The 72,089-nt window shown below is 36.1% G+C and overlaps 4 protein-coding genes across 7 annotated transcripts; 3 read left to right on the top strand and 1 right to left on the bottom strand.

Annotated features, from left to right (window-relative positions):
- Positions 1-5,561: 5,561 nt before the first annotated feature.
- LOC113057915 (protein FAM149A-like) lies at positions 5,562-18,585 on the top strand. Its single transcript, XM_026225511.1, is given in 16 exon segments — positions 5,562-6,022; positions 9,246-9,282; positions 9,284-9,327; positions 9,475-9,607; positions 10,050-10,192; positions 10,396-10,524; positions 11,794-11,961; positions 12,926-13,110; positions 13,952-14,094; positions 14,192-14,286; positions 14,455-14,634; positions 15,696-15,819; positions 17,135-17,263; positions 17,625-17,703; positions 17,865-18,014; positions 18,409-18,585. Coding segments are annotated over 16 exon segments (2,133 nt in total). The 5' UTR covers positions 5,562-5,705; the 3' UTR covers positions 18,486-18,585.
- On the top strand, positions 18,549-25,660 carry LOC113057916 (cytochrome P450 4V2-like). 2 transcript variants are annotated; one of them, XM_026225513.1, is made up of 12 exons: positions 18,549-18,734; positions 19,541-19,666; positions 19,753-19,865; positions 19,960-20,045; positions 21,189-21,379; positions 21,560-21,629; positions 21,722-21,848; positions 22,353-22,523; positions 22,594-22,696; positions 22,871-23,005; positions 23,416-23,595; positions 25,403-25,660. In XM_026225513.1, the coding sequence occupies exons 1-12, from the start codon at positions 18,713-18,715 to the stop codon at positions 25,564-25,566; spliced, it is 1,488 nt and encodes a 495-aa protein (XP_026081298.1). In that variant the 5' UTR covers positions 18,549-18,712; the 3' UTR covers positions 25,567-25,660. The 2 variants fall into 2 exon arrangements, with proteins under 2 accessions (XP_026081298.1, XP_026081297.1); XM_026225512.1 differs by lacking the exon at positions 18,549-18,734 and having other exon boundaries at positions 19,383-19,666.
- A 6,017-nt stretch (positions 25,661-31,677) lies between these two features.
- On the top strand, positions 31,678-34,727 carry LOC113057918 (uncharacterized). Its single transcript, XM_026225518.1, has 7 exons — positions 31,678-32,147; positions 32,555-33,225; positions 33,327-33,372; positions 33,458-33,549; positions 33,783-33,893; positions 33,969-34,245; positions 34,332-34,727. The coding sequence occupies exons 1-7, from the start codon at positions 32,106-32,108 to the stop codon at positions 34,533-34,535; spliced, it is 1,443 nt and encodes a 480-aa protein (XP_026081303.1). The 5' UTR covers positions 31,678-32,105; the 3' UTR covers positions 34,536-34,727.
- A 76-nt stretch (positions 34,728-34,803) lies between these two features.
- On the bottom strand, positions 34,804-40,458 carry LOC113057917 (uncharacterized). 3 transcript variants are annotated; one of them, XM_026225516.1, is made up of 15 exons: positions 40,051-40,458; positions 38,739-38,911; positions 38,289-38,520; positions 38,093-38,168; positions 37,729-38,006; positions 37,462-37,527; positions 37,285-37,372; positions 37,068-37,161; positions 36,776-36,981; positions 36,584-36,677; positions 36,334-36,496; positions 36,108-36,205; positions 35,763-35,907; positions 35,553-35,679; positions 34,804-35,422 (listed from the first exon to the last, which is right to left on the bottom strand). In XM_026225516.1, the coding sequence occupies exons 1-15, from the start codon at positions 40,090-40,092 to the stop codon at positions 35,115-35,117; spliced, it is 2,190 nt and encodes a 729-aa protein (XP_026081301.1). In that variant the 5' UTR covers positions 40,093-40,458; the 3' UTR covers positions 34,804-35,114. The 3 variants fall into 3 exon arrangements, with proteins under 3 accessions (XP_026081301.1, XP_026081300.1, XP_026081302.1); XM_026225515.1 differs by having other exon boundaries at positions 38,739-38,914; XM_026225517.1 differs by lacking the exon at positions 38,739-38,911 and having other exon boundaries at positions 34,805-35,422; positions 40,051-40,457.
- Positions 40,459-72,089: the final 31,631 nt, after the last annotated feature.

Below are 72,089 nucleotides of genomic sequence, written 5' to 3' on the forward strand. Positions count from 1 at the left end.
ATTAAAGATTTAAACCTTGTTTTATGTCAGGTCCATACAAAAATAGTATTGTCCATGAATTTGTTTGTATGAGTTTGAATTTTCCATTCTGATTTTTTTTTCCCAGTCTGCCCCTCCTGTGAATTAATGGCAAAGACATGCAGTTTCATTTACTACACATAGGCCTACTGAAGCTCGCAGTGTTTTCAACCTCTGCCGTCTCAATATATGAGTACACGAGCACATACACATAATTTCTTGAACTGCTCTGTCACTTCATGTGCATTTAACTTATTTTGAGAAAACTATCATCATATCATATATAAAGAGACAGCAGTTTAAAAAAAAAGAAAAAAACACCAATGTTTCAGGAGTTTATTAAACAGCATATGACACATGCTTATTAGATAACCGTATTTGAGTTGATATATATGCTTTTATTTATTGTAATGTTCACAAATTTAGAAAAGTAATCAAAAAGTACTCAAAAGTAATTAGTTACATTACTTTAATAAAGTAATTGAAAAAGTTACACTACTATTACATTTTAAACAGGGTAACTTGTAATCTGTAACCTATTACATTTCCAAAGTAACCTTCCCAACACTGATTATCATGCAGGCTTATTTCTGGTGTAGTTTATTTTTGTTTCAAAAGCTAGGTTAGAGAATATAGTAGATATGGAGTGAGAAAGGTATGTTCTTGAAGTAAGGCAGGAAGCAAAGAAATGAGGAAGGAAAGGGAAAAACTACAGCTGAATATATTGTTCTCAACAGGATTCCATAGTTGCAGCAACACACTATCTAATCAGAATTAAAGACAAATTATGTTAGTTATGCTAGAAGACCATGAAAAAAGTGGTGTGCGCCGTTTTTTTTTTTTTTGTTATTGTACATTTAAGTTATCAATATTAATATATATTTACAATATTATTAGCTTATGCATTTTAAAGAGCCCATAAAAGTAATATTATGACATATTATTACAATTTTAAATAACTGTTTTCTATTTTATTATAATTTAGAATATTATTTATTCTTGTGGTGCAAAGCTGAATTTTCATCATTGCTCCAGTCTTCAGTGTCACATTATATTAAAAAAATTATTCTTATATGCTGATTTGATGCTTAAGAAACATGTCTTATTATTATCAATGATGAAATGTCATGCTTCTCAATGTTTTTGTGGAAACCATAATACATATTTCTCAGGATTTTGAAATATAATACAATGTAAAAGTCTACTTTCTACTGGATCTATTTAAAGCATCCTTGTTGAATTAAATGAGAACTTACTGATCTCAAACTTTGCACTGTTGTCTATATACTTCAGAAAGATGTTTAAAACATATTAGAATATTTCTACATAAAATTAATTAAATCTACAAAGCATGCTAAAACTTGCTCAGTAACTCAGTAACAAAACATTTAAGAATGGAAAGTGAATCTGTCAGGTCTGAGTGGACTCAGACATTCCTCCTCTGGCTACTGAAAAGTCTCAACAAAGACGTAAAGCTAGGCCTGGTGGCACTTTAAGGGAAAGGTCGGTGTGAATGGAGGGTGACCGGTGGGCTTGAATTATGTGTGAATCACTTTCAACATGACCTTTCAGTACCTCTCATCACCAGCCCTCCCAAGACGACGCAAGCCATTCATCTCCCCCCTTCAGGATTCACTGCCCCCGACCTGATGACCCTGACCACACAGTATCCTCTTGCACTATTTATATGCACTTTTCATAAATAAACTAACCACTGAAGCACCATAAGCACATGGGCTCAGTGTTTGCCCTCAAAGTAATTGAATCTGTGGATGAGTGAATTCAAAGTGTTGTGATTGCTGTTTCTCAACAGTCACAATCGTATAACCCTAACAGCAGATTTTGTGTTCCTATTTATTGATCATAAGCTTTCGATCACTGATGTAGAAATTACGGACTATCAACCCTTTACAAGACACTGGCAGATATTTTTATACAGCACAGCATAGTAAAGTACAAATCTCAATAAATAGGTTTTCATCTGTTACATGTCTCCATTTCTCAAAAACAATTTACACAGAAGCCAAACTGATGAAATAAATGCAAATAGGTTCTAAAACACATTACCTAAATACCCACCTCTTTATAACGGGACATACAGTATGTCTAATTCTTTAACTTCACTGAATAAGGAGCCTCTTGTGCTACTGAAGTTGTTAATTTGTTTCATATATTGTAAATGTGTTCAAATTAAAAAAGCTTTTTATGATGTGAGTTGTGCTAAGAGTAAACCTAGAGTAAATGTAACACTGACATTTGCTGTTCTATGGCTCCCTCTAATGTTCCACATACAAAGTGCAACTAGATCAGTAAGATTATAACTTTTTATTACTTTTTTAAGAAGATTATGCTCATCAAGGCTGCATTTATTGTATCAAAAATAGAGAACAAAATGGTAATAATTAAAATACGTTTTTTATGTGAATACATTGTAAATTATAATTTATTCCTGTGACACAAAGCTGAATTTTTATCATTATTATTCCAGTATTTAGTGTAATATGACTGTTTGTTTGTTTGTTTGTTTTAACCACTTTTTCAGGATACTTTGATTAATAAAATGTTAAAAAGAACAGCATTTATTCAAAATATAAACCTTTTGTAAAGTTCCAAAAAAAAAAAATAAAATAAAAAAACATTTAAAAAAAAAAACTAAATATTGATTAATATTTATATTAAGCAGCAAAATAAAATAAAATAAATAAAAACATTCTAACATTCAGCAGAAGGATTTCTGAAGGATCATGTGACACTGAAGACTGGCGTAAAGATGCTGAAAATTCAGCTTTGATCACAGAAATAAATTGTATTTTAAAGTATATTAAAATAGAACACTGTTATTAGGGGCCAAGCACCGAAGGTGCGTAGGACCCTCTTGTTTTTGTTGGCGTTCTTATTATTATTATTATTATTATTATTCTTCCGACTGGGGGTCTATGGCAGCCCGTAGAACCGAATGCGGGAAAGTTGTAATGGTTTGACATTCTTATAGAGGACAGTGCCAACATTAAGTACACCAATTTTGGTGTGTCTAAGACATTCCCTCTAGCGCCACCAACTGTCCAAAATTTCACTTTAATTTTGTTAATAACTTTTTGACCGTAAGGCCAATCATCAAAATTATTTTTTCATCTGATTTCTGAGCTCATGCCGATTCGATTGCACCATAGCAAATCATTTTCCGTCATAGAAATGTGGCCGCCATTTTGAATTTTTTTAAAAACCTACTTTTTCGAACTCGTCCTAGACGGTTTGTCCGATTCACACGAAAATTGAACCAGATCATCTTCAGTCAGTGCTGACCAAAAGTTATGCAAATCAAATTGATTCGTCAAACCGTTTTCGATAAACGCTCAAACAAATTTTACGTAACGCTTGCAAAAACAGTCGTAAGGCTGTATCTATGCAACGATTTATTCTATTCTGACCAAACTTGGTACATGTCATAACAAGCATGACCTGAGGCTACATGCTGTGTTTCGGCGCAGCGCCACCTACTGGTCCAGAGATATGAAAAATTGCTATTTTTGCTTATAACTTTTGAACAGTTTGTCCAAAAATCATAACATTTGTCTTGTTAGATTCAGGGCTACATGCCAAGTCGACTGATATCCAATTTTACCATTTTGGCCATTTTGACTGTCGGCCATTTTGAATTTTGTGCTAAAATGCTGTATTTTAAGAACACATCAACGGATTGTTACGAAACTTGGTATGGGTCATCAGCACAATGTCCTGAAGGAGCGTGAGAAGTTTCGAAACAGCGCCACCTAGTGGTGATCTTCTTTTTTTAAATGCTTATAACTTTGGGTGTGGTCGACTTATTTTCACCAGACTCATTAAATTGGACTCCTGAAACCTTACCGAGTCCTACGATACCAAACATGCTAGGTTTCGCCTTACGGTTTGTGTAGCGTTGTGATTTAGCGCTTAAAAAACATTTGGCTATATCTTCGAAACCGCTGGTCTGATCGAGACGAAACCACCATCAGAAGTTCGGAAACATAGGTCGATAGCTATACGCCAATGCCCAAATGCCAAAATATTGATAGTAAGGGGTAGTAATATTCAATCAAAGTCAAGAGTCAGTCATTTTTTACATGCTTTTTCATGTAAATGTCTATAACTCTGAAGTGAATTGAGATATTTTCACCAAAATTGACACACATATGTATGGGCTCACTCTGAGGACACATAAAACAAATGGTTGGACTGAGCCTCTTGGTGGCGCTATAATAGAACAAAACATGAAATTCCCATTGACTTCAATACAGTTTTGTGAAATAAAATGCTATACTAAACAAATGCATTTGTGTAATATTACGAAACTCAGAATGTGCCAACAACAACATCCCCTGAAGGTACTCAAAATATTTTGAAACACCTAGTGGTCAAGTTATAACTCAATTTACATAAAGGCTAATAACTTTTGAAAAGATCTGGCTATTGACATGACGCTGATCTTAATAGATTCCTTGGGTCAGGCCGAGAACATAGATACCAAGTTTTCCTTATTTGGCTGAACTTCCTGTCCGCCATTTTGATTAATGTTGAAAACCTACTTTTTCGAACTCCTCCTAGACCGTTAGTCCGATTTTCACCAAATTTGACATGGATCATCTTCAGACCATTCTGGCAAAATGTTATGGATTTCGTGTCAATATACGAAACGGTTCTCATTTAGCGCATCACCGAATCAGCTGGAAGGGTTCCAAAATGCATTTGAGGCTGTATCTCTGCAAAGCTTTGACATATTTGCAAAAAACTTTGTATGTGTCATCGTCACCTCACACTGACCATTTCAAACTAATTTGGTAACAGCGCCACCTATTGGTTACACGTGATAAGCCAATAAATCCTATTACTAGTTGTTGTGTTTATTGTTTTCAAGCCATTTTGCCTAAAATAATCTTAAAACTGTCTTAATTACTCATTCCTGCCGTTCGTCTGAAGCTTGCTTCTGTAGTGCTTGGCCCCGTTATTGCTGCTTGCAGCTATATTTTTAAATTGTAATGATATTTCACAATATTACTGTTTTTCTGTATTTTATTATTTTTTTTGTATATATCTGTATCAGATAAATCCAGCATAGATGAGGATAAGATACTAATGAAAATCTTAATGATCCCATGATTTTGAACGGTATTTTTTTACAGTTAGCCTAATGCATAAATACATACATAAAAATTTCTTTTTAAAATAAATGTAAAAAAAAAAAAAACTGAGATATTAATGACATTTATAGTGTGTGTGTGTGTGTGTGTGGGGGGGGGGGGGGTAAATATTTACACTGTTGATGTTTTGTTCATGTACCATATCGTTTTGAACAAATTCTAAGCGAAAGCGCTAGAATGGAAAACTGTTGCATGGTTACCCTCTCGACTTTTGTGCGAGCGTATTTAGTTTTACTTTTTTTTTTATTTTTATTATTATTATTATTATTTTTTTTTTTTTTTTTTTTTTGGCATTCCGACTAACTTTTAGCCTAATTTTCTGTGGTTACTTAAACTTTGTTTTTAAGATGCTTTTGAAACGTACAAACCTACATCCGCGCGCTCACTCACGTGTGCAAAAACAATAGATACTACTGAGAACCCCTTACTTATTCTAGTGTGTTGACTTCCGTTGAGGGACGTGACTCTTAATTAGCTTCCCCAGAATCTGCACTGTGTGGTTGTCGTTAAGATATGTTAACAGCAGACAGTGTACGGTTCGTGAGTGACAGCTCGTCAGTCACCTCCTCTGTCCTCTGTCCGTGCGCGGAGTGCAGCTCGTGCTGTCAGCGCGGTGAAGCTGTCAGTCACGTACGTTCATTAATGCAGGTGACCGTGGAGCGCGTGGAGCCGAGCGGCGGACCGAAGTTCCAGCATGGCTTTCCTGACAGACATTTTCGCTTTGGTTTGAACAAGTCTCTGCTAGATTCGGAGCGAACACTTCAATGGAAGAGGACGAGAAGAGCTCAGGACAATATGAGTCCGGTCCGAGAGAGCGATGACCGCTTGAAGTAAGCGCCTTCTCTTTCGCATTCATACCAGACACTGGAGTTTTACAACAATAACCTGTTGATTCTTTGGGGGTTTAGAATGTCCTTTTTATTTACATTTAAATGTCTTGGGATTTTAATGTCTATTTAAGTAAAATCTATGTCTACTACACATGCATTTCAGAGATAAGGGGCACGATTATTTAGTGCTGTGTACAATAAATAAAACCTAGGCAACAATACAGTCAAAACTGTGTTCTTTTGTGGCACGAGCTTCAATATTTAATTGAATTGTGCTCAGTACTTGATAACTAATTAATACAAGACTAATGTCATAGAATCAGGGTATAGTCTTTCCTTTGGCACGAGCATATCTAATTGCTCAATCTACACCAGCATTTAGTTACGACTGAAGTCCTTCACTGGAGCTGATCTTTGAAAGTTGTGGAAGGCAAAAGTGTAGCTTTCCTTTGATGCAGGTTTTAAAAGAAGACTACTGTGTCTTTCAAGGCCTTAGAAATAAATATTAGTATTGTAATTCAGTAAAATGCGAACACCAGTTGTCACTTGTTGCGTATGTAGGATATAAGGATATTGGCATACAAAAAAAAAAAAAAGTATTTGCTGAGGAGAAAATGCATATCTTAAACAGTTTAGAAATTTCAATTGCTTAGTGATCTTAGAGAACAGCAAATGTATTCTTTAAACTCTTCTTAGCAAAACATCTCACACAAACACACCATAAAATTACAGATAACGCTTGCTATCTTTTTACATTCAAACATGCATTCATTTCCAAATTAGATAGACAGACAGAGATATAGATAGATGGACAGACGGATGTATGGACAGACAAGCGGATAGATAGATAGAAAATACAACATCAAGAATGCATTTCACAAACAAAAATACAAAGTTAGCTTTACCAAGGTTAAATATTTATAGATTACTTGTTATTATGTTATATTATATAATTGTTTTAACAAGTGAGGTTTAATGTTATTCGAACTCTGGAATGGTGTAAAATTTGACAGGCTTGTACTGAGTGAAATCACTGTCCCATTGTGCTTGCTGTTAAAAGGCAGACAAGAGAAAGAATCCATGTCAGTCAGCTGAGGCTTTCTGCTGCCATGCTGCTCATGCATGTTTTATTAGGACCTGGCGGGCAACCTGCTGAAATTATTTGCTGTTTGCTCTGTGAGGGGAAACCTGAGCCGCTAGTGATGCTGGGCTTCCTTGTTGACCCCTGCCAACCGTTGAAGCCCTCACCCGCTGCTAATTAGTTTTCCCCTTTCTCTGTGTTACGTCTTCTGTAGCTGTGGTGTCAGTTTGTGCTCCAGTGTGCACAGAAAGGTCTTGTTGTCTTCTTTATATATTAATGTTCAAGATAAATTGCTAGTAGTACTTGACGTGAAATATTCTTTGGGACTGGACTTGTACTGCAGTGACATGCTATGCACCATCTAAAACTATTTTGCCAATTTTTGTATAAATACTAGATTATTGCAAAATAGGTATGCAACTTTCTTGACCTCACGTGTGACCCTAGACCACAAAACCAGTCATAAGGGGCAATTTTTGAGATCTATCATCTGAAAGCTGAATAAATAAGCTTTCCATTTGATGTGTTTGTTAGGAAAGGATGACATTTGGTCGAGATACAACTGTTTGAAAATGTGGAAGTTAAGGGTGCAAAATATCCAAATATTGAGAAAACCACCTGTAAAGTTGTCTAAATGATGTTCTTAGCAATGCATATTACTAATCAAAAATTAAGTTTTGATATATTTACGGTAGGAAATTCACAAAATGTCTTCATGGAACATGATCTTTACTTAATGTGTTTAATGAAGAAACAAACTCATCTTCATTTTGGATGGCCTGATGGTGAGTCAATTTATTTTATATTCCAAGATGGAAAATAATTGGTTGGATGCTAAATGAAACATTGAGGGGAGGGTGGGGACTTTCGGGCACCTGTGCTGTGCCACTGTAGCGTGTCCAAACACTCCTTTGATGGAGCTGAAGGAACCGATCTGAGACACCTCTACTCAGGACTAGGGGACGAGGGACAGCACATTCATGTTGACCTGCAGAGGAAACAAGACGTTACCAATTTTGATGGCAGCTCTGTAAGTGTGAATGCTGCTGTCTGTTTTTAAAGTCATTGGGCTTGCTACCATACTTACCATAGAGGAATATTTTACCCATGCACTGTGCATTGGGCTTTGGGTGGGCCTCGTTTTTGGACACCCTACCTCCTGTGCTCTTGCACTACCCAGACAGCTACAGGGCAGCGTGTTGTGACAAACATACTGGACTCATTGTAATTGGGTAAGTTATTTGTGAAGTTATGGCATTTTAGAAGGAACAATCACAACTCGTCATAACTTTAAAATTATGCATTGCTGGAAGTTTGATCATGTATTTTGTTACATCAGCAAGATCACTTATACTAATTATGCAAGTTATAACCTCAGTAAGCCCATTTTAATTGTCTCTGATTTGACATATTGCTGTTTTTTTTAGTTTTAAAGTATGTTTATTAAAACTATTTTAATGTTTTTCATTATTATTTTTAGGTTACAGTTATAACCAGCACCCATTTATTCACAGAGGTCTTGATAAATGCTGATAATATGCTGATGAATCTTAAAAGACCCAATAAATCTTCAAATTCTAGAACAATCAAAATAATTTTGAATAACTAATTTCTCAGCTGTCTATTTTACTCTGTAAATGTTACAAATAAAGCTTCTTGTTGTCATAGTGATACATTTGGATCCCCAACATGCCTGTATAATGTACTTTGATCTTGTACTGTCTAAATTATTCATCACATAATTGTCAGATAAATTAGAGGCAGTTTGAGACAAAGAGTGAAAGCTTGAAGGCGACAGCATAATGTACCTGATACCTGAAGGTGGATATGTTTTTCATAACAAAATTATTACAGTAGCTCTTTGCCTTGATTAGTACAATTTAAATGGTCCTGCTGTGGGACAAATACATTTTTATACACACATTACATGTAGTCTCTAAAATAATAGAAGATTATAAAAGCTGCATGCATAATAATTCTAAAGGGATTATAAAATACAGCGTTAGATGGAGATTAGTAGGATTCTTATCGTGCTTTTTGTTTCATCAATGTCTCTGAATGTATTGCTGCAGCATGTGTTCTGTGCATGACATAAATTGAACTTCTTTTTTCCATTTGTATTCCCATTGTATCATGCATTAGGAAAAAGCTGCTCAACGAACATGAAAAGCCCGTGCCTGACCTTCACCAAAAGTGTCAGCAGGGTCACAAAAAGTGGTCTCAGGTAACACAATCATTATTTCCTTTGTAGAATACTCCGACCTTATTGTAAGGTTTCAGCTGTATAACATACTTGAGTAAGTATAAGTGACCTTTGAAAGTAGAAAACAGTCTTCAGAGTAATCTGAATGTCTCATTTCTTCATTGGTAGCATCTCATCATGTGGTCAGTCTTCTGCTGATGGGACTACCCCCGTGAGTCACCTCCCGTCTCGCTCCAGCAGCCCAGGCACTGGCCCCGGTCTCTCCACAGAGCACAGCTCCATCTGCTCCTGGAGATATGACGTAATGTCTCTGTTCTTCTAACAGATGTTTTGTAGCCTTTTCCTTTCAATTGATCTGAATTTTAGGATCAGCTTCCATTTATAAATTCAGTTATAAATTCAGTATACGTGTGAATATACGTATATACACACATACATACATTATTGTTTTTGTAAATATGTTTATGGTTAATATGTTATATAGCTATTTCAAACAAAAAAAGTAAAATAAATTTTTTCATTTCTGAATAGCATATAACACTGATAATATGCACCTGGTAACTAACACTAGATCAATAAGAAACATCAGGGCATTATTCTGTGTATCATTTTAAAGACTCTCCCAGTTTCCTGGTGTTAGTGCATGTGTTTTACTGTTTCAAATGCTTCACTAGATGCATCTCCTCAGCTGTGGGATTCTTTGCTTTTTGCACTGTGTGTTATTTGGTTTGGCTTGTGTCCAGGAGTTCGAGCGGGCGAATACACAGCGTGTGCGTCAGCTCTTTAACTCTGTGGATGAGCTGCTGTATGAGGGGAGAGTCAGCAGCCGCTCGGAGTCCCTGCAGGAGGAGTGTGAGGAGTGGAACGCACACACCCCCCATCTCAGGTACAGCTCCTTTGTGAGAGAAATTGTTGAATTCTGAATTCTCAAGTTTGATACTGCTTTATTTCATCCACTTTAAATCCAAATAAAAATTCAGCAAATTCAGTAATTGGATTAGGATTGAAAAGGAATTTTCTAATAATTTCTAAAGCTTGCACAACCCTGCGTGCTGATACTGTCTTGTTGTGTTTCGTCCTTGATCACAGGATTTTAGGGAATCAGTTGGAGCCTCCCAAACAGGAGGGTGTTCAGTATATCTGCAGACGAGAGTCCAGTGCCAGAACCTCCTCCTCCTCCACACTCACCTGTCTGGACAAAAGAGAAGACCATAGCGAGTAAGCCCCTCAACAACATGAAATAACAAAACTACTTAGATGAACTGTTTAGATTTTCAAATTTACAAGTCAAGTTAGGTGTCAGAAAATAAATTTAAGGACCCATTACATTTCCTAAAAGTGACAGTACAGACATTTATAATGTTAAAAAAATTTATATTTCAAATAAATGCTGTTCTTTTTAACTTTATATTCATCAAAGAATCCTGAAAAATGTTCAGGATCACAGTTTCCACAAAAATAAAAAGCAGAACCTCTGTTTTCAACCTTGATAATGAAAGCGTATGAGAATGATTTCTGAAGGATCATGTGACACTGAAGATTGGAGGAATGATGTTGAAAATTCAGTTTGCCATCACAGGAATTGTAAGAATTTAAAATATTTGGTAACACTTTAGTATAGGGTCCAATTCACACTAATAACTGGTTGTTTATTAGCATGTCTATTATTAACATATTGGCTGTTTATTAGTGCTTATAAAGTACATATAATGCATGACATCCATAATCCTACCCAATACCCTAAACTTAACAACTACCTTATAAACTATTAATAAGCAGCAAATAAGGAGTTAATTGAGGCAAAAGTCATAGTAAATGGTTAGTTAATAGTGAGAATTTGACCCTAAAATAAAATGTGACCAAATATTTTAGAATAAGAAATGGTTATTTTAAATTGAAAACCAATATTTCATGATATTACTGTTTTTCTGTATTTTGATCAAATAAATGTTGCCTTGGCGAGTGTAAGAGACTTGTTTAAAAATCTTACCATTCTCAAACTTTTGGATGATATAATATAATTAAATATAATAATTTTTATACAGTATTTAATTTTTAGGAAGAGATGCAAGTTCAAGTTTAGCTAATGTTCTTCAACAATTTCTTGTCATTATATATAATTTATCACAATATGATATTTATCTCGAGTTACTCATGAAATTTTTAAGGTCATTTTTATCTTATAAAAAATGTTCTTTATCTCCTGATTAATGGACTTACACTGGTTGTTTCCTGGGCTTAGCTCTTTATTTTGGCTTGACTGCACTTATCAGTTTTTTTTTAAAATATGCACTGAAGCCTATCATACATTATACATTTGATATAACACATAAAACCAGCCCTCAAGGAGGAGGCCTCTCACCTGATTAAAAATATGCAATATGTTATGAAGACACTGCACTGAACGTGTCCGCAGGCGGTGCATTTATCAGTCTGGCCTGGATGTGGTGAGAATGCGTCCTCTCTCATTTCTCTCTCTGCCTGCAGGCTGTATGTAGCAGGCCGCAGTCTGGCCCCGGGTCTTTGGTGTGAGCAGTCTGTCCGGAGCTCCAGCTCCCCTCTCTATGAGCATTCACTCGACCTCGCTGAGGAAGAGGAGGTTTATGAAGCAGAGGGCAGCATAGAGGAGTTCCTGGCTTATGATGGGAAAGAAATGTACATCACAATTAATCTTTTACTCAAAATGCTTAGAGATCTTTTTTTTCCCTGAGATTCATATACTTAATTTACTAGATTGAATAAGCTAACCATAAATTTGTCATACATTTTTGCCTTTGCTTGACACTGAAAAAAAGTTTCATTCTAATTAAAAAAAATGTAGGGTAATCATTCAGATTTTTTTTTTTTTTTTTTATGAGCCAATGAAAAATAAATAACTTGCCCTAATGAACAAACCTTATTTGTAAGGAAGACTGGGGTAAGTTGTTAACACAGTGTAGATTTATTTTTGAAAATATACCTTAGATTCTAAAACATACCTTAAATTCTTGGCTTCTAAAAAGCTATTCATGTCGGCTATTCATAAAGTTATTGAACATTGCCACTCGTACTGCGCAAGGAAATATATATATATATATATATATATATATATATATATATATATATATATATATATATATATATATATATATATGCGTGTGTGTGTATGTATTTATGTGTGTGTGTGTGTGTGTGTGTGTGTGTATTTGTATACAGAAGATAGATAAAACTTTTCATACAAATAATTACATTTTAAATAGTTTATAACACATATGAATTAGAAATGTGACATCTTGCCCCAAAATATGATATTGAAATTTTAGTTTGGGAAAAAAATATGCGAGTAAACAAATCCAAATAACTGGATCTTTGAATCGAACATTGTATTTACAGTGATATACAGTAACTGTTGTGACAGTTAGCCCCAAACAATAATTTCAAAAACAACTATTTCTTTGCACTTCACTAGACATTTAGTCACTGGTGATCTATATTCTACAAATGACATACTGTCTCATTTTCTTCTGTTATCTGCAGTTTTATTCACCATAAATGGACTGTTAATAAGGTGCACCGGTTTTAAGGCATTCTGTCAGAAGGGAATATTTAGTTGTAACTTGTGTAATTCTTTTGGCTTTAGGGAAGAGGAGGAGGTGGATCAGAGGAAGTCTTCATCTGTGGCCCCCAGGGCTGGAGTCCCCCCGGTTTCCCCTCATGCATGCATCCGTGATGCAGTTGCAGATGAGCTGTTTGATGACACATGGAGGGATGTGGTGGGCCTTCTGGAGGAGCTCTTACACAAGTACTGGGAGAAACAGCTCCAGGGTGTGTCTGAATTACTGAATAACTAAACTAGCCGATTTAGCCAACAGTGCATGTTTGATCATTAGATCCTGGGTGGGTGAAGAACCACAACACAGCTTTTGCATACTTAAAGACCCCTTAAGGGGAGTTTTGTAGCTTTTAGACCATGTATGTACAATGCAGTTGTACAATACATGTACCAAAATTGGATTTTAAGATTTTTTTGGTTTTGAAAAGTCTCAAGGTTGCATTTATGTGATCAAACATGCATTAAAACTGTAATGTGAAACGCTGTTACAATTTAAATAAAAAAAAATCATATATTTTAAAATATTTTAAATGTAATTTATTCCTGTGATGGCAAAGCTGAATTTCCAGCATCTTTACTCCAGTCTTCCATGTCACACGATCTTTCAGAAATCATTCTAATAGGCTGATTTGCTTCTCATGAAACATTTAATATTATTACATATGTTAAAAACAGTTGAGATGCTTAACATTTTTGTGAAAACCTTGATAAAAATGGGTGAACCCTTTAATATGGCCCACCCTAACTTTATGTTCAACTTCAATTTCAATGGGAAATACATCAACACAGGAACATTGTCCTTATCAAAGCGTTTCAAATGGGTGTAAGCTTGTAAACAATAGGTAAATATATACAAAAATTAACAAATAATGATAAAAACTCAACAATGATAGGAACCTTGGGGCTTCAGCATGAACTGTGTTTGTCCCCATGTCTGTTTGTGCTACTCTATGGTATTTTGGAGTAATAACATGAGATTCAGTTGCTAATCTGCCAGAAGTTAAGTGCACTGTTGGAGATTTCCCTAAATCCCTAATGTTCTTTTGGCATCAGATGTAGCAATGCAGAGGAGGACATTAGAGAGCTCCAGTCAAGCACCTTCATCTCAACTCCCAGTTAAAAGACATCATCTTCTGTTGTCCAGAGGTTCCAGCAGCAGAACCACTTTCCTGTCAACATGCAGCAATAATGTACAGGTGACGACCTACTAAAACATGATGCGTTTTGCTGCAAAGATGGAGTCCTGCCCGTTACTTTGACCTTGTTTTATGAATGTGTCATTTCTTCTAATAGGTCTCAAGTGCCTACAAGATTAATTTAAACGGTGTTATGACAATCCAAGCAAAGCCACTGCAACAGAGACATCAGGGATTTACTGAGAGAGCCCTGTAAGTCTTTTGGAGTTTGGAAAGTCAGTATCTAACCCTTTCTATTGCTATAACTATTTTCTAAGACAATTTAATAAGGAACAGAATTATGGAATATATTAACTACGGATAAATCTGTATGAAAACAACTGAATACCTGTGACTTGATCTGTCTTGGCTCCTCTTAAGGTATGACACAGATGATGGAGCGGGCATGTTGATGTGTTTGAAGACTCATGCTCTGAGAGGGTCCGGTATACTCCTACAGAAACCCACAGCCCAGCGCAGACTTCCCAGACTCAGTGGCAGGGTTCGAATGTTCCACAGCCTCATGGGAAATGGAAGCCAAATCTTACGAGGAACTAGACTGTGAGCTGTAACCTTGCACACATGATTAAAAGAGTTTAAAGGGACCCTTCACCCAAAAGTGGCAACTGGAACATATCGTTCCATACCCATATGACTTTCTTTCTTTTGTGGAACACAAACAGAAAACTTTAATATGAGAAAAGAGCACCATAGATGTGTCATAAAAGTAGTCCATGTGAATTTTGCTCAGTGTTCCAAGTTTGTTTGGAGGAGCTTAATTATATTAAAGTCATTATTCATTAATAATATTGACATGCTAGATCTTCTCCCTAGTTAATAAAAAAGTAGTGATGTCTAAATCATTTCTTTTTTTTTTTTACATTTACATAAAGCGTGATTGTTTTGGATATAAATTAATGTAAATCGAGTTATCTGCTTTACAGAATTGTTCAAGTGCACATTTGCAAATGCAATGGATTATAAATTAATATGCGCCTCAATCAGTGCTCAATTTGTTTTCCATTTGATAAAATATCCTTTTATTATTCCGGTGTGAGAAACCACTGCAAATGGGTGAACTGACTGAAGGAATCAAACTAAACCTTGAACCATTTCAGCTCTGCAAATGCATTTGACCAATAAGATCAAAAGATTGAATTATTTATGAATTTGGCATCACTATTTCTGATTATAAACAGCAGATAGAAAGCACATATGACAGGATTGCTGAAATATTATCTAATAAAATGATTCTAAGGTCGCTACCCTTACAAGTTTTACGTAAAGACTGTGATATGAGAAGTTTTGTTGCAGCAACTCTTTTAATGCTTGATGCAACTCTTTCCGAATATGTGGCTGCAGATTATTCAATGCAAGGCTTACTGGGGTCCTGTTATAATGGGCCGAGGCATTCTTTTGAAATGCAAACTTCTTTCAAAAGCACTTGTTAAATTGGTCCCTAAAGCTGCATTGCACATTTTTAATTGCAACACTTTTAACCTTGTCATCGCTTGGGAAAAATCACAGAAGTAGCCTTGAGCTCCTGCAGGGGTGTCAGGCATGAGTAAACATGCAGACTGCTAATTAAAATAAGTCTATGTTCTTGGGTTTGTTTCTTGCAGAACCACTGTGAATGAAAGCCTGCCCTCTCCACCAGTAAGTGCCGTTGAGAGCCACGGGCTTCCTCAGATACACTCGGAGTCTCAAGAGCAAGAAAACTATGCACCAGTTTCCAGGCTCATGCAGGTAACAAGCCACACCGCTATCACTGTAGCCTGCAGACTATTGATCTGCTTTACCTGAAGAGATTCATGTGTCCTTGATTTATTAATTTTTATTAACACTTACATTACCTTTTTCAAAAGTATGGGGTCAGTAAGATTCTTTTTCTTCTTCGAAAGAAATTAATATTTTTATTTAGCAAGGATGCATTGAATTAATATAAACATTACAGATGTTTACACTGTTTAAAAATGTCTATTTTTTATCAATACTGATCTTTTGAACTTTGAACTATTTTGAAAAAATGTATCAGTTTCCAGCACAGCTGTTTTAACAATTTGTTCATTTTTAGAAATGTTCTTGAGCATTTAATCAAAATGATTTCTGCAGCATCATGTGACACAGAAGACTGGATTAATGGAGTAACAGGATTAAACTATTCTATTAATATTTCACAGTATTTCTAATTAAGACTAATTAAAATAATAAAACATCAAAAGTCTGACTGAACCCTGACATGTACATACATGAAACATACATATTCCACAAACACAATCTGATGGGTTTAACATTTGCCACTGCCTTATGCGAGTTATATGTGATAAAGACTATGTTAACCTTGTCATTCACACCTCTATTGAAACCAAACTGACCACTGACCAACCATCAGGATATGACTTTTCAAAACCTGAAAAAAAGCTTTTTTAGCAGTGTATGATTTAGGTAGGCATCAAATGTTTATGTAACATCTTGTCTACAAAGATGACAGAACAGAACAGAACAGACAGAACATATGTTCTTCATGTTTAATTTTATCCCACATTTATGTGCTTGTAGACAGATGGAGTGGTTATACTGATTCATAATAATTATTATTTTATATTTAAAAAATTTACTATTAATGGAGAAGCATGCATTATAGTGAATTGATATTTGCTTTTCTCAAAAAAAAATAAAAAAATCAATTCCAAGCCATCTCATTTGAATTTATTTGAAACCTTTCCACAGAGGGTAAGGACAGCAAGGCAGCAGCCTTTGGTTTTGTACACAACGTTTGTGTAAATTGACAAGCAGAAAGGTGTTTCAGCATCCCATTAAAGAAAAGCTAGCCGTGTGGACTTTGTTCTCTGCAAACAGAGATAGCAGCGGTTTTCTAAATGGGTGAAAGGGGCAAACTGGCCAACTTGACTTTGGAAACAGTAAACATGGTTGCCCTTTGCCCTTTTACAGAAAAATTCTAAATATCAAAAGATAATCTGTGTAAGTAAAGGTATATTTAAAGATGGTTGGCTATTCACTCTGCACAGAATCATATGTCATTATTCTCTGTATTTCTTAGCTCAGAGGAAGGATCCTAAGAGGCGGCACTACCAGTGTCATGCATGCAGTAAACAACCTCCCACCTTTGAGAGAGCCCACCCTGATGCTGGAGTCTCTATCTCGGCCTAATACTACTCACACATTCAGAGTAAATCTACCATACAATTATGATTACAGTACAGTAGTGTGGATGAAAAAAGCATACATTGCAGATGAAAGGGCATACCTTAAACAGAAGTCTTGACGACCTGCATGTACAGTCAGGAGTAGTCATTGTGATATCAAATGTTAGGCAGTTATAGCTATAGGTAACCAGCAGTTTAATGCAAAACAAAACCAAAACTGCATTTCTACACAACTTCATAGAAACATGACACTACCTCCAACAAGGAAGTGATATAGATACTTTCCTGATTCAGACACTGCTGTGGTTACAGTGCTTTAAATAAGAAGTAAATACGGAGGAGTCTATTGTTGGATGTAACTCATGCCATGTTTTTGTTCTGCAGTCCGACACCCCTATGAAAAGGTCCTTCACACCCATGGATTTTGCCTGTAACATGAGGACAAGTCGAGGTCTTGTCAAAGGTGGGTCACTTTTACAAAGTATCCACCAGATCTGGCAAGTGGCAGAAGGAACAGCACAAACATACAGCCCCATGGATTTCCCTTCTACATTTTTACTTCCTAAAAATAAGTCATATAAGAAAAATAAGATGACAGCGTAAGCTTTTCTGTGCGTCTCTTAGGTGAGAGCACACCTATGGGAGTGACAGGCTTCAGTATGGGCATCACCAGCTCTACAGCTAGTGGGTTTTCGGAGTGTGTCACACCCAGCAGGAGGCGTCCACCCTGCACTGATGGAGACAGAGGGAACATGCCCCTGCTCGGCTCTATAGGTCAATGCCCTACTGCTTATTATTTTTTATTTCATATAAAAACAACATTTTATTCGTTAGTGACACATTGCTTAAATCCGTTGCCCTTTGTTCATGTTTACTCGATATACAATTCTATCTTTAAAGCCTGAACCAATTAACTTTGCAGTCTATACTCCATAGACTGCATAGCGTCAACAAATAAATGATCCAGAAAAATAAGCAACGACAAAGGGGCTTTAATTAAAAGGAATGTTTGTGAGTTCTTTGAAAGTATTCTTTTATTTATTTAGCTTTTGGGACACTGGAGATTAATTAACGTGTATAAGGCACAGTCCTGGTAGAGAAGAGATTCACATAATGAAAATATATTTTAATCAAGCCTGAGTAAATCATCAATACCATCTGCTTTCAGGTGGCCAGAATCATCGGAAACAGCTGAGCCGGTTTCCAGTGTATGTGAGGAAGAAATTTCAGCCTGTCATGCAATAGCAGGGTAGTTAATTTTGTAATTAAATGAGACAGATATTATGAATACTATTGACTGATATGCATAATATCACTTGATTGTGATTCAATGTATGGTTTGTTACCTGATGTCCAGTCACATGCAGTGCCTTCAGTTTATGGACTTCACATTGACATCCACATCTGGAGAAAACAGGACTAATGAGCTCAAGCATCCCAGTTATTTCCTTTTGTAAAATTATGAAGAATGAATGCCAAACATCTTTTGTCATTGTAAGTCAGTGCGTGTATCATGTACAGTATAGTATTTATTTGTTTTTACTGTTTAAATATATGTCTGCGGCCAACAGGTTGATTGAACATTATTCATAGCTAAATTATTTCTTTTTCGGTGATACCAATTCTACCAAACTGTTTGGTTCAGTAAAATTTTATTGAGACTTTTATCTGCATGGTGGAGTCATTTGCAATAAAACTGTTATATAATTTGGCAAAGTTTCAGTGATCTATCACAGCGATCAACATAGAATATTACACGTTATTTTTCTGAATTTCTTAACAATAATAACAAAAAAGTCTCACTTTCACCAATAATATTGGTCATATTTTCACACCAATATCATACTTCAATATCATTGTGATGAATTAAATCCATTGGCCATTCAGGGTAAAAGGTGTGTTTCTATTTTTAACAAAAGTCTTCCATGGGAGAAAGACAACAGAATTTGTGGCAGTAAACCACAACAGACACACAAAAGATCCACCGATAATATGCCAGACCATCATCTATTGCTGCATTACCACTGCTGTCTGTTAATGTTTTAGTGAGAGGCACAGATAACCTGCATGCGTCCCAGTTATGTATCATAAAGCTATCTGTTAAATCAGCCTAGGGTGTTTTTCGCTCTCTGTTTGCGATAAGCAAACGAAACAGTTAAGTCTGAAGTTCACGGTGAAGCAGCCTGTGCACTTCTCTCAGTGTATCAGCTGCGGCCAGCTTCATTCGAATGAAATGGGTGTCCTTTTTGGATTATACATCTTGGGGATTATATTCATAGCCATTCTTTTACTCCTTTTAGCATCTACTACATATCATCCACTTAAAAATTATATAGGAAAATGGAACCAAATGAGACCAATTCCAGGAATGCCGGGCGCTTATCCAATCATTGGTAATGCACTACAGTTTAAAACCAATGCAGGCGGTAAGAGACTGTGTTCTTTTAAACTAGCATCAATTAACAATGATCATTTAACACTGCAAAATTATAAAAGTGTGTTTCTATTGAAGATTTTTTCAACCAGATTATTGAAGGCACAACTGAAAACAGACACCTTCCTCTAGTAAAGGTCTGGGTGGGTCCAGTCCCCTTTCTGATCTTGTATCACGCAGAGAATATTGAGGTGCCTGTTGCTGAAATTTTATCCTTTCCATTTACTTCTGTATAATTGACCTCACAGTTGTCAGCTCATTCTCAAACCTCTGTTTTCCCATCAGGTGGTCCTCAGTAATTCTAGACACCTTGACAAGTCATACTCGTACAGGTTCCTGCACCCCTGGCTCGGCACAGGCCTGCTCACCAGGTACGGTGGCTTTACCACCAGTTTTTGTGAAATCAGTCCGTTTTAATGCACACTGTTAACATAATACATGATTTGTAGAAGTATTATGTAGAAGTATAGGGTAAATTCAGTAAAATAGTTTATAGTTTGATATAAGACAAACTAAGTAAGCCATTCATTTGTAGACTAATATTACCCAACATGTGTAAACACTGACTTTGTTTATTTGAGCATCATGACACGGCATCAGTGGCTTAACCAATGGAGTGAGTTTGGGGCAGGATTATCTCTTTCTTCAACCAACTGAGGGGAGTTAATCATGGTTAGGGGCAGGTGCATAAACCCAAAATGGGAATTAAATATATTATTTAAAATATATATTTTTTATTTCAGTACTTTCTGAGGGTTTTTACATTTAAGTACTGTACAGTACTTAGGCAGACTAAATGTAAATTTAGTTCATAATTCAGTTTGAATTTGCATCTTGCATGTCAGCACAATTGTGTTTGAGTTTCAAAAACCACCAAAAAAAATATATATATATATATTTATATATATATAAAAAATTACATTTAATTAAAAAAATATATAATGTGAATAACAAATGTAAAAAACGTTCCTGTTATTATTGTTATATGCATGCTTCTATATATGAGCAGTATTAATGTTAAAGGTTTATTGTTTTGCCCCATTTTTTTTTTCAAAGTGTCCAGAACAATAATCATTGTACCTGTTTAAAATCATTGTTATATTTGCAACTGGTGATGCTAGAAATAATTACACACTTGATATTTAACAAGTTTTAAGAGTAGCCTACTGCTGTTTTATATCTATCTGTTATCTTTAAAAAAAGCTGCAATCCTTTCTTTCAAAGGTCATAACATTTAAAGTCAAACTAAACTTTGTTTCACATACGGTAGAGGACCACCTGCCAAACTGGCAGATCTCATCTCATATTCAAAAGCAGCTTGCATCAAGCACTGCAAACAAAGTCTATCAAAAGCACAGTAGTTTATAATCAGCCACGCTGGACACAGGGCCATTGGCCATCTGTCCAAATGCAGCAGAGTCCAGAAACACTGACATTTAATATAAAATGATCTCCCTGTTCAATTTATAGTAGTGAAGCTATGTTGAGGTCACAGACTTGACTCTTCCCAACAGCACAGGGGAAAAGTGGCGTAACCGACGTAAAATGCTGACTCCAACCTTCCACTTCTCCATCCTCTCTGACTTCCTAGAGGTGATGAATGAACAAACGGATATTTTGATTCAAAAGATGGAGAAGCACATACACGGAGAGCCATTCAACTGCTTTAGCTACATTACATTATGTGCTTTGGACATCATATGTGGTAAAGTACATTCAATCTTTCCATAACCTGTATAGTGTGAAAGCACAATATGGGCTTTTGCTGTTTTTATATAAATATGGTTATTTTATATGCTATATGGATACTAGTCTAAAGACCTTATGCTTATTGTTTAGTTATAATAGACATTGATGATACATGGGATGTGTTTGTTTGCAACAGAAACTGCAATGGGAAAGAAGATCTATGCTCAGAGTAATTCTGACTCTGAGTATGTCCAAAGTGTCTATAAGTAAGTAGTGCACTCCAGTGGTAGAGCACATCTTCTATCTAATAAATAGAGATATGTTGTTCTCTCTGACGGTGTTTATATTCCTCCTGCAGAATGAGTGACATCATCACTAAGAGACAGAGAGCACCATGGCTGTGGCCAGACTGGATCTACAACAAGTTAAAAGAAGGCAAAGAACATTCCAGAAGATTGAGAATTCTTCACTCCTTCACTGCAAGTGTGAGTGATCAGCATTCTTATTTACAGGGTGGATTCAAGTAAATTGGGACACTTTTTGCCTTTGAGATGACTAGGAAAAAGTAATTAAATTATCCCGAAATTAACCCTACACTATTGTAGAATTTATTAATATTTTGAATCAGATTAAAATTTTTATATTTTCTGTATTAATTTTTGTTTTAGTAATTGTGTTATGTGCTTTTGTCATTTTTATATACTTTTTTGCTATTTTATTTTATGTCTGAGTTCAGTTTTAGTAATCTTAGAATGTAAATGATTTTACTTGTCAGGATTTTCATTTACTATTTATATTTTCTTTGTTTAAATTGAAAAAATTAATTGAAAATGATTATTTAACATTAACACACAATGTAGCATCAAGATAAAGTTGCTTCAGGAAAATTACGTGATTTATTTATGTTCTGTATGGCACACACTTTCCAGATGGCCATCAAATACAAGCCTCCAGATCATTCTTACAGAATTTTCTGTGTTTTCCTTAAGGTAATTAAGGAGAGATCAAAGTTTATGAGCTCTGAACCTACCAGTGATTCTGACCAGGGGCCGAGGAAAAGACAAGCCTTCCTAGACATGCTGCTAAAAACTACTTATGAGGATGGAAAGAATTTGAATCATGAGGACATTCAGGAGGAAGTGGACACCTTCATGTTTGAGGTACAAATAAAACTGCCCAAGGAAACGGTCAAAGACAGAACATTGTTTGAAGAACCGTTCTCTTTGACAGGGTCATGATACCACTGCAGCTTCAATGAACTGGGCTTTACATCTGATTGGTTCCCATCCTGAGGTCCTGAAGGCAGTGCAGGTAGAACTACAGGAAGTGTTCGGTAAATAAGTCTTTGATTGAGCGTAATGCCTACAATTTTTTATTAATAAAACAATTTGTTCTGTTTTAGTGCTGCTCACTAGTCAAGAAAGCATCTAGATTCTTTTGAATGTTTTCTAACAGCCTCATTTACTGTACAGTTCAGCTGCGTCTCCTCCTATATTATGATTGGCAGGTTCGTCAGACCGCCACGTGGGGGTTGAGGACCTGAAAAAGCTGCGCTACCTGGAGTGTGTCATTAAGGAGAGTCTGCGGATCTTCCCCTCCGTGCCTCTGTTTGCACGCAGCATCTGCGAGACCTGTCAGATCAGTAGGTGGCAGCAGTTTGTCAGCTTGCCAAACAGTGCTACCAGATTCAAAGATCTGCACTTTTTGATGCCACTCTCCTTATTATCTGCACCTCAGCATAACAGCAGATGTCAGAGCTTCTATTTCCATCTCCCGTTTGCAAATATGAAGCAACCTGAGTGTTTATTTCTACACAGAACAAAGTTTTTTTTATTCACGCCAAAGCAGCTAGATGGAAAACAGTAACTTTTTAGGATGGAAAGTGTTGCAACATGCAATAAATGCATCTGTTTATCAGTTATTTATTAAAGCTTTGTTCTGTCTCCTACACAGCGGTATAGTTTGCCGTGTGCTGAATCCTGTTTAACAGTTCAAACTCAAACATGTATAATGTAATTGAAACACTGCTATTGTTGTGTTGCTCTGTTTCAGATGGGTTCAAGGTCCCAAAAGGAGTGAATGCTGTTATCATACCATATGCTCTTCACCGGGACCCGCGCTACTTTCCAGAACCTGAGGACTTTCGACCGGAAAGGTTTCTGCCAGAGAACAGCAAAGGGAGGCATCCATATGCGTACATCCCTTTTTCTGCAGGGCCAAGAAACTGCATCGGTAAGAAAAATAACAAAAAGATTTTAGTATAAAAGTGACTTACAATAGAAATTATAATGCTGAATTCTATCCAGTATAATAGTAATTATTGTGTAAAGGAACACATTTCCGTTTAGGTGTTGAAACAGAAATGTGTTCCATGAGCCTTTTTTTACAGAAGACAAAAATGTTGGGAATCACGGCCTAATGATAAAACTGTACCGTAATACATTGTGCCGTATGTGTAAGGAAGGGAATCATAAATAATTTTTTTTATTAACTTAAAAAATGGTTCATAAGAGTAATCACACTACAATACAGTGGTTGCATTCACGCATTTGATTCTCTAAAAAAGCAACTCACTTTGTTTGTTTGGTATTCAGACTATATAAGCTGCATGCTTCCAGTTTGATTCACTGAAAAGAACCAACTCACTGGAGACATTATTGGGAATTGGACTGTGCTGTGTGCACACGATATGTTTGATTTACTAAAAAGACCCGACTTACTAGAGTAATTTGTTTGGAAATCAGCCTATACTGGTTGTGTGCTATGTGTTTGTTTCACTCAAAAGAACCGACTCACTAGAGACGTTTGATTGGGAATTGAAGTGTACTGGCTGCACTTGATGTGTTTAATTCACTAAACTGAAACGGCTCCTTAAAGTCATTTGTTCTGTAATCAGACTGCACATGTTGAGCCCGTTTCCCATTGTAGATATATCTATAGAGTAGCGTGATTCAGTTCTGGTAGTGTTTTTTTTTTTTTTAATGGAACCTGTTCTTGGTTTCCAACCCTTGTCATATGATATCCTCAGAACTTGTAAGGCAGGGCTGTTCCTTGATGGCCACTGTCCCGCAGAGTTTAGCTACTACCCTAATTACCAGCTAATCATTGTTTTCAGACTAACTAGAAACCACGCTACTGGAAGGTGCTGCAACCTTTAGCCAACAAAGAGTGAGTTTTTTTTAATGGATCTCAATGGAGAAGTTTCACTACATAGAATAAACAGCTTTTTTTTTTTGAGGAAACAGCTTATCATTTAATGAATCAACCTGTTTGTCATTAAATAATAGTTTTGTATTGAACTATTGTTAGAGTTTACAGTGGCGGGAAAAAAGACATTTTGTAATAGAAAGTTAATACAGACCCCTGTATCTCCTAATAATAAGACCATCTCTGCTAGAAACTTCTAGGAAAGAGGTTTTGAGCTGGTTGGAGCTCAAACCTGCAGGATGTTGGCCCTGTGTTATCTAGGATTGGACACATAATGTATCTATCCATTCTATTGTACTACTTGTACATTGTTTTTCTATATGAACACACTAGATGGACATGTTTGAATGTTGAGCTCATGTCTTTTGCTGCATCTCACACACAGTACACAAATTAAAGAAGTTAAATGTGTCTCACAAAACTTACATCAATAGTGAAGTTTCACTTTCTTTTATACTTATACTCATGAGTTAATTTGTATAATTAGCATGGATAGTTAAAAGAGAGATGCAGTGTGCTTCTCTTCCCTTTGGGCCTCTGTCCCACCTCTGAATAAAACAGATTGTTTCACAGCGAGTGGTGCTCGCAGGTTCAGGTCACTGGCCACACACTAGAAGAAGCTTCTAACAAAACTGAACGAGAGCCGTATAGCTTTGAAGATTTATTATTTCAGCACTCGGCTCATCTCCAGTGCCTTCCAGGAATGAAAGCTCCAAATAAGAGCATTTAGAAATGTACTCCATGAACTTCCCCATCTCTTAGTCTTGTTGCCATTCTGAGACCTTATTCTCTCTTTCCCACTTTCTCTTTTTCTGTGCATGTGTGGCTCCAGGCCAGCGCTTCGCCATGATGGAGGAGAAGGTAGTTCTTGCTACGATCTTGCGTCACTTTGACGTAGAGGCATGTCAGAGCCGTGAGGAACTGCGCCCTCTTGGGGAACTCATTCTGCGTCCCGAGGAAGGCATTTGGATTAAACTACAAAGAAGAACAAAATAAGTTTGACCGCCACTTAAACTTCAGGTTGCTTTAGTCCTCGCATCACTGCTGCTAGTTATGAGCAGATTCAAGTAAACTTGCTAACTTCTTTGCATTTTCTGTTTCGATTTTATGGGAAAATGTTTGGAATGATGATAAAAGGAGAGATGAGAGTATCAGATTCTTATCGGTAATCAAATTAGTCAAAATATCATATAAACAAACACCCAAGGTGAGGCAGATGACAGGTGGTCAGATCCTGCAGAATTTTCATAAGAGATCTGATACCATTTGTATCAGTTTGTACTTAAATACTAAGCTTACACATATTTACCTACTTTAACAAGTGTAATTATGGGGAAAAAAGAGAATTAACAGAATTGATCTTTTCGTTTTAGGCATACACTAACATTAAAAACATTAAAAAAATGATATATATATATAATTTCTTTTTTTTGTTTGTTTTTTTTTTGTGTTTTTTTACAGCAAGTACACATTAAATTAATCAAAGCTGTTAGTAAAGACATTTAAAAAATAACTAAAGATTTCTATTTCAAATAACACAAAATAGTGGTTTTCATCGGTAGTGATAAAAAAAAAAAATGTTCCTTGAGCAGCAAGTCATCATATTAAAGTGATTTCTGAAAGATCACGTGACACTGAAGACTGAAAATTCAGCTTTGCATCACAAGAATACATTTCAAAATATATTAAAATAGAAAAAAATATATTTTAAGTAGTAATAACATGTCATAATTTAATGTTTTAACTGTATTTTTGATTAAAAAAAAAAATAAATAAATAAATGCAACTTTGGAGAACATAAATCTTACCAACTCCAGACTTTTGTACAGTACTATAGTTTAGATGATTAGAGAAGATTCACCAAGTACTTAAAGTTGCAACCAGGGTTGCAGTATTTCTCAAATTCATAGATCTGTTGCAGAAATGCCAAGTAATAAAGCAAATGGCACTTAAAGCCCTCAAGGCTCTCCATTATTAGTCAGCTCAAATCGCTGGATGAAAACAAATCTTTGGCATAAGTATTTTCAGACTAAACCATGTCTGCACATTCAGACGTACCAGATATCCTCCGCACCTTATTCAAATACACAGTTTGAATAGAAGTAACATCTTAAATCGAATCATGGTGTAATGTTGGGGCTTTCATTTAGTGGAACTGTTTTCGTTAATTAAAAGGGAATTTTAAGTCTCTCTGTATTTTGTCCCAGTCAATAAAACAAAGAGCTCAGAGTGATTTTCATCAAAAGATCCATTTAGCTCAGAAATACAGTAGTAAAATGGGTACAACACATCATACCTTTGAAAGTGAAAGCGACTTTGATATTAATTGGGGCAATAATTTTAATTTGTTTGTTTATCTAGAGCATGAGCAACAACCAAATCATTCTATTTGTTTTGAGGAGATTTTGCTAATTATAATAATTTGCATGAGTAAGTTTCTCAGTTTTCAGTCTGTGATGAACAGTACTGAATATTTTTCACTAAGCATTGCTTCACAGTTTTTCTTTTGATGCAGTTCAGATTCTACAAGCCATCACCAGTAGAATTATGCAGTTGTTCTGAGCAGAAGTTGCTCATCTTTGACCCTGTCCTGTCTGCTCACTTGGGGCTGATGGATAATAAGGAGAGCTCCTCCACAGAGAGGCAGTATTGCTCTGAGCAGTGCTGGTGAGAGGACACCTTTCACTGTCAGACTGATGGGGAAGTCAGTTGACTCTGTTAAGCCCCACATCTATTGCAACTGTACTGAGAACAAATCAAGAAAATCTTACATGTTGGTAGATTAAAAAAATTAGTATTCTGGGTAAATTTTATTCATTTTTGTGTTGTAATGTGTTCATTAATTAATTATTGGCAAAATAGATTAAACGGATTGGAGTTTGAAGGGTTATACTATCGGTGAAAATGTCATGCATGCACACTTTCCAGATGAGTGATTTCAAAGAGGTTTACATTCCATCTGTGTTATTAGATTGTCACTCCTCTCTCAGAAATCAGGAAATCATTTACAGGTTGACCACAGTCTTGAATCTCAAGCTTACAAGCTCTCCGACTTGAGTCCAGCATATGGTACCCACTCTGATCAAACCTGAATAAAAAAAATGTAAATAATTTTGTATAAAATTTTTCCACATCAAAGAAATTTTTTATAGATAATGAACCTTGATTTTAGCCTACACACACTTTAAGATTAAATCTGTGCGTATGTTTTGTAAATGAGGTCCATGATTTGTCCCTCTTTGGTCCTTCAGCACTCGAGCTGCATGAATTTAAACCTGATGATCATATTCTTCAGCATGATTTCAGATCATTTAAAGAGTATCTGGTGCTTTTATGGAAGCAAGAACATCTGACTGTCTGTACAAAGAATCACATTATCATAGTCACAAAATTAATTATTTGATTAACGATCTAGAAATAGAACTGAATCTTAAATAGGATATTTAATTTTACCTGTTTCTTTGTTTCGGATGTTCCAAGGTCCTAAAATTTACTCTTAAAGGTTTAATGAAAAGAATCACAGCTTTTCAGCGTGGTGTCAGACGTTTGGAGCTCACTGTACTTCTAAACATATGGTGGTCTCCACCTGCACTAACTGTGCAGCAGGAAGGTGACCATGTGTCTGTGTTTGCTTTAGCTGGAAGGCAGTCATTATGGCACAGATAACAGCGTCTTAAGTGTTCCATTCTTCAAAGGACATGTCTCATCAGACGCCTCTACATACGTCTGCTGCGCAGAGATCAACGCTATCTACAACATAAAGGAGAGTGTCAAATCCCTTCTTCTGGAAATAACCTGAGTTATGTTTAATAGTGGAGAAAGTCTTTAAAGTCACTGGAGTAAAAGACTGGGGAAGGGATGGCATCAATTCAGCCATTTCAGCAAGTATATTCAATAATGACACATTTTATTAGTCAGCATCAATATATCTCTACGTTCACAAATTTTAGATAGAACTACCTCTATTTTAAATGTGATGCACATTATATAAATGCATGCCTCTCTTGCTTCTCTGAGCTTCTTCTTGACCTGAAGCCTGGACAAGTCAAACAGGAATAAAAGCGGACATAATTGCTCATACAATCCATTTACAGAGGGCAAAAGGCTAATCATAAAAAAAAAAATTGAACTTATGAAAACTGTCTTTGTTAAAATAATTTGAACACAACAGAAAGATGTTCTGGTGCCAATGATTAATCAATTATTTAGGGAAAATCGTGGCCTAGTGGATAGAGTTTGATTCCTAACCCTAGGTTTGTGGGTTCAAATCTCGGGCTGGCAATAACACGACTTAGGTGTCCTTGAGCAAGGCATCGAACCCCCAACTGCTCCCCGGTCGCCGCAGCATAAATGGCTGCCCACTGCTCCGGGTGTGTGTGTTCACTGCTCTGCGTGTGTGTGCACTTTGGATGGGTTAAATGCAGAGGACGAGTTCTGAGTATGGGTCACCATACCTGGCTGAATGTCCTTTCATTTTCGGAATTCTATACTCCACATTTGCACTTTAATCTTGTGTCATAATCATTCACTTTCTATATTATTTTAAGGCACCAAAACTGTGTATTAATAATAGTTTTAAGTGAGCCTTTGTTAAGTGGCACATCCATATCTTTAGTCCATTACTAGGTCTCTATAGTTGTAAGCATGTGCTTTATGAAGTGTTTATGAAACTCTTTATTCAGTATCCCTCTCAGACACTGAATCGAGCCAGTAATCCAAACCCCAGCTAATTGGAGTGTGACTTTAGGTCAGGCTTTCAGAGGCGACCTGGACTTAGATTCCCCTGGAGCAACATGGATGCTCTCCATTTCAACCTTAATTTGGACATCAATGTGGGGGATCTGCACAGATCTTCAACATGAAAGCAAAGGGAAATTGATTTTCTGGAGCCTGGTCTCCATGAGCTGAATATTTGAATTCCCTCAATCTCTTCAACTGCTCAAGGCTTTGGAAGATTCCCAGTTCCTTATCGATGTTTCAGCTAACTCATTGGTTTTTCATTGGAAAACATCAAGGTCATGTTGTGAAGAACTGTCAAAGAAGATTAAAGATAAAAAAAGTTTTTTTTATCTGAATACACACTGTAAATTGCAGTCTAACGTTGTGTTTGCCCTCATCCTGACACAGTTAAGGAAGAAGAGCTCTAATGAGCTGGTGCTATATTGAACAACAGTGCCTCACCTCTTCAACACGGAGCAGGAGGCTAAAGCAGACCTCATTCCCTTAACAAAATGATGTTCCTATGCTATTAATATGCCAGAGGATTGGAAGAAGTCCTGTTATTGTTAGTAGCGTCCTGATTTATTTATTTATTTATTCATTTGCATGATTGAATTAATTGTAGGCAAGATATTTCAAAAACACAGGCCTAACTGTCCTGTTAAACTTGGGACAAAGTATTTAAATGTAATGTATCAATCAATCAATCAATCAGACTGTATCTATTTATCTACTGTATCTAGCAAAGACATCCCCTTTTGCACTAACAGAGTGTAATATTGCAATCTAGCTTAGACTGAAAATCATTTTCTCTCATAACACTGATGCCATTCATCAATTAATTCATGATCATATTCTGTGTTTATTATGTTATCAGCGAGAATAAAAATGCCCTCCAAATGCCTTTTTCTGCAATATGGATCTTGCATCGTTGATTTTTACTTGCCATAAGTGGAACCCGAGGCCTTTAGGTTGAGTTCAGGCGATCCGTGTTTGCCTGATTGTGCCAAATACACTGATCAAAGATATTTAATATAAGAAAGAAATGCAGTATAGCATAAATATTGAATGTGGGTAAGTCCATTCATACATCCCTGTATTCTGTGTTTTATAATCTCTTAATTCTTTGAAAATGCCATATATGCTATACATTATCTTGATGTCAAGGTTGATTTGTATTATGTGAACGTGAGTACGACATCTGGAAGTTCATATAGGTAAACATAGGCACAGAGTAGTTGGCTCAGGCAACAGTAAAGGTCAGATGTTTCCAGAAACTTAGACAAAAAAAGGGTGACAATATTCCAGGAATTAGATTTCAAATCAAGAGTTCATATCCTAACCATATTTTGCATTAACTGATAAAAAGGTCACAAGTTAATCTAGCAGAAATTATGCTAAATGTAATGGTGTTACACCACTGGTAACACTCTACAAGAGACATTAACTAAAAATGAAACGCCTATAATATACATAACCGATATCATAAGCAAACATTATTATAGAAATAAAATATCATCAAATGTGAGGCATCATATAGAGACTTCTGGAAGCAACTTACTGCATCATAAGGGAAATGATAAGGTATTATTTGGACTGAAAATGTATACTTTACAGTAGACGTACCAACTTGTTTTATTCGAGAATCTTTTTTTTTTTTTTACCATCACTGAATCTATCTACAGTAAATATAGTAATTTATACCTGCAAAACTATTTTTAAAGCTAAATCCGGTAGAAATAGGTTATCATTTTTTATTGTGTAGGTAAATTGTTCTCCCAAAAATCCATAATTCTTACAGTACTTTACAGGACTGGTGCTCATTGTCCATTAAATCTTTTCCTCATTTTCTTTTCTTGTTTTCTTCTTTTCATGTTTTATTTGGTATAAATATCACTGCCTAATATCATAATCTTCCCAGAACTAAAAAAAGATGACTATTATTAGTGCTCAAGAATACAGTATATTACAATATAAAACACATTTTATGCAGTTGACAGAATAATCATTTTAAATAGCATGTCATTTTCATACCCAGTAAAGACAGGAATGCAATAGTTACAAGTCAACAAGCAAGACTATATTTACTGTCAGTTACACACTACATCTGTCACGCAGAAACTTGAGAGCCTCCCGAATGCATGTTGACCATTTTCATCCTTATTATTATCACTTACTGTAAATAACTGTTCTCTGAAGTGACAGACAGAGACTGTGAGTGCTGCCGTGTGATACGTGCTCATGATTACGCAATGGAAGAGACATTTTCCTCCAGCTATAATGACAATCTGTAGTGAGAGTAGTGAAGTGACAGGAAGGACCAGTTTATGGGATTAGAATCCCGCCAAATGTATTGCAGTCACAGATCGAAAAATAATAAGCATAAATTAAAAAAATAAAAACACGTGTAAAATAATAACGCACAAAACCGAAAAACGAATGAATTTTTTTTTAAATAACAAACAACGCGGTGATGGATCTAAAAATAATAAGTGTGAATCAAAAATGTAAACACATTTAAAATTATATTGCACAAAACTGAAACATGTGTTAAAAAAATTCCAAATCGCAAACAAAATCAGGTTTCCTGCTCACGTGTTATTTTTTTGTGTGCTTGTGGTCTTTCCCCCTTTGCTCTTGTTTCCACGTTCTGCGCTTGCGTTTCTAAAAGTTGCAGTTAGAGTTTCATGTAAATCAGGGCGGGCTTCAGTGTCACTATTGGCCAACAAGTTCTAGATTGACAGCTTCTCCTCTAGCCAATCAGTCCAAGGGGGAGTTGACGTCACTCCAATGCGACTCATGGCTGCTGTGAGAGGATGGATAACCAGCGTCAGCAGGCAAATGCCAGACAATCTCAGGTAATTAGCATAAATATTTTGTGTGTATATATATATATATATATATATAGGTGCGTGATTTCACATAGAGCAGCGGTTACTACACAGAGCCATTGTTTACTGAGAAGATGCGCAAATAAACGCTGAAAATGAATGTGGATTGGCGCATCTTCTCAGTTAACAATGGCTCTGTGTAGTAACAGCTGCTCTATGTGAAATCACGCACCTGATGGAATTAACCGCTGATTAGAAAACCGGCTTTACTGACGAGATGCACATAATGATCGGCCAATTGTGATCGGAGCACCCCTAATATATATATATATAGTGTGTGAATTATGACAGTTTTGTGGATTTCGGTTTAGGTGCAACGAATGAATTGATTGCTTGAATTTATGTTGATAGTTTTATATTTCATTTATTCACAGGCAGTCTCAAGGTTGCTTTTAGAGAGACTCTTGTCACGACTACAGGAGGCTTTGCAGCGCTTGCCATTAGACCTGGATTATTTATATTTTATTTGCACAAATGGTTTGGTTTTGATCACTTCACATACAAGTCGTGAACATGTACCTCAAGAAGTAATGCAGTGTCTTTCAAACCTATGTTCTGTTCTTGTGAATCGCCTGGACACAAGACGTACCTCTTTAGTGATTTTGAATGAAATTGCTGGACTAATGGGACGTCCCAAAATCATTGTATCTGAGCAGCACATCAGACGATTGATTGAAATTGGTCTGACTGTACCTTGCATTTCAAAACTGCTTGGCGTGTCAACACGAACCATAGAACGCAGAATGCAAGAGTTTGGTATAACAGTGAGAGGAACATACAGTCAATTGACTGATGAAGAGTTAGACAATCTTGTGGTTGCAATCAAAACAACATCACCACATTCAGGCTACAGAATGATGAGAGGACACTTGAAAGCTCTTGGTCATCGAGTCCAGTGGAGCAGAGTCTTCAACTCTATGAATAGAGTTGATTCAGCTGGAGTCCTTGCTAGAATGTCACAACTTGGACATGTTGTGAGGAGATCATATTCAGTTCAGGCCCCTCTGTCCCTCATGCATTTGGACACCAACCACAAGCTGATCAGGTAGGTTAAATTATTTTTATACAAGTCACTTGTTGTACAGTAAGATATCTTATGTTATTAAAGGTCCCTGTGTGCATAAATGTTTTTCCTTTTGAATTCAGATATGGCTTTGTAATATTTGGGGGCATAGATGGCTACTCAAGAAAGGTTAGTGGTGTGACTCCTGTATGTGTGATACAATCATGGAATAATTGTGTAAAATGCCAATAACTTCCCTAAATTATTTTATGAGGTCATGTATCTGGGGGCTGCAACCAACAACAAAGCAGAGACTGCACTAGGTTTCTTCCTTGAGGCAGTAGAAAAGCATGGAGTTCCTTCACGGTATGTACATTTGAGTACATCCTACCTATCCATCCATGTTTCTATATATACAGAATGACTGACTGACTGAATGGTCTTAAAACCCTCACCAAGCATTTTAAATGGCTTCAAACTTAAAGATATAACAATTTACTTTCTGGCTAGGCTCAGGCTTTCTCAAGCCAACCCCATAAGATGTTTTGTCCAACCTTACTATGTAGTGTTAATGTTAAATTTACTGTCTTAATGTGTAGGGTAAGAGCAGACCAAGGTGTAGAAAATGTGGACATTGCAAGGTGGATGTTCACTGTTCAGGGCTGTGGCAGGGGAAGTTTCATTTCGGGGAAGAGCGTTCATAATCAAAGGTAATTTCTTGTTACTTTAGTGTTTTTGAATCATAAATGATTAAGAAATAAGGTTGTTTTGTCTCTTACATTTAGGGTCGAACGGCTGTGGAAAGATGTGTGGATGTCGGTTTCAAACTTGTATTATGATGTTCTACATAATTTGGAAGAGAGTGGCACTCTTGACCCATCAAACACCATTCACCTCTTCTGTGCACATTATGTTTTTCTTCCACGCCTCCAAAGAGACCTAGATACATTCACTGAGGCATGGAATGACCATTCCATCCGTACAGAGCAAAATCTGTCCCCCAATCAGCTGTGGGAAATAGGACTCGCACAGAATACAGTCAATGTTTCCTGTAATGTGGAGGTATGATTGTAAAAAAAAAAAAAAAAAAAAAAGCACAATATGTTTTGTCTATACTGTATTATTATTATTTTTTTTTTTTTAAACAGGACCTCAACATTTTGGTGCAAGATGGAATTTACCCCCAGGAGGAGCAGAACACTGGAGTAGTGGTCCCTCAGGTGGAGTGTCTGCTCTCAGAGTATGAAATGGCTCGACTCAGGACAACCATTAGTCCAGTCTCACAGTCCAGAGACTTTGGCCAAGATATTTACTTATCAGTGTTACGTTTTGTGCAGCTGCTTCTTGAATAACACTTTGGAGCTCAAAACATCAGACTGTAAGTTACGTAAAAGAAAATCCTGTAATGGTATCATTAAACTATTGTGAAACTAATCAGTGCTTCCCACACAGAGATTAAACAAAAAAAATGAAATCTATATGACTAATGTGGTAAATGTGACATAACACTTTTGGCATAAAAATAAAAACAATTCCTTTTAAAAGTTTTTTTTATTATTATTGTAATCAACATTGTCAAATACCTACTGTAGTTGCAAACCTTTACACCAAGGCTCTCTTGGAAAACATGAACTTATAAATGAAATGCAACATCAGTACCTTAAATCAGATATAAAATCAGTTAAGGAAAGCTCTACAACAGAGCGGCTTGATTTGAACTGCAGATGCAAGTTATATATCTTAAATCAGATATAAACTACAGAAACCGCACTCATTTCAGAAAAGAAAGTGCAACTTAAGTATCTTAATGTAGGTCTAAAAGTACTGCAGACATCCACCAGTTGATGTAGGAAATATGTTAACCAACTGTAACACTTAAAGCTATGGTTTAAGAGATTAACTCAAATCCAGCACTATATTGTGGGTGATATTTAAACCCTGCTAAATGCTCCCCCTGATTTTATGGCTTGTACAATGATGAATTTAAAGTCTTCGTATGTTGTCATGTGTGCTACTGGAAAGGTAACCGTATTAGTGCAAGCACTCACTATTGGGAAGCATATGGTGTGCTGTGGCATTCTGACTTTACAGTCATGATCAAATTTGAAAACTATCTGAAAAGCCTTCTGTTCCGAAATCAGTAGTGGCTTATGTCCCTGGCCTGTAATCCATTGCATGACTCTAGGGACAGTGAGGTAGGATGGCTCAGTTTCCACTTCTGCTGCATCTTCAGCACTCTCTATAGTTTTGTGTAAAGAAAAACAAGAAAGTCATATCTTGGACAAACTGAGAGTGAGTAGTGTTATTGAATTTTAATTTTGGGTAAACAATCCCATTGATAATAAAGTACAATACAACGTAAAGCCCACCTCCACATTCAATTTCTTGAAGGAAGTCCTGAAAGTAGTTTATGATTTTACTCTCTACCGAAGCCCTTGAAGTTCCTCTCTCACTCATTTCAGGAGCAACATTGCTGAGAATATAGTCTGCATCTGGCTGGAAAAATAACAAATTGTCAGTAGAACAGCAAATTGATGTTTCCTTAAAAAAAACAATGTTGTTACAAACATTTAACTTACTGTACAGTCCTGCCCAGGAACAAACAGACTCTTGCAAAGACTTGGATGCTCCTTGAGTATGTCCAGCAATCCATACAGCTGAAGGCCTTTGCGCAAGTCTCCAAGCATTGGTATAACTCGAAATGTTGCATGGAGAACAATTGCTCTTGTGGAGAAAAACAAAAGTAACAAATTAGAAAAACTGTAGATCTAGTAATACAGCATAAGTTTGTTTCAAGATGTAAGTTAAACAGTTATGGTTAATAAGTAAAATTTAATTTGACTAAATGTAACATTATACAGTCTTCCAAATTCTATCCTTCATAACACAGTCTGCTTAAAAGGCAAAGTATTTTCCATATTTACCTAATTACGGCATCTTTTTGTTCTATGTTGAGTGCTCCTGTGTATCCACAGCTGATAATTTCATCTGTAAATTCAGTCAGATCAGTTGCCTCTTCAACCTTAAGAAAAACAGTCAGTGACAAACAGGATGACAAATTAACTCAATGTGATTACTTTGTGGTAATATGCAAACCAACAATGTAATATACTGCTGGCAGCTATTAGGCAGTATTCAGAGTGAAGTTACCTTTGTGATCAATAGGGAGTATTCAACATCATCTACATCATCCTTACAAATTCTGCTGACATCAACTTCCCCAGTGGTGAGGTAAAAGTAGCACCACTCCCTCATAAAACATGGGGCTGGGCCACCTTGAGCTAGACTGACAGCAAAGATCTCGCCAGCAGTCCTATTATTTCAAAGTGAGGTTTTAACAAGCACTCAGTAATTGCCTTTACACATGTAATAAAAAAAATTGAGCTTCAACAACACAAACCTGAAGAGACCATTGTCAAGGTCACTGTTGGAGTACTGTGGACTCTTTGCTCTCTGACCCAAGAAGAGGCGTTTTTCAATACCACTGATCATTTCTTTGAATAACATTGAGAAAAAGCAGAGTGTGAATTACACAGATAAATGTTTATTTATTTTTGGTACAGCTTTTCCACTTTTATTATTCTTAACTTGCCTGTAAGAAACTCCTTTCTTAAAGCACCAGAGTCGACTCCAGCTTCCCCAATAAAGGTTATTTTTAGCTGGTTGGCTGGGTTTCCTTTTTTTTGTCTTTGCCACTGCTTGAGCCCCCTCTCTAGGAGATTGTCCCGTGAAACACAAATGCGGAATTGATTTTCTGCATTAACTCGGCCAGCAAGCAGCTCCAGAAGATCATCTAGACTGTAGCAGGAGATGATGAGATGGTGAACACCATTTACATTTACACTTTATTTAACTTTTTAGACTGTACTATATGAACATTTTACCATAATACTTGTGGAGAGCTTGAATTGCCTGTTGTATCATCAGCAATACCAGAATCATCATTGCGCATAAAAGAACTGTGATCTGGAGACTCCACTGTAATTGGAAAGAGAATACGGTTTCATTTTACAGTGGAACATGTGACATTAAAGCACTTGGGGTTGATTTATAACACATTTGTTTCCTAGAACTATGTTTCCTAAAGTTTGTGTTACTCACAAAGATTTTGTTCTCCACACAGGCTGGCATGTAGTTCAAGACTGTCCACAGGAAACTTCAGTTGACATATTGGGCATGGTAAAACAGACTACAAACAAGAACATGTTAAACGATATAATAGTAACGTGGATTAGAGAAAATTTTGATTAGGGCTGGAGAATTTTAATGCCACATTACCTCAGATGGAAAATTTTCTTGTGTTATCTCATCCAAATTGCTTTCTGAGACGAACTGAACTTCTGTCTGCTCCAAAAACAAATAAATAAAAACTGTATCATACAAAGTACTTCATCATAAGTATGTGATTAGCAATCTGTTGACATAAACTAAAATCATTTATCCTTTTGTATGTCTGTATAATAAATCAATATGGAATGTTACATTATTCAAAATAAAAATAATCTTTTTGGGTACTAAACTAATTAGAAAGCATCAATCCATTACCTCTTCATTTGAGGATGCGGAATCACTTGACTTGCAAACCTGAATGTGGAGAGCCAACACTTGCAGGGGCATGCTTTTGTTGCACATTTGGCAAGTAGCCTTTGGCATTTTTTTGAATTCTCTGGCATCATTAGGGAGAGGATTAAGGTCCAGCTCCTCTTGTAGAGGAACTACATACAGCATTGTCTTTCCAGATGCGGAGGCAGATTTAATCTGGGATCCAGTGTAACCTTCCGAGTCTGGAGGAATAACATTCAGCCGTCTTGTACCACTCCCCCCTATAAACAAAGACAAAATTAACAAGACAAATGTTTTTATAACCCAAAACATACTGACTCAAGTGGTAATAAAAATATAAAGTCACCAGTAGCCTTATAAAGCATCCATCCTCCACTCAGACCCTCCATTTTCGGGAATGCTTCATACAGTATGCTGGAAAGCTATTGTGAAATGCAAAGAAACTCACTAAATTAGAATTTTTAATTCTATTTCCTGTACTTATGACTCTACTATAAATGTACTTTTTCCAGTTGTACAAAAAGACAAATACACTACCATACCTCTGAATGTGTTATGTCCATTGTAATTGAGATTGTCCTTTTGCCAAACCCTGCTTGAACAAGCTTGAGCTCGTGTGCAGGTGAAGGGGTAGTCTCAGAATTTTTATCCAAAAGATATACATTTAAATCAAAAGGTTTAAATGCTTTTGCATTCTTGGTATGTGTTCTGGATGCTACATTTATTCTTTTTTTCCCGCAGATTGCATGTCTTCGGAACATGCTTGGAAAGGCCCTACAAGAAAAGAAAAATTTTATCATTTATATATTTTTTTTATATAAAATGAATGTCTGTAGGTATACAGTAATAAAAAAACGAAGTTTGTTTAACTTAAAAAAATGTCAAATCTAATAGTGTAGGGGTTTAACTATGTAAATGACAGAGTGCCTGCAAATAAAACATTTTAACTATTAGATTGGTTATCCATGCACTGTTTGGCCAACAACATGCACCTGGCCATGTCCTGATCAATGGTGGTATTTGTCTGTCTTTCTGGTAAGACTGCCTGCTGCCCCTGACCCTGCACTTGAACTTGAGGACGTGGTGTTACAGGACTCTGATTAAGAGTCTGTGTTAGCACAGAGATGAGGCTCTGTGCTGCACTAAGCACATCCAGGTATTCGGTCTGCTAAACACAAAGTTTACATTAAGAGTTAATGCGAGCATAATGAGAAACAATGAGAAAACCTTTATATTATGCATTCAGAATATATTCAGAACGCTTCACTCTTGATAATGTTGTCATTGTTTGATTGGTATACAGCAGAGCGGACTATATATATATATATATATATATATATATATATATATATATATATATATATATATATATATATTATACTGAAAGGTCTTTGTACTTATGTAAAGGTGATATTATTTAGGGTTTTACATTTGCTAAAGATAAAAAAACTATTATCAATTAATCACAGTAGGGTACTAATCATATATTGGTGAGGTTAAATATATGTGAACATTTTTAACTAAAGACTGTGACAAATGAGGGAAAAATGTTTCTGACCACTTTATGAATCCACTGTATATAGGCCTACATTTCTAGCATTTAGTTGGCATTCTTACTGATGTTCTGTCCTCTATTTCTAATATAAACGGTTAGCAGCCATACTTCTCAAAGCTATTGGAACTGCTTTATTGATGTGATGAAGATAGATAATTAGATACTGATTTCTTTGCACTATAGTGGAATAGTCCCTAAATAAGGTAACAATTTGCTATCCCAGTGAGTTAGGATCAATGCATAAAATCATAATAATCTTAAGGGAATCTATGATCTCGAGGCTACACCGTTACAGATAGCAAAATCGTGCATTTTAAGATATACAGTCATAGACTTAAATACTGCCCGCACGAAAAAAAAAAAGCACGTGATATTTAATGCTCATCTGATCAGTAAAGCCGGTTCTGTAATCAGCGGTAGATCTCCATCACCTGCACACTTTCATATGGAGCAGCATAACGTCTCTGTGTAGTAAATACTGCTCCATGTGAAAGCGTTCAGGTGATGGAGATCTACCGCTGATTACAGAACCGGCTTTACTGATCAGATGAGCATTAAATATCGTTATCGTGTAACGTTAGGCCTACTGCCTAAAATATAAAGTATTGCTTACTAAGCCAAACAAACAAGACACGTGTTAACAGGCTAGATATCGACCTACTCAGACTACATTGAACTTGGAGAAAATATCATAACACACAAAGGGAATGTTTCTGTCACCCACTAACAAAATATTTATGGCTAATTACCTGAGATTGTCTGGCATTTGCCTGCTGACGCTGGTTATCCATCCTCTTACAGCAGCCATGAGTCGCATTGGAGTGACGTCAACTCCCCCTTGGACTGATTGGCTAGAGGAGAAGCTGTCAATCTAGAACTTGTTGGCCAATAGTGACACTGAAGCCCGCCCTGATTTACATGAAACTCTAACTGCAACTTTTAGAAACGCAAGCGCAGAACGTGGAAACAAGAGCAAAGGGGGAAAGACCACAAGCACACAAAAAAATAACACGTGAGCAGGAAACCGGATTTTGTTTGCGATTTGGAATTTTTTTAACACATGTTTCAGTTTTGTGCAATATAATTTTAAATGTGTTTACATTTTTGATTCACACTTATTATTTTTAGATCCATCACCGCGTTGTTTGTTATTTAAAAAATAAATCATTTGTTTTTCGGTTTTGTGCGTTATTATTTTACACGTGTTTTTATTTTTTTAATTTATGCTTATTATTTTTCGATCTGTGACTGCAATACATTTGGCGGGATTCTAATCCCATACCAGTTCAATGTATTTTTACCAGCAGGGGCGCTCAGCCGAGGTGAACAGCACCACGCTGGGTGACATGAGAGCTGCAGACGGCTCATTGTGAAGGTTACCAGAAGCTTTTCCAGCTCTTCATAGCTTCTGGATCAGATTGCCTCAGTCTGTTTGTTAACAACCAAACACAGGACAAATGGAGCAGCCGCACACTGCCAGGCAACATCAGCAAGGAAACTGCAAGAGTGAATAGAGATCTTTAGAATAGAAGCCACCCACTTCTCAGCCTACACAGCACTGCTCTTTAACTTCGAAAATGTCCTTATAGAGAACTGTGGGAGAAACACATGGAACGAGACCAAAAGCATCGTCAATGCATATGTGAGATTAGCAACCCTCTTTCTTGAGGGATCAGACAGACTGTTTCGATGCAGGATCCGCCAGCATTTATTTCCGTGTCATTTGGCGCTCTTTGTTTTCTTTAGCAGGGGAAAGATACATAATACAGATGCACATTTATCTGGGCTGTGAGCTGACAACTAGATAACTAGCACTTGTGCTGTGTCATAGCTCAATATTATAGAGTTGAACCCGAGGCTTGATCTTGACCAGGTATTGATTCATTTCTGTCTGAGACTGTAGCTGCTGAATATGTCTGAATATCAAGTTATCAAGACCAAAAAGGGATTATTTTGAAGATTAATTGTTAAAGGAATAGTTCCCAAATAATGACAGAATTGTAATTTTTAGGTGAACTGTTTCTTTAAAACAATATTATCTGACATTTATTTGAAAGGTTTAGTCATATTTCCATATATATATATATATTCACATTTTCAGTTTAAATATATACACACTACCATTTGACAGTTTGGGGGCAGTAAGATATTAATTATTAACCATAAGATATATTTATATTTATATTATTTATATAATTATTTATATTTTCATATAATAATTTCTGAAAGATCCTGAAGACTGGAGTACTGATGCTGAAAATACAGCTATCCCATCAAAATAATAAATTACATTTGAAAATATATTAAAACAGACAACACATTTTAAATTGTTAATTGTTAATAATATTTCACAGAATAAATAAATCGTCCTCACCCCAAACTCTTGCATGGTAGTGCATTTATTTAGAAATATTTATATATGCTTATGTATTGACACCTTTGGCAATTTGAACCTTATTTATACCCTATTTATGCAGTGCATGCTGAAAACTTATGCATCATGTGTAAATATACACGATGTTTGTGTAAAACAGATACAGATAATCCCAGAAAATTTGTGTGAGAGTGTGGCACCATGTAGCTAGTAACATACAGTAAATTTACAGTAAATAATGACTTTACAACAGCATTGATTACTTCAAAAACTTCAAAAACGTGCTTTTCAGGAAGACTGTCAGGAATAAACCAAAGTTTATGTACATTGTAAGGAATGAAAGTTGACAGGCTTCCTTAGGGCAAGGTTAGCATGAAGGAATCAGCTCTGAGGCGGCGAGGGCAGACTGAAGCACAGAGATAATACACTGCCGAGCAGAGGCTGGATTTACAGACGAGGGGGACCGGAGCGATAAGAAGTGAGATGTGTGGGTGCAGGGGTACTGGTTACAATAGTCAGCAGAACCGTGAGTGAAGTGAATGTGTTTAAATTGGATTTTAGATGGGTCAGAGGGTTAACAGAGCACAGGAGATCAGGGATGTACCATAAGGAGAGTTGAGAAGAGAAGTACTGTATAGTCATGTGAACAAGAGACTGGGTCATTAGAGGTTGACTCAACTCACTGATGTCCGTAACAATATATTTGGAAATTAGATTCAGCCATTTGAAAAATATCTTTAACACTGAGTGATGAATGAACCAGGTCAGAAAAATGCTCTTCATAATAATGAGCTTTATTTGTTCTATCATCTGTTGCAGTTGTCATGGGCAGTGTTGGGAGTAATAGGAAGTCTGAGTCATCTAAATGAACCAGATGCACATGGCATTTTACTTCTTTTTTTTTAATAAAACCTTGTTTACAATATGCTGGGATCATAAAATGCATTAATGCTGGAATGCATTAAACCAGGCAATGTGTGTTTGTGTTTATTTGTGTGCTTGTTCGTTTGTTTCCAGCACATATCTAATTAATGTGAATCACATTAGTATAATAGATTATCATCCATTTGCATTATATATATATATATAAGGGCTGTCAAAAAGAGCGCGTTAACGACGTTAATTAGTTGTTTGTCGTTAATTACGTCCAATTTTTTACCCGCATTTCACGCATGCGCAGTGTGACAAATTATTTAGGTCAGGAAAAGTCTCGTCGATCTCTGAATTCTCAAGATAGTAAAAAACAGTGGCGAGCGTCGCGACGAAAACACAAAAGAAGCTTAAGGTTTTACCCGAGTTACTCTCAAATGTATTCATGCCAAGCTCGATAAACAGAGACGACTTTGGTAGTTGATACGCTGGAGCTTCTTCCTGTTATAGCGTCCTGTGTTTCACACTGCGCATGCGCAGAACGCCTACATGCAATACAGCGAAAATTACAGCTGTTTGGAAAAGCATATGCATTTTTACTTGGTTTTACTGGCACTTGAAGCCTTCAGAACGTGAAAATATAGATCCTAAAGTATTGTGGCAGAGCAAATGAACACCTCCCAAAAACGAGAGTGCCCAGAGTGCAGAGGGCGCATGTTTGTGTTTCTGAGTTCATTCTTTCGAGTTTCTCTATGCATAATTTCATAGATATGTGGCTATATTTAACAACGGGTTCACCTAAAACTCTTACACTATCTGTAGTTAAATGGCATGGTTTGATATAGTGCTCAGGTAAATTTGATCTAAGTAAATGTTAAACTTTTGAAATTCAGAAAAAAAGAACCACATATTGATGAATCAATACATGAAAATTATATATATATATATATAAGTATCTCATGTGGTACTTTGTGAGTGCGAAACCATTTAAATGATAAGTGAGAAAGAAATCAAATAAAGATATTTTAACACTTATATGCATAGTGGACAGTATGTGTACATGCAATTATTAGGGTACTTATAACAATATCATGTACTGTTTTTATTCATTTTTCATGCATCTAATTATTTATTTTACATTGTTCAAATCACCTACTTGAAGGATGTCATGAAGATTAAGGCTAAAAAGCTGATCTGTGATCAAGTCTAAAATGGGTCAAGGAATGGTTAACCATAATATCAAGGCAAAAAGCCAATATCTGGCGCAGAGCATAGCATGACATATCAACATCTTTGCATAAAACTATGGTGGGATATGGTTTTTTCATGTCTTACTGAGTGAATACTAAATTTAGTGTTATCTCTTCTAAAGCATTGAAGTGATGGTTTTTCAAACAGATAATGTAGAAATTGTCAGGCCTAGAGCACCCTGCTGATGTTCATCTCTACGTACAAAGACCTGCACAAGCTAGATTATTACTGAGTGTGATTCGGTTGAATCTAAATTCAGTTTCTGTAAAGGTCCGACACAGACTGATTCTAACACATTTACATGGAGATTAGACTCCAATAATAAAGCACTGCTGCAGGGATTCCAACTTTTGTAATATTCAGGGAAAATTAGTAACAGATTGTGTCGATTTTAGCAGTGTTTAAATGCTAGTCATTTTACATAGCATGACATCTTTTATTTAAGCCAAAGATTCTGCCTGCAGCACAGACATCCATCCAGATTCGTGAGAAGGCCATAAAAGAGATATTAAGTGTATCCAACCTACTGGGGTGAAAGCAAACACTCTTTAAATACGAGTTTTTAATTACTCACTCTGAGAGCCCCCATGGCAAGGCTTTGAGATTATACAAAATGTGCTTCCTTTTGAATATTATCGTGCTTTGCATCAATCAAATCACATATCACAAACATTGCACTGAATACAAGAATTATCACTGAGTCCTTCAAGCCTAAAATAGCCCTATTTTGTGTGAAACCCAATTTTCTTAAAATCGATTCCCTGACAGAAGGTAAGAACCATAAAGAGCTATTCATCCTAATAATGCTGTAATGAGTTCCAGTTTTCTCTGGAGAAGAGGGATGTGAACAGCAGAGGTGGAAACGTGATGTTTAATCCTCCTTTTAACTGTAACTTCCTTTTTCCTGTTTGTTTGTTTATTTTCATCATTGTTTGGTTATGCTTGTGAAATATGAGTTATATATAATGCACAGTATTGCAGAACTGCATCAGGCTGACATTTTGGGTTTTACCTTAGTTTTTCAAGACTGTCATGTACAATGACTGCGCTGTTCTAAATTTGAGATGTTTCTGATCCAGTTACAGTGTTTTACAGCTACTGTTCCCTCCAGGGGAATGATCTGATTATAAACCCTATAAATCAGGTTGGCTCATTAATATGAACGAGGTTACGCAGTGTTCATTGAAAAGAATGTCCTAACCTGATTTGGTGGAAGGCAGTGACGATGGCTGTGTCTTGCACATTCCTTCAATTCATGAATCATTGCAAAGTTGACAAAGAGGCTTTATGAAATACAATGTAGAACTATTATATCTATAAATAAATGTTTGCATTTAAAATGTATTTGACTAAATTATACATTTCCCTGTTAAGCAATAGCACGAGCAGAAGTGTTGTTGTTCAGAATATCCGCTGCAGTTAAAGAGCCAGTAAGATGAAAATTCTAAGCTTCCTATCACTGTTTATAAGTCCTGTACAATAGGTTTAAATCCATCCAAGGTTAAAAAACATTGTCATTTTGTCAAAATATCATTTTAAAATTACCTCAGTTCTCAGAGATCCCCAAACAGTTCGCGCGAAGCTGTTCAAAAGATTCAGTTTCCTTAAACCCCACCTTTCGGTAGCATACTGTGTTCTGATTGGTCAACTAACATAGTCAGGTTTGATTGGTTGTTCCGCACACAACTTCATGGTAAACAATGCGTTAGCATCTTTTTGGGGTGAATTATGTCTTATTCCTCTCATCGCGAAGCAAACAGTAAAATAAAAAACTTGAACAGTCTCGCTGCTTTTTCTTCTGGGTGTGCGTATTCAAGCCGCGTGCTTCAGTTTGAATCTGAATAGCGCATTCAGCATGGGGGCGTGGTCACATTAGATATAGTGAAGGGAGACGTGAAAAACAGACATCACGTTGTTTTCATATGGATAACTTTATCACAGAAGTCTGTTAGCAGCACTTGTTACATTTCATTTTAATTACGTGTTTGTAAATGAAGATCAGCACAGATAAAGGCTGCAGACAGCACACATACTGATAAGACGCTCGGGAGAAAACAAACACATAACTTCATAATCATACTTCGCGTTGTGATTCGGAGATGCTTGTTGGTCTAAATAAAGTTGGTAATGAACCCTCTTTTATGGCCAAATGCTTTGAAAATCCAGCCCGGTACTCACCGAGATTAGAAAAACAGTCATCAGTGAAATGTTGTACTGCTCTGTTATTGTGGTAAAAATGAATTTTAGCCATTGGTTCTTCTGATCTTCATTCTTCGGCAGTGAAAATAACACAAACTTGCCTTTACAATTAAAAACACACTGTCTCCTCGACATGATGCTCTCACACCAAACAGAGCGTCTGTGTGAGGGGGTGGGGCAGGTCAGAGTTACGTTTCTCCCAACACGGTAGGTGGAGATTATTATGCAAAGTGCTCCTAGTGACATACATAGAGATGGGCAAGAGATTTTAAATCTATAACGACTCGTTTTAAGCGATTCAGAGTCGACTCCTTACTTTAGAAGCCAATAACTTTATAAATCGTGTACTTTTTGGTTTAATTACTTTGCACATTGTTTACACTGATGGACAGCTACATCATACACTGTAATACAGGTCATTTTTGATTTCCCATCTGTGTGGCTCTTTAATGTTAAACTTAGTTATTTATTATAATAAAGAGTTCTATAATCAAAAAGTTTAAATTGAGTAGCTTACAGAGTTCCAAATGAACTACCAAACACAGCATGCACTGTCCAGTGCTAGTGATGGTATTCATTTTGAACAAATCTTTTATTTGACTCGAAAATAGCAAAATAATTATTTTGGTTTCCACCACTCTTCAAAAAATATAGATATTTGTTTTGTGTTCTGAAGAAAAAAAGTCTCGTAGGATTGGAATGGAATGGATGGTAGAAATGATTGACATCAGAAATGATGAATTTTAATTGCGGGGTTAACTATCCCTTTACCTGCCATCAAATTGACAAAATACATGTATCTATGTACTGTACAGTATTGTTCAAAATAATAGCAGTACAATGTGACTAACCAGAATAATAAAGGTTTTTCGTATATTTTTTTATTGCTACGTGGCAAACAAGTTACCGGTAGGTTCAGTAGATTCTCAGAAAACAAATGAGACCCAGCATTCATGATATGCACGCTCTTAAGGCTGTGCAATTGGGCAATTAGTTGAATTAGTTGAAAGGGGTGCGTTCAAAAAAATGGCAGTGTGGCATTCAATCACTGAGGTCATCAATTTTGTGAAGAAACAGGTGTGAATCAGGTGGCCCCTATTTAAGGATGAAGCCAACAATTGTTGAACATGCATTTGAAAGCTGAGGAAAATGGGTCATTCAAGACATTGTTCAGAAGAACAGCGTACTTTGATTAAAAAGTTGATTAGAGAGGGGAAAACCTATAAAGAGGTGCAAAAAATGATAGGCTGTTCAGCTAAAATGATCTCCAATGCCTTAAAATGGAGAGCAAAACCAGAGAGACGTGGAAGAAAACGGAAGACAACCATCAAAATGGATAGAAGAATAAACAGAATGGCAAAGGCTCAGCCAATGATCACCTCCAGGATGATCAAAGACAGTCTGGAGTTACCTGTAAGTACTGTGACAGTTAGAAGACGTCTGTGTGAAGCTAATCTATTTTCAAGAATCCCCCGCAAAGTCCCTCTGTTAAAAAAAAGGCATGTGCAGAAGAGGTTACAATTTGCCAAAGAACACATCAACTGGCCTAAAGAGAAATGGAGGAACATTTTGTGGACTGATGAGAGTAAAATTGTTCTTTTTGGGTCCAAGGGCCACAGGCAGTTTGTGAGACGACCCCCAAACTCTGAATTCAAGCCACAGTACACAGTGAAGACAGTGAAGCATGGAGGTGCAAGCATCATGATATGGGCATGTTTCTCCTACTATGGTGTTGGGCCTATTTATCGCATACCAGGGATCATGGATCAGTTTGCATATGTTAAAATACTTGAAGAGGTCATGTTGCCCTATGCTGAAGAGGACATGCCCTTGAAATGGTTGTTTCAACAAGACAATGACCCAAAACACACTAGTAAACGGGCAAAGTCTTGGTTCCAAACCAACAAAATTAATGTTATGGAGTGGCCAGCCCAATCTCCAGACCTTAATCCAATTGAGAACTTGTGGGGTGATATCAAAAATGCTGTTTCTGAAGCAAAACCAAGAAATGTGAATGAATTGTGGAATGTTGTTAAAGAATCATGGAGTGGAATAACAGCTGAGAGGTGCCACAAGTTGGTTGAATCCATGCCACACAGATGTCAAGCAGTTTTAAAAAACTGTGGTCATACAACTAAATATTAGTTTAGTGATTCACAGGATTGCTAAATCCCAGAAGAAAAAAAAATGTTTGTACAAAATAGTTTTGAGTTTGTACAGTCAAAGGTAGACACTGCTATTTTTTTGAACACACCCCTTTCAACTAATTGCCCAATTGCACAGCCTTAAGAGCGTGCATATCATGAATGCTGGGTCTTGTTTGTTTTCTGACAATTTACTGAACCTACTGGTAACTTGTTTGCCACGTAGCAATAAAAATTATACTAAAAACCTTGATTATTCTGGTTAGTCACATTGTTCTGCTATTATTTTGAACAATACTGTATGTGTGAAATGATTTGAACAAGATTCAAAGATTGAGATTCTGCTGAAAAAGGTCCAAGTAAATGATCTTTCACTCTCACCATCACTGCAGAAAGAATGAGTAAAAAACTGATCTTACTGTACGTTTAAAACAAGGTGACACCTGAAGTCGCCGCCTCCAGTATTGCAGGATTACACTATTGAATAATATACAGACTGACAGTTTGTCTGGAATGAGTGAACACAGACAAGCAGAGTGATACAAACTAAAAAGTGCCAGTATTGCTGGATGTCTTGGAAGGCCATTCGGTCAAATTTGAAGCTTGGAACCCTGCATTCCAACTTCCCACTCTGTGTATCATTCATAATTAAAGCAGAAATCTTCCAATCTGTTCAAGGACATAATCTTTTAGAACCGGCTGTTCCAAACATCTTTAAAAGGAATCTACAACACATGGGAGGGAAGGACTGGGCTGATGGGGTAGCTTTACTGTCAGTGTGAGCCAACTGCTGATGCCAGGATATATCCAAAGCTAGAATCAGGCAGTGCACTGGGGGAGAGGTGTCTGCCGAAAGTCACTCAACATGACAAAGCTCCTCTGAACAAAATCAGCAAGGGTCCTGCAGAAACTAGCAGAGGTCCAGAAGACTGCTTCCACAGCCCTCTGGAAATCCTGGAGACTTTCTGTGGGAATTTTTTGAAGTCTGTTGAACTCTGATGAGCATGCCTTAGGATTTCATTAGTCATTTAACATATGAAATCAGATTAAATGTATCTTTTAGGGCATTATTCCTCATGCATCTAGGTTATTGCTTTTCTTTTCTTTTTTTTTTGGTCCACTACCCGATGGAGGTTTCATTCCTTACCACTGTTGTCTTTGGCTTGTATGGTTTGGGGTTAAAAGGTACGGTGGCCGAGACAGCTCAACACGCTGCAACTTAAAGCTGGAGTAGGTAACTTTTTTTGTAAAAATTTATGTTTTACATAGTTGTTAAACCTGTCATTATGTCCTGATAGTAGAATATGAGACAGATATTCTGTGAAAAAAATCAAGCTCCTCTGGCTCCTCCCAGTGGTCCTATTGCCATTTGCAGGAATACCATCGCTCCCGGTCAGAAACAACCAATCAGAGCTGCGGTCCGTAACTTTTTTTATGTGTTCAAAATGTAGAAAAATGTATATAATAAGCGAGTACCCCATGAATCCATTTTCCTAACCGTGTTCTTAGCTTGTCCTGAATCACTAGGGTCCACCTATAATAAGTGTTTATATTCAGACTATTTTAGATTGCTTCGGGGAAACCGCGGCGGAGTAACCCAGTACCTTTGTGATTCTTCATAGACATAAACAGAGAGAAGTAGTTCCGGCTACAATGTTCTTCTGCAAGACGCAAGCAGTTCTGTTTATTAACTGCTAGAGCATCAAAAGTTACCTACCGCAACTTTAAGTCTTTAAGTCTTTAAAGCTTCTAAGGTTATCCATTCTTTTCCTACAAACGTTTCTGTCCTTATAGCTAATCTAATCTACTCTAGTATAGTCCACAAAATAATTATATTTAACACAGTTAAGAATATTTATCACTATAAATTGTGCTTGGTGTCTAAAAGCAAGAAAATCTGTATTATAGCATATTTGTGGTTTTAATGTGAATTATTTTATAACATTTTGTACATAATTTTGCTATTGTATAGTATTTTGGTGTATTTATTTATTTTGGGGACCGTTAATGTGAAATGAAAAATATGTACAGATTTAAATTAGGTTTGAACTATTTTTAACTTTTCCTCTTTGAGAGATAAAAACTATTGAGCTGATAAAATGGCAGCAGAATCAATTTGGCTCCTCACACTCCTCATACTGTATCAAAGATGCCTGTGCACAAAGAGCATTCACTAACGATGTGCCTAGAGATAGAAGTTTCAATCTCAGGAGAGAAAGGTGAGTGAGTGAGATAAATATATACAGTGGAGTTCTGTGACTGGTCCCCTGGGCGAATGTACAGGAGGTCACAGCGCACATGCTAATTGAGTGATATACACGTGTACAGCTGGTATTTTTCTCTCTCTTTCCTCCTCTTTACATGATGCTAATGTGAAGAGTTTGTCATATGAGCTGTGTAAATGCTGTGATCTGCTGTGTTGCATCCCGGAACACTATCTAGAATCCCGTCTTGCAACTGCTAACAGTCTGGACAATATATCAGCTAAACAAATCATTAATCCTTGGATTTAAAAGTTCACATGCAATGAGAGCTGGTGACATATCCAGAGCTTGAATTTAAACATTCTGAGATGCTTATATCAGATATTAGAAATGTTTTGAATTTCTAATTGTGGAATTTAGTTTAGTTATAAACACACATTTGAATACCCTAAAGTGTCTTCTGTAAGTAATTCAGACAGTCTTGTCAAAAAGTACATAAGCTCACCTCTTCACATTGTGGAAAGATCTAAAAAAGTGCATACAGAGAGCACTGTACATTCACTCCCCCAACCTACAATTCCTGGCAGCCAGATTATGAGTCCAAATCTCTAACCATTATGTCACAATTTGCCCTTTATGTTCTAGTTTTTAGCTTTCTCTTGAGTAAAATGTTCCTTGTCGATTTAACCATTATAGTACCTGTAATTTACCATTATGAGCAATGGTCAGAAATCAGAAATTTATATATCTAATACAAACTGTATGGCAAACAAAACCTTCAATATGGGTGGTGACATAAAGGTTACAGGTTTGATCCCAGGTAGGGTGACCTGTAAACTGAACACTGAAATTAATCTGCCTGCCCTCTTCATTGTGTCATTGAGATACTATGTGGATGGGGTTTTTTTTTAAGTAAATGTCATGTGTATAACCTTAGCTGCAGGCATAGTGAGCTCAACACGTGTAGGATGAGATGCACTGCCATGTCATCTATGTTAATGTCAGTCACCATATTATCAAAACAATAAAAAAATACTATAGTGCTCTCTGGAATATTTTATTTTGAGTGGCCAGTTGTGTCATCTAGCTTTCTGATATTACCTGATTTTGCTGTCATCCATGGCAATGTTGTATCCACCTCAATGTAATATATATATATATATATATATATATATATATATATATATATATATATATATATATATATATATATATTAGCTTAAGTTAGATATTTAAGTTATCAACAAATTCCACGATGTGATTACTACAGGTACATCTAAATAAATTAGAATGTCATAGAAAAGTTCATTAATTTCAGGATTGTCAAGCAAAATCGATCGTCTTACCTGGGCTAAGGAGAAGAATAACTGGACTATTGCCCAGTGGTCCAAACTCCTCTTTTCAGATTTTGTATTTGTATTGGAAACCAAGGTCCTGGAGTCTGGAGGAAGAGTGAAGCTCATAGCCCAAGATGCTTGAAGTCCAGTGTTAAGTTTCTACAGTCTGTGATGATTTTGGGTGCAATGTCATCTGCTGGTGTTAGTCCATCATGTTTTTTGAAAACCAAATACCACCTCAGCAGTGCCACAAACTGATCAACTCCATGCCAAACCGGATTGAGGCAGTAATTAAAGCAAAAGGAGCCCCTGCTAAGTATTGAGTACATGTACATTACATTAACATACTTTCCAGATGGCCAACAATTCACTAAAAATGTTTATTTATTTTATTTTTTTATTTATTTATTTTTTTGGTCTTATGAATTATTCTAATCGTTGGTTTTTTGTTAAATGTGAGCCAAAATCAGCACAATTAGAGAACCAAAGACTTAAAAGGGGGGTCAAATGCTATTTCATGCATACTGAGTTTTTTACACTGTTAAAGAGTTGGATTCCCATGCTAAACATGGACAAAGTTTCAAAAATTAAGTTGTACGTTTGAAGGAGTATTTTTGTTCCAAAAATACTCCTTCCGGTTTGTCACAAGTTTCGCAAAGTTTTCGCAAAATTCGAGTATGCGTCTGTGTGACGTTAAATGGAGCGGAATTTCCTTATATGGGTCCTAGGGCACTTCTGCCAGAGGAGCGCGCGCTCCCTTATAGCCAGGCTGAGCACACATTTCACTGATCAGAGCAAGAGCGTCGCGAAAAGTCACAAAAGGAGTGTGTTTTTGGTTGCCAGGGCAGGACAACCCTGCACAGATTACCAAAAGAGAAACAGCATTAAGGGACCAGTGGATGGAGTTTATTTTTACAGAGCATCAACGGAGTTGTGCAAGTGTTTTTGTTTGTTCCCTGTATTTCGAAGATGCTTGTTTTACAAACAAGGCCCAGTTTGACGCCAGATTTGCACATCGTTTATTTCTTAAGGATAATGCAGTCCCAATGAAAAAGGGTCACGATCGTGTGTTGGAACCGCAGGCGGTGAGTAAAACTGCTTCAAATATCTCTGTGTTGTTAACTTAGCTATCGGCGCGTAAGCACATCAAGTAAACAACATGGGATGTTTTCATCAAACTGCACTTTTCACATGTACAGCTTAAAAAAAAAAAAAAAAAAGACGAAATAAAGTGGAACATTTTCCAAAACCGCTAATCAAATATATACAGTTTCAGCACATACCACATAGAGACGTCGTTGCTGATGCTGCTCTTGTTAAATTTCAGCCTCTTTATCTGATTCTGGATCATAAATATACGCTGAATCTGACTGTTAGCCATGGTTTGTTTTGGATGTTTTTTTCCTCACGGTAATGTCACAGTTTCCAAACGCTCTCAACGCAAAAGCCTACTCGCGCTCGTGATTCTTTAGCTCCGCCCACACGTCACGCCTCCAGCCAGTCGTGTTTTTCCGGGAAAAATCGGTACAGACTATCTTTCTCCTATGAATATAATAAAACTAAAGACTTTTTGGAAGTATGAAGGATGCAGTACTACTCTATAGGTACTCAAGATTAACAGGATATTGAGTGAAAACGAGCATTTCACCCCCCCCCCCCTTTAAACTACTTCAGTCTTTTTAATTTAACACACCAGTTTCACAGTTTGAGTTGAATTACTGAATTAAATGAGTTTTTCCACGACATTCTAATTTATTGAGATGCACCTGTAATCTTGCATTTCAACTCAAATCAATATTTTTTATATATTTATCCATGTATTTCTTAATTTGGTGAACAGCTGAATCATTTCTTTTAATTTTTAATAAATGTTGAATTTGAATTATTACCAAAATATTTTAGTTTTATAATAACATATTATGAAACAATACAGCACAATGTAGTGCAATTTGTGAGGATTTTCTAATCCAAAATTAATGTATTTCCTAAAAATTTACTCTACTTCTGACAGAGCCCTGGAACTATAGCCCATATTTATTTATTTGTATAGCATAAATATATATATATATATATATATATATATATATATATATATATATATATATATATATATGTATGTATATATGTGTGTGTGTGTGTGTGTGTGTGTGTGTGTGTGTGTGTGTGTGTGTAAATTGAGAAATTTAAAATATTTGGTTCACAGTTTTGCCTACTGTATGAAGTCACTTGTTATTAGCAGTTAAAACCTTGTATATCTTACAGCATATAGATACATAACCCCCAACTCTAACCTTGGTTGAAAAATGGCTTGTCTGTACTATGTAATATTTTAGCTATTTCACTTGTGTTGCCTGAAGGACATGCTAGAGTAGTGTAAGTGCTGAGTTGATATCACATATGCATTTGTTAATAAAGTTAATAAAACGAAAACATGCATGTTTTAATGACATCACTTCCAGGAGGCATGTTGTACACGTCCCTTGACTCCATCCCCATGTCAAAACAGTGCCACAAAGTGAGACGCGCAGAAACGTGAAGCGCAAAAGGAAAATGGTACCGCAAGCTCAAACTAAACTGAAATGCAAAATAAAAGCAGCGTTGCAAATAAATTAGTAGATATGACCATGGAAAATATGTATTGCAAAATCATTGCTTTCGCGCTGTTTTTCATTTATGTTTGCACAACGCACATTTATTTCTCTCAATACTTTAATTTTAATTTGCAAAACTTTTTTTTTTTGCGTATATATGTGGCATTATTTTGACTCCATATATATATATATATATATATATATATATATATATATATATATGGATTCGCTGCAGGGGGCCTTTATTCACCACCTGGAGGCCGTATGAGGGACATTTTATTACAGATGCGTGCACTTTATTTAACCTCTTCTGAACTGTTGACAACAAACACCTGCTTACCCCCACTGAAAGGCAAATCACATACACCTAGGATGCTTCGAGGGTGAATATGGACAAATTTTTATTTTGGGTGGACTAACTCTTTAAATCCTTTAGTTAAGTGAACCTGTAACATTGCTCAGAGTGTGAACTGATATCTTACTGCATCAGATATCCAACACCTCTTTCCATTAATGAATTTAACAGCATGACTGTTGCAGAACTCATGACAAGCAGTTTAGACAAGGTGGGCAGATGGTTAAGCAACTTAAAGTTCTTATTTAATCATATCCAGTGACTAAAACTATTATTGCAATCGTTTGGAGTCCACAAGGAAGCAGGGTTATCATTTTGAACCCCGGAACTCTAACTGGAAACAAACTCAGGACCAAGGGCCATGCCGCCCGGGTGAGGGTGAAATCATTTTTAGAAGTTCATTGTCAAAGTATATTATACAGGTAGAAACTAGGTCACCTCATCCTGAAATAACTAAACTCTATATGAGGTGGCAAATTAGTTTGACATATTCATGAACTATAGAAATGCACAATATTTATTTATTTAAATTAATTTAAGGCACCACACTCGATTTAATGTGAATACTCTGAATTTCAGAGACTGAAACAATAGTAAAAATTGTTAGTTTAGTCAAGTATAAACAGTTCTTTAGAGTAATGACATGACATATGCATTTTTTGTGTGTTTGTGTGTAGATATATAAGAATATGGATGCAAGACTTCATAATCAACACAACTCTCTCAATTCAATAATGCAAATATATGGAGGGTAGTTGCAACATTCAGACAGCATAAATCCACAGTCAATGACAAAATGCCTTTTAACTGAAAATATACATGTAGGGTGCTTTTATCTGCAACAGGAATGTGCCCAGTAGAATTTAGATGACTTCATCTGTCTCAAAGCTTAATATAAGAGTGGTATTTTTATAAAGATTCTGCCTATAGACCAGATAGGGAAGAAACTTCACAGTTCAACCCACTGATAGTGGTTTTGGACCCTAGAGTCCTGTAAAAAGATAATTACAATTGCATGATGGTAGTTATGATAATGTTTTACTGATGAGAAACATAAAAAAAATATTTTATATACAAATAAAATCAAAAACTGTTGAGACATGGGTTTAATATTTAGATAAAAAGTAGTTATTTAAAAGGCCTAAGCCAGGGGTCTCCAAACTCGGTACTGGAGGGCTGGTGTCATGCAGAGTATAGCTAGATTTTAGCTAGTTTGGAGCCCCCTGGCCTAAGCTTCAAAAGTTACAAACCCTTTAAAATGGATTTTGCTGTACTTTAATTTCTTGGTTGCCATATATTGATATATATTGAGATATACACCTTAGTTAAATATAAGGTTATATATATATATATATATATATATATATATATATATATATATATATATATATATATATATATATATATATATATATATATATCTTGTTTATATTGGGATTTGTTGAAGTTAATGATTTTACATGACAAGGTATCCATTAGCATGAAGTAAATTTTTATGTTGTTTCCTCGGTTCAGCCCACCCCACATTTATCTCACAGTGGGTGGAACGACCAGTTAATAGAACATAAATATCCTTTAATCCTCAGCCAAAATTATTGAAAGTGTGTCTTATTTGGCTTGGCTTTCTCCACTCATTACTGAGAGGTGCTGCGTCTGCCAAAGTCAGCATGGAATTAGAGCTGTGGTGGAGGATGAGGCCTGAGGGAGGAAGATGATTTTAGGTGCATTAAGGGATAATAGGTTGGGTCTTTAGAGCATTTTATTACTGTCTGAGGAAATGGGGATGATATATTGATAGTATGAGAAGCAGGACATTTTCCAGACCACAACAGCAATGCAAAATGCACACAAGAACAAACAAGGGTAGTAAAAAAAAAAATGCTTATATTATAGAGGAGATCTGGGTATGGATATGATGACTAAATTGCTATGACAAAAATGCTAAATATCCTCATATCTTAATGTGCGTTATGTATGGTTGATAAAGTATGTAGTGCAAGTAAATAGTTGTGCTCATAAACTGTTCCATTTATTTTCAACATCGAGTACAATATTAACATGAAGTATATAACCAGTTAAATCCAGTGCAGTCCCAATTTATTCAATATTAATAATGTTAAAAAATAAATAAAATACAATTTGCTGACATAATCTATTACATTTCTTTTAATTCCATTTCTCTAAAATTGGAGCACGTCCATCATTTTTTACTGCACTCTTTTTCTCCTTTTACTTTTATTGCTGAAGCCTTTATGAGTTTTGGATCTATTACATTTTCCTAGTCTAAAATGTTGTCAGTTTTCGTCCACTAAAACTAGACTAAAATGTCACAGTTTTCGTTGACTAAAACTAGATTAGACTAAAAAGAGTATGAATGTGACTAAAACTAATAAACACTCAAATGACCGCTTCACACAAAGACTAGACTAAAAATAAAATTAAAACAGGCCATCGAAAACAACACTACTCCTGAGTGCATTCTCAAGCTGGCGCATGAGACGTCTTCTTCTTCTTTTTGCTTTATGGTGGATCGCAGACCTATAAGTGCATAACCACCACCTGTCTCTAAAAAAATGGACCATTGACACTCTATCTACAATCTCAATTAGGAGTGTCAATGGTCGATTTAAGAGATAGGTGGGGGTAATTCACTTATAAATCTGCATCCGCTGTAAAGCAAGAAGAAGAAGAAGAAGAAGAAGAAGCTTCACTTACCTGCTGCTGAGAACGCGCTCAGGAGGATGCACACAGTTCGTACATTACATGAATCAGAGGTAAAAACTGATATAAATACTGTTCAGTTTTTTGCTTTTACACATCTTTACACATCAATGTATTGTCATGAGCCGCAGGGTTTAACTTGGTTTTGTTTTTGTATGTTTGTTTGTTTTATTGTATGTGTTAGCCGTGATTCCCATTCACCTCCATTATAAGATTGACTGACTTCGACGGTTTGTGTTAAAAATTTATGTTCGTGTTCTACTTAAGAAACAAAGTCACCTACATCTTGGATGCCCTGGGGGTAAGCAGATAAATATCAAATTTTCATTTTTGGAACTATCTCTTTAAGCCTCATATTCCATGTATCATAGGAGTCATAACAGCTTTCTTGGAAAAGCTCTGTTGTTTTACAGATTTTTTTTATATTTTTTTGGCTTGTAAAACTTGCAAATGGGTTACACAACTCTACAATCATTCAGAAGTCACACGATTGTGTCAAAATAATACCATTACATTCCGGAATTACTCTTGATCTGCAGCTGGGAGAAATCAGTTGAACCAAAGTCCAGAGGATGAGAAAATACGAATGCCTCATGTCCGAAACATAATGTTTTCCATGCTCCTTTCATCCTCAAAAACTATGATTGAACACTTTCGCACATATATTCAGGGTTTAAAAATGCCTCAATCCCTCATCAATATTATTAATGTTATGAACGTCCACCCAGCAGCAGTACAAATTCCCTCAGGGCATATTGGTGATCACAGGCAAACAGCGTTAGGCACCTCAAAGTTTTTGCTTGTGCCTGGGCAATGAAATTTTTCCTTTAATCCTGTTAGTGCAAGAAGTACTTTCCAAACTGAGAGAAGATGAGAGAAGTAAATGCTTATTAGACCCTTCTGATGTGCATAGCGCTGACTGGTTATAGTACTAAAACAAAGCACCCAGGGACATTAACGATAGGCATTGACCCTCAGTAATTGTGAAGTGTGTTTCTGCATTTGATTAGACACATTTATGCTGAGCAAGTAAAGTGGACAGAAGTAATTGCTTTTGGTTTGAGATGAATTTTGCAAGGCCCAAAATACCTACTTTGCAGTGGTGGACAGTAACGGAGTAGCTTTACTTCGTTACTGTACTTAAGTACATGTTTCAAGTATCTGTACTTTACTGAAGTAGTTTTATTTTGAGTAACTTTTACTTTTACTTCACTACATTCCAAAGCATAAGATCGTACTTTTAACTTCACTACATTTCATAAAACATATCGTTACTCCCTATAATATATCACGTGCTCCGACACGCAGAAGCGGTGTCTGATTCATCATGAACGAACTGAGTCTTTTCAAAATAAACCTTTAAATCGGATCGCGAATCGCACCAAACGATTCGTTTACGAAATAGAATGATCCGATTGCAGCTGTTCTGGAGTCGACCACTCACTGATTCAAATGAACCGTTTAGTGTGAGTCTACAGAAGTAAAAACCGTGAGATATTGTGACCGCGTGCGTCTGATGTTGCTAAAAGTAAGTTATTAATGTCGCAATTTAGGATTAATTATTGTAACTGAAAATCATATTTTTTATTATTTATTTTATATTTTTTATTTTGATAATTTAGAATTATTACTGAAATACAACCTTTTTTTTGTTTCAAACAGTTCATTGAACAATAATAAATGAAGTACCTGAAGCTGACAATGAAGTAAATGTATAATAATTAGCAAAGATGATTAATTTAGCGCTGTAAACGCGCGTGTGAGGGGCGGAGACGCGCTGCGGAGCGTCAGACGCACTTGAGGACCAAACACAGCAGAGCGTTAGGAAACTTCACTCCTCTCTCTTTTACTATAGCGATTTATTTTTAGATACGTGATCTGAGTCTTTCATAGAGTTGTAGAGTTAGAGTTATTAGAGAAATATAATTATTTTTTACATTCTTTGGTCGAAGTTTTCAGATCGGCAATTCGGAGCCTGTTCGCGACTCTGTTGATTCAGATCGGCACTTCGGAGCATGTTCGCGACTCGGTTGATTCAGATCGGGACTTCACAGCCTGTTCGCGACTCGGTTGATTCAGATCGGGACTTCTGGACTTCGGAGCATTTTCGCGACTCGGTTGATTCAGATCGGCACTTCGGAGCATGTTCCCAACTCGGTTGATTCAGATCGGCACTTCGGAGCATGTTCGCGACTCGGTTGATTCAGATCAGGACTTCGGAGCCTGTTCGCGACTCGGTTGATTCAGATCGGCACTTCGGAGCATGTTCCCGACTCGGTTGATTCAGATCGGCACTTTGGAGCATGTTCGAGACTCGGTTGATACCGATCGGCACTTCGGAGCTTGTTCGCGACTCGGTTGATTCAGATCAGGACTTCGGAGCCTGTTCGCGACTCGGTTGATACCGATCGGCACTTCGGAGCATGTTCGCGACTCCGTTGATTCAGATCGGCACTTCGGAGCCTGTTCGCGACTCGGTTGATTGAGATTGGGACTTCGGAGCATGTTCGCGACTCGGTTGATTCAGATCGGCACTTCGGAGCCTGTTGGCGACTCGGTTGATTCAGATTGGGACTTCGGAGCCTGTTGGCGACTCGGTTGATTCAGATTGGGACTTCGGAGCATGTTTGATATTTTGTTTTAATTCAGATCTCGAAGCAGGAAGTGTTTGTCAAACAGTTAATTGGTGATAAATGAATATTTGAACTTGAGGCTTTTTTTTTTTTTAGACGAGTAACGCTAGACAGACATGAATGTTTATTCAGAATGGTACTGAAAATAAGTAAATATTGTAGCTGATGCTAAATGCCTAGCAGGCTTGCTGGTGCTAACTTGAGGTAATTTTTATAAATAATGTCCAAATATTTTTATTCAACCACCTATATATATATATATATATATATATATATATATATATATATATATATATATATATATAAATATATATATATATATATATATATATATATAGATAGATAGATAGATAGATAGATAGATATATAGATATATAGATAGATATAGATATATAGATATATAGATTACATCTGGGGAGAAAAGAAAGGATGTGATGTTCAGAACATGGTAACTACAGTAATTATCAAAGAGGGGAAGAGATGCACCCCGTTTGGCCAGGGGTGTTCTTACACCGCAGACAAGGTTTGAGAAGGAAAAAAATCATTAAGAAAATATAATTATATTTTCCTTAAGATGTTCTTCCTAACTTCAGGCCTTATTATCTTGTCATATATAACTGTGGTGTTCTGTAAAACCACAAACTTTAAAATACTTTTTTCTTACGGGTGAAGATCAGATTATCATCTCTGATTTCTCTCAGGTACATCACAGTGTAAGCTTCACAGTGAACATTACTCTCATAAGCGTAGTCCATATCAACAACAAAAATATATCTTGACTCCATATAGTGGTTATTTTGGAAAAAAATCCCAGGTATTTTGAGCAGTAGGATTATAAAAAATAAAAAAAAGTGCTAATATAAAATTAAATTAGCCTATATAAAATTGCAAACATCTATCTTTCAGTACTTTTTTACTTAAGTACATACAAAATTGATTACTTTTGTACTTTCACTTGACTAAAATTGAAAAAGGAGTACTTTTACTTTTACTGGAGTAATATTTTATTATTCGTATCTGTACTTTTACTCAAGTACTTGATTTGTGTACTTCGTCCACCACTGCTACTTTGATCTCTTATTGTGGTCATCAGTTCTGTCATGTGTTTAACAGAGATATAGACATTATATTACTGCAAAAATTTGACTAAATGCTTGCAACATAATGCATTGTACCCTGTTATGATCAAATAATTCCAAATTCAAGAAATCACAATGAAACACCCCCCTAAGATCAAAAAATAACACCATTTATTTGAAATAGAAATCTTTTGTAAAATTGTGTTTAATTTGAATGCATCCTTGCTTAATAAAAGCATCGTTTTCTTTTTCAATGAAGAAAGTAATCTTAGCACTCTTACTTATTGAGGTATTGTGGACGCAAAGAAACTTGCAACTGAGACATTTTAGTGAAGTTAAATCAAATGTGGCCACTGAAAGAAGATACGGCAGTTAGCAGAAACATCTATGAGCCTTTGAGCACTTGCAGGAGCTAGAGGCAAAATGCACATCCATGAAGAGACTGAGCAGAATTGTTTATGAAATATTCCTGTTTTGCCATTATCTGTTGTGAACTGTCAAGACGACTTCTGTGTTTTTCTTTTTGAAAGAGCTGGTCTCAGGGGCACGCCAAGGACAAACTCCAGACATGCTTTCATGTGTTTCATGAGTAAAGGCATCTGTTGTGCCACCCTCGCGTATTGGCCAGTGATATACAGAGCTTTTTTATATGGTCTGACTGGTGCAAGTTTATACTCAGCTCCTCAGTTTATCAAAAGCTTTTTATTCACATCAACCGTTTTGAGGGACTACTGGTGTTTTTATCTAGCTTATACTTTTTAATAACTCTAACTCCGACTTTCTACAAAACGGATATGGTTTTTTACTTTCACATCATAATGATTTTAATTAAAGCCATTAACAAGTATAATAACAACAACAACATTTAATGAGTTAGAAACATCATAAAATGGGGGGGGGGGGGTATTATTGAACTCAACTCATATATTCATGCTAGACGATTCCATGAATTGTGATTCTATCAGTAGGCAAGAATACAAATCTATCAATCGATCAACACCACATACAATGACATGACTCCCGTTTTGAAATGTTAATGCTAATTCAGCTTACAGTTTATCCTGAATTCTAGTCATAAATCACGATCACATCTGACACTGCGTTCGTATTCTCCTTGATGGCGTAGTCAGTCACCTGACCAGCGTTATTCCAGAAGAGCAGCCGAGCTGGGCCCATTCTCAAGCTGGAATCGGGACCACTGAGGGTACGACAGCATGTTTCATGACTTGGAAGAGGATTGGATTCATCTTCTTCACCAGATGGACCTCATCTGTCACCTTGACAAGAATATTGTGCTCGTTTTCCTGACCCTGCTGTAGGTGGATTGTATAGGATCTGTATTGCGAGCCAGCCTAGAATCACATCATGTGAGGCATCTGGTTTCGAAAAAACTCCGTTTTAACTTCAAGTTGCATTCTTTTATGACCTTGCGTTAGTTTTCGCACATCAAATCTGTATAGTTTTTATTTTAAGGAAAACCGTTTAACCGTATTTTTACCCACAAAATCCTGTTCATCTGTAATTTTCAGCTCATTTAAAATGTCAAATCTTTTGAAGCCATTTAATATCCCTAAAGAGAAGATGAAGGAAGCCATTATCATCTCACTTGCAGTTTAATTGGTTATAGAACAATGTGATATTTCATTTCATTGTCTATATTATAAAACGTATTTTATGTCACCTTAATTTTATAGAGAGGAAAATTGGACCACAGTGCTAAACAATAAAGCATTAAATGTTTTTACCAAATGAGTATTATTCTCTTATGAGAAGGGAAGTTCCTCTATTAACAGATTCTCCCCAGTGAAAAGAGCCTGTCTCAAATGAATGGGTTTTGCAGGGAAAAACAAGTCTATTTTTAGAGCTTCTGCATTCATATATTTATAAATTTACATGAATCAGTTTGCCTTTTGCCTTTAGCAACTCTGCACTGCTTCGACTCCCCCGTAAAACGTGAGTGAATGGCAATACATGCTTCTCTGGATAAAACACGATCAGTTGTAGCAGGTTAAGGACACACGTGAACCAGGAGGAAGCAGATGCAGCTGACTGATCCTCCAGGGCTTTTACAGACTATAAGGGAAAACGTGACTCGACTGCACTTTCAATTGGTCTTTCTGCTCATTCACAATTCAAACACAGCAATTGAGTTCAGGGGGATATTAACGATCCAGTGAGGTGTCATATTTTGATCTCAGTGAAACCTGATAATTAGGCTTTATGTTTAATATTATGTGCTTTGATAATGAGGCCATAAAGGGTTATGTAGAACGGCTGAGCTTTAAGGGATAGTACACCTATATATGATATAGGTGTATACAGAGATAGTGTTTCGTGAAGGTGAAAAACAACACTGGACGCCCTTGATATCCATTGTATGGTCAAACTTATAAACCATTCTTTACACTCTTAAGAAAAATAAAAAAATAGTAAATAAAATTATTTTAGAGTAATTTTCCACCAGTACAATATCAAGTAATTTTTCGGACTTTTCTGTTAACCCTAAATCATAGCACAATGAAGTGCAAAATTCTATTGTTTAACCCCAGCTCTCGCCACTGCATTTCAGTCAGGATGAGATCTGGACTACTTTTCAGTGGTTCTGTTGTAGAATTGCTGGTGTGATTGGGATCATTGTCCTGTTGCATGACCCAATTTTTGCCCTACTATAGCTGTTGGATGGAGGGCCTCAAATTTGACGCTAGAATTCTTTGGTATACAGAGGAGTTCATGATCAACTCAATGGTCCTGTGGCTACAAGACAAGCCAAAAATCATCAGCGCTCCGCCAGCATGTGTGACTTTTAGTATTAGGTGTTTGTGCTGATATGCTCTTTCGTTTTTAAACATCGGACTGTAATGTTCCAGAATACTTATGGTTTGTTCAGATGCAACTTTGCAAAGCTAAACTTTAGAGAGAGTTGCTCTTCTTCAGAAAGAAGAGGCATTCTTCTGGCAAGCAAGCCTTCTAAATATGCAATATTTGTCCCATATTTTTCTAACTGTACTGTCATAAATTTTATAATTTAACATGTTAACTGAATCCTGTAAAGTTTGCGGTGAAGTTCCTGGGTTGTCTGCCATTTCTCTGAGCATTACACAGTCTTGTGGTGATTTTCCCAGGACATCCACTTCTGGGAAGATTGGTGTCTATTTTGAATGTCTTCCGCTTGTGACTAACCTTCTTCACTGTAGAATGATGGACTTAAAATTGTTTGGAAATGGCCATTCTCAGATTGATGGCTGACATTACTTACCCTCTTAATTTCTATGTTAACAGTAAGGGAGTCCTAACTTTGTCACACATGTCTTTTCCATCTTGCCTTTATTTTTATTAAATAAACAATGACACAGTGCAATATGTCATGTGTTGCTGTTCATCTGAGGTTTTATTTTCCTAAATTTAAGACCTGCCAAGTACCAGATATTATTTTTAATGCCCTAATACAGAAAACCATGGAATTCAATAGGTTGTCCTAACTTTTTCACATGACTGTATCTATCTATGTGTGTGTGTGTGTGTGTGTGTGTGTGTGTGTGTGTGTGTGTGTGTGTGTGTGTTCTAACGATGATTATAAGTTAATAAATAAATGATTGTTTACAATAAACATGAAAAAAACATACAAATAAAAATAAAAACCCACAAAATTTATTCAATAAAGACCAAGTTTAAAATATTTCAAATTATGTTCACAATCCTTGAAGTGTCCATCATTATTTGGTGAAAATGAGGTGTGTGTTTGTTATTTTTTTATTTTTTTATTTTTTTGCAGATGTTGAGGTTGTGGGATGTGAAAGCATCTATTTTTAGAGTGCATAATATCTTATTTAGTTTTTCACTGAAGAAATACAACCTGCATGACAAGAAGTCATATAGCTCTGGAAACACTATGATGAGGAGTAAATAATGACACATTGTTCATTTTTGGGTAAACTAAATGCCCTTAAAAAAGCAGTACAGCAATAAAGCAAAACTTTCAACTTGAACATTCACCGTAGAAGATGTGAATTTAAACATCCTAAGCATCTGCAGTTTTTGTTGAAATTCGCCTATGTGAAGTACATTGTGCACTGTTGCATTGTTTAAAAAAATGCTTTCAATTCTTTGTGAAGATAGAATGTACTAAACCTGTCAGGCACGAAGTCTTGCTTGTATATCAAACACAAAGCAATGATGTTTTCCATGTGGATTGTTCTAGAAGAAAACATCTTGTTATTTGTTGCGGGCCCCAGAGGCCGGATAAAAGTGGGAGGTCAGTAAGCTGGCTCAATCAGCCTGCATGGGTGAACATAGCAAGCTTTAAGCCATGATTCATTGCACTCGATCTGATCCTGCAAGCACACACATACACACGCTTCGTGCTGAACCCAGTGTAGTTTTACATTGGACCAGGAAGAAAACTCATGTACGGGACACTTCAGGAGTCATTCTCATTTGGACAGGATTAACTAGCTCTAACCATCAGTACCTAAAATTACAATTCCTTTGTTAGGCTGCATTATAATTATTTTTTATTGCACTACCTGTCGCCGGTCTCGTCAGAATCCCATTGTCTCCTTTGAGTGAATCACTGTGGAGAGATGAAGGTGAAGGAAGGCATAGGCTAAACAGCTAGATCGAAAACCTCAATTACAGATTTTGCAAGGTAGATGAGAATAGAGGAGTTAGTGTATGCTAGGGTGAAGGATCTTGGGAGTCGCAGACAGGAGTTTCTCTCATTACGGACTGTCTCTGCCCTACTTAGGTGAATACGTTGGCTCATTATTGCCCGGCAGAGAATGATTTCTTGGGGTCAACCACATGACATGTGCTGTTCAATGATTGATGAAAGAGGGAGGCTGTCCATTTAGCTTCCTCGGCTTGTGGTGTTTAATATCATTCAGATACTTTATGAAATTATAATTAAAATCCATTGGCCAGTACTGAATCATAACCGTTGTATCTTCAAAGAAACAGAAGATGCACATGGTAATTGTATTTATTTCATTTGAGAAATGTGTTCATTATTGGGAGTTTCAATTGCTTTTGTATCCTTGGTTTTGTTACGTGTGTATGTTTTATTTTTATTTATTATTTTTTTACTGTGGATTTTCTTATATTACATGAAGGTCACATTAACCGTTATTGAAAATAAAACTTCATGCCTTAACTATTTATTATTATTTAAATGCCTTGAATGTACACTGAAAAAAAAATCACTTTACAATTAAAGGCACATAAAACATTGAATTATATGTGAAATTTAAGTAGAAAATTTCAAGTATTTTCTTGTATTGAGTTAATCTCCAGTAATCTGTCTTATTTACAACTTTGAAAAATAGTTTTTTACAGTTTTTTATTTGCTGTACCCTTCTTGACTTTGTTTTACAGTATAAAAATAATAATCATTACATTATAACAACATAAATTATGATTAATTACGAGTGAAATAAATCAAAAGCATTTCAGTATTTATTGTGTAAAATTATTTATATGCATTTTAAGTTATGCCTACCTTATAATGCATTTTCAGAAAAATGAAATAAATTATATATTTGTGCTGTGCTGTAATTTAGTTAAATTATGGCAATATATATATATATATAATCGTATTGCATGCATTTAGAATATGAAATAAATTATCAAATGAAATGCTAAACCTTTTTAATGAATCTAGTAATTAAGTACTGACATAATTGTATTTATTTATTTATTTATTTATTTCATTTGAGAAATGTGTTCATTATTGGGAGTATATAAAAAAATAATAAAAAAAGTGAATGACATTTCCATCACTGTCATTTCCAGTTCAGAATGAATATTGGTGGAAATTACATTTGGTTTAATTGACTGGTAGAAAAGAGAAACAAGGACAAGCACATGGTGTATTGTTTTATTGACATATTTAATTGTATTTTCTTTAATATAATTTTTAGAAAAGCTTAAATAAATACAATATCTAGGCATATTAAGGATTGTATTGTATTGATTCTGTATTCTCCTTTATAATTTAGCTTCAATTCACAGCGTTCCAAAGTTGCTCTCCTCAAACCTGCTCGTTACCCTTATTATAAGCAGAGGTGCTGCATTTCTAGAACAAAGCATTGGGAATTCATTATGAAATCTGTTTTGTTTAACACAAAGTTTAATGAAATGTAAATATGTGCCACTACAGAAAGTAATGTTATTATTTACATATCCCTCCTAGAAAGAATTGATAATTCATTCGGGAAATGTTCTACATTTTCCAGCAATGCCAAAATGAGTATTTTTCATAGTAAAATGAGTGTAATTTCTTATGTCTTTGTATATCTTGTAAAGCCTTAACGCTTCTTTTAATGTTTTATTCAGACTTCATCTCCAATCAGGAGTTACATCTTCTGATTAATTGCAATTCCATGCAGTTTAACAGTGCCACAAAGCAGTATATTATTATTTGAGACACAAACACATTTTCTGCTTAAAGAAGTAGTTTGTGCACAGCTTCCCTAATTTGAAGTAATGTTTTAACACTAAACTTGCATTTCTGTCTGAAATGAATTCATCCTAAACTATAACCATAACCTATTACCAAACTATAACCATTTGCTTATTATCTCAGTACTTAATTTTTAGATTCATCAAAAATTTTAAGAAAATCCAAATCAACACTGTTGAGAGAGGTTTGAAGGGTTTGATGGGAATTGTCTCAGCCCAGCCCATTAATTAAAAACTAAGGCAGATGGATGATTAAAAATAAAAAGCTCATTACTTTAGCACTAGAGAATATAATTTAGTTCCAATTAATTTTGAATTTATTGCACTAGTATATGGCATTTAATCTGTAAGAGCACTTGTCTGTAGTCTATCCTTGTGAACATGAGCCAGTCAGAGCTGCTGGCCACGCGTCAGATTCCACTCCAACTGAAACTTCATACCCGTGTCCCCGGGACACGGAGGTTAACACGTGTTTTAACACTCCAAAAAGGAATTTCAACTATTCATACTGAATGTGCTTTGAATGAGGAGTGCTCACTGGGAAAAGGGATATGAACACACAACCGAACACATACTGTACCCATTTTGTCACTTTGACATTTTGTCATTGATAAATAAGCCCTATAAGCCGGCATATGAATAATTTCCTTTCTTTATCACCTCCCGTGTTCAAAAAAGATTTTTAGAATGGCATTAAATGGTGCATATTTAAAGTCCCTAATAATTCAAGAAGCAGTTTGTCACTCCTGACATCTCATTTTCCCCAACTGATTATCCGGCTCGCTTTATTTGGAAATATGTAAGCCTCGTGTGTCATGTGGAAGCATTCTCGGGCCCGGCCCTATAAATAACACTTGTGTGTTACGCTATTTAGAAAGAGAAAACCTGTCAATGTGCTTCATTTGAATATTAATTAACCCCTGAAATTTGTGTTATTTGGGATTTCTCTGGAAAACCATTTGACTTCATTATTAGCATGGTCTACAAAAGCCTAAAGCAATAGCTGTTTAGTCATACATGGAGATAACACAATCATTCTTTCAGTGGTAATTTAGTAAAACTCAGTCTTTACTGTTCCTGTGTGCACAAGGTAGGAAATTAAATGATTAGTAGATTTAAAAAGTTGGCAATGATTAAAGAGCTTTATTTTATCAATTGAAGAGAAGACATAAAGAACACCATGTGTGTGTCAGAGCTTATGAGCCAACTACTGTCTCATGATTCATAGTTGTTGTTGTTGTTGTTGTTTTATCAGTACAAAAATCACATAAAAGATAAGTGTTGTGAATTTGCATGTACTGTCTTTGTTTTAGCATCTGATTTGATTTACAATTATGCAGTTATGCAAATCAGGTAACAGCACAAACACGCCCCAAAATCTGAATTCTATTTACATAACGCAATTCCGCATCCAGGTGCACTAGAAAATAATTTAATCATGAAGTCCAGTAAATCATTTGTTTGCATATTCAGTACCTGTTCCAACATCTAACCGATTTGTGCTGATATGTACTTGATATGTATGCTGAACTGACAGTTTAAGCAGAACAGAGGACTAATGAGTGTGCAAGCATAATGTCATCCGCTGCACATCAGACCAGAGTGATTACTGTACAGCTGCACTGGATCTTCATGTAGATATGAGTGTGAAACATTCAAGTTAAAAGTCATGGACAAAAATGTGAGATCTTTGATGTTTATCTTGTTTCAGTTACTGCAAACTGTTAGAAGTGGTTTAGTGGTTATTATGATGGTGGGATTGAGTGTGAGTTATGTGTTACTTATATTGTGAAATAAGATTATAGGAATGGAAAACATACACACACACACACACACACACACACACAGACACACACATACATACATAATATATATATATATATATATATATATATATATATATATATATATATATATATATATATATATATATATATATATATATATTAGGGCTGTCAAATGATTAAAATTTTTAATCAAATTAATCAGAATTTTCAGTGGATTAATCACTATTTGCAATTACACCTGAATCCTAACCATTTTTTTTCCTGAAATGCATACCAAAAGATAAATAACAGGACACAGATACATAATTTTCATGTATTGATTCATCAATATGTGGTTCTTTTTTTTCTGAATTTCAAAAGTTTAACTTTTACTTAGATCAAATTTACCTGAGCACTATATCAAACATATAGTGTAAGAGTTTTAGGTGAACCAGTGGTTAAATATAGCCACATATCTATGAAATTATGCACAGAGAAACACAAACATGCTCCACCATCACATAAGCAGCACTCTGGGCACTCTTGTTTTTGGGAGGTGTTCATTTGCTCTGCCACAATACTTTAAAGTAAAAATGCATATGCTTTTCCAAACAGCTGTAATATTGGCTACATTGCATGTAGGTGCTCTGCGCATGCGCAGTTTGAAACACAGGACACTATAACAGGAAGAAGCTCCAGCGTATCAACTAGCAAAGTCATCTCTGTTTATCGAGCTTGGCATGAATGTATTTGAGAGTAAATGGGGTAAAACCTTAAGCTTCTTCGGTGTTTTCGTCGCGGCGCTCGCCGCTGTTTTTTACTATCTTGAGAATTCAGAGATCGACGAGACTTTTCTGACCATTCATGTCTGTCTAACGTTACTCGTCTAAAAAAAAAAGCCTCAAGTTCAAATATTCATTTATCACCAATTAACTGTTTGACAAACACTTCCTGCTTCGAGATCTGAATTAAAACAAAATATCAAACATGCTCCGAAGTCCCAATCTGAATCAACCGAGTCGCGAACAGGCTCCGAAGTGCCGATCTGAATCAACGGAGTCGCGAACATGCTCCGAAGTGCCGATCGGTATCAACCGAGTCGCGAACATGCTCCGAAGTGCCGATCTGAATCACCCGAGTCGCGAACAGGCTCCGAAGTCCTGATCTGAATCAACCGAGTCGCGAACAAGCTCCGAAGTGCCGATCGGTATCAACCGAGTCTCGAACATGCTCCAAAGTGCCGATCTGAATCAACCGAGTCGGGAACATGCTCCGAAGTGCCGATCTGAATCAACCGAGTCGCGAACAGGCTCCGAAGTCCTGATCTGAATCAACCGAGTCGCGAACATGCTCCGAAGTGCCGATCTGAATCAACCGAGTCGGGAACATGCTCCGAAGTGCCGATCTGAATCAACCGAGTCGCGAAAATGCTCCGAAGTCCAGAAGTCCCGATCTGAATCAACCGAGTCGCGAACAGGCTGTGAAGTCCCGATCTGAATCAACCGAGTCGCGAACATGCTCCGAAGTGCCGATCTGAATCAACAGAGTCGCGAACAGGCTCCGAATTGCCGATCTGAAAACTTCGACCAAAGAATGTAAAAAATAATTCTATTTCTCTAATAACTCTAACTCTACAACTCTATGAAAGACTCAGATCACGTATCTAAAAATAAATCGCTATAGTAAAAGAGAGAGGAGTGAAGTTTCCTAACGCTCTGCTGTGTTTGGTCCTCAAGCGTGTCTGACGCTCCGCAGCGCGTCTCCGCCCCTCACACGCGCGTTTACAGCGCTAAATTAATCATCTTTGCTAATTATTATACATTTACTTCATTGTCAGCTTCAGGTACTTCATTTATTATTGTTCAATGAACTGTTTGAAACAAAAAAAGGTTGTATTTCAGTAATAATTCTAAATTATCAAAATAAAAAATATAAAATAAATAATAAAAAATATGATTTTCAGTTACAATAATTAATCCTAAATTCCGACATTAATAACTTACTTTTAGCAACATCAGAGGCACGCGGTCACAATATCTCACGGTTCTTACTTCTGTAGACTCACACTAAACGGTTCATTTGAATCAGTGAGTGGTCGACTCCATAACAGCTGCAATCGGATCATTCTAATTCGTAAACGAATCGTTTGGTGCGATTCGCGATCCGATTTAAAGGTTTATTTTGAAAAGACTCAGTTCGTTCATGATGAATCAGACACAGCTTCTGCGTGTCGGAGCACGTGATATATTATAGGGAGTAACGATATGTTTTATGAAATGTAGTGAAGTTAAAAGTACGATCTTATGCTTTGGAATGTAGTGAAGTAAAAGTAAAAGTTACTCAAAATAAAACTACTTCAGTAAAGTACAGATACTTGAAACATGTACTTAAGTACAGTAACGAAGTAAAGCTACTCCGTTACTGTCCACCACTGTGCATTGTTTTGTTTAGTTTTATTGCTGGAGAGTGTTGAACCTTCTCCTGCGTTCTACTGTACAGACGTGAATTTACTTTTCCTTCAGACTGAGGTTTATTCATTACACTTTTCGGTGTGAAAGGGTTTCTACATTTGCTTCTTATAATAAAAACAATCAAGCCCTGCTCATATTTAAAAATTAATGCGAAAGTAAATTACTATCCATAAAAAAGTAACTAAATAATGTAACTAGTTAATTTTTAGGGAGTGACGCATTATTGAAATGCATTACCTTTAATAACTTTCCCCCAACACTGTATAATATATATATATATATATATATATATATATATATATATATATATATATATATATATATATATATATATATA

Source organism: Carassius auratus, chromosome 39 (genome assembly GCF_003368295.1).
Source record: "Carassius auratus strain Wakin chromosome 39, ASM336829v1, whole genome shotgun sequence".
In the NCBI taxonomy this organism is placed as follows: Eukaryota; Metazoa; Chordata; class Actinopteri; order Cypriniformes; family Cyprinidae; genus Carassius; species Carassius auratus.

Coding starts and splice junctions, on each gene's coding strand:
- LOC113057916 (XM_026225512.1), top strand. CDS start 19,474: ATGGGTGTCCTTTTTGGATTATACATCTTGGGGATTATATTCATAGCC. Junction 23,006..23,415: donor CTGCGAGACCTGTCAGATCA/GTAGGTGGCAGC, acceptor GCTCTGTTTCAG/ATGGGTTCAAGGTCCCAAAA. Junction 23,596..25,402: donor AGGGCCAAGAAACTGCATCG/GTAAGAAAAATA, acceptor GTGTGGCTCCAG/GCCAGCGCTTCGCCATGATG.
- LOC113057917 (XM_026225515.1), bottom strand. CDS start 40,092: ATGGATAACCAGCGTCAGCAGGCAAATGCCAGACAATCTCAG. Junction 37,162..37,284: donor GTGTGGAGAACAAAATCTTT/GTGAGTAACACA, acceptor TTCCAATTACAG/TGGAGTCTCCAGATCACAGT. Junction 36,497..36,583: donor CTTGACAATGGTCTCTTCAG/GTTTGTGTTGTT, acceptor TTGAAATAATAG/GACTGCTGGCGAGATCTTTG.
- LOC113057918 (XM_026225518.1), top strand. CDS start 32,106: ATGGATAACCAGCGTCAGCAGGCAAATGCCAGACAATCTCAG. Junction 33,894..33,968: donor AAGAGCGTTCATAATCAAAG/GTAATTTCTTGT, acceptor TCTTACATTTAG/GGTCGAACGGCTGTGGAAAG. Junction 34,246..34,331: donor ATGTTTCCTGTAATGTGGAG/GTATGATTGTAA, acceptor TTTTTTAAACAG/GACCTCAACATTTTGGTGCA.